Below are 71281 nucleotides of genomic sequence, written 5' to 3' on the forward strand. Positions count from 1 at the left end.
GAATTTTGTAAAAACATTAATATCTCTCTCATTTTTCATCAACGGAAAAAATACTCCGAACTCGTATGCCGGAGGGGGGCTCTGAGCGAGGTGGCTAAAAATGACGGCCGTAGGTGGTGGCATTCTTTCGGAAATCGCAACACTGTTGGCCAAAAGCGGTCAAGATCAGAGATTTAGTAATATAGATTGTGTGTTCTTTTTTCAATTGCATCGCTGCTGGCAAATTCATTTCACTGCAGCTTAGTTGGTGCATGTGACGAATAAAATGGTATCTTGTATCTCCATTCAAGAACCTAAGAAACTGTGGAGAATTGTGAAAAAAAGCCAGTTAAGTCTGATCACAGATAGTCCAAGGGTCTCCAGTGAGGTAGATAGTAGTTCAGCACCGCTCTCTGGTTGTGGTAGGATGATTCAGTTGCCTGATAACAGCTGGGAAGAAACTGTCCCTGAATCTGGAGGTGTGCATTTTCACACTTCTGTACCTCTTGCCCGATGGGAGAGGAGAGAAGAGGGAGAGGCCAGGGTGCGACTGGTCCTTGATGATGCTGCTGGCCTTGCCGAGGCAGCGTGAGGTGTAGATGGAGTCGATGGAAGGGAGATTGGTTTGTGCGATGGTCTGGGTTGCGTCCACAATTCCCATCAATTCCTCGCACTCTTGGATGGAGCTGTTCCCAAGCCAAAGCTGCGATGCATCCCGATAAAATGCTTTCCACGGCGCATCTGTAGAAGTTGGTGAGAGTTGTTGGGGACATGCCGAACCTACTGAGCCTTCTAAGGAAGTTCCACAAGCTAAGCTACTCTGGAAGTCCACCATTAACTCCTTAGTCTTGTCGGTGTTGAACTGCAGGTGATTCAGCCCACACCACTCAACAAAGTCGTTGGCTCCTCTGTGTTCAGCTCCCCTCCCCTCACCGATGCAGCCCACAATTGCAGAGTCATCTGAAAACTCCTGCAGGTGGCAGGAGACGGAGTCATATCTGAAGTCCGAGGTGCGGATGAGTTTGGATGGGATATAATGGTGTTAAAAGCAGAGCTGTAGTCTATGAAGAGGAGTCTGACGTAGGTGTCTCTGTTATCCTGGTGTTCCAGGGATGAGTGCAGGCAGGCGAGGGCAATCGCATCGTCCGTGGACCTGTTGTTGTGGTTGGTGAACTGCAGTGGGCGGCTGGGTAGGCTCCATGGGCGGAAATCCTGGGGGGGGGACAGGGGGACATGTTTCCACCCCCCCTGCTTAGAGATTTGGGGGACAATCCCCACCACCATGTTTTGTAATCCGGACTTTATCAGACGCTTTCTAAGGGCTGAATCAGCCCATTCGCGGGGCCTTTCAGCGCCCGCCGCAGCTTAAAATCAAACTGCTGCATCGAGGCGATCGAGGCTCCCGATGTTGAAGCCCCCGCCGGCCGATGAAAGGCCCCGAGAACGGGTCGATTCAAGCACCATGAAGCTGCTGTTGCTGGAGTTCGGAGTCGGCCACCAACCAGGCCAGCTTCCGATGTTACCGTCCACAGGGCCCACGGCATGTGCGCTTGTGTGTGTGCGCGTGCGTATGCGTGTCCACCAAAAAATTGTGGTCCCCCCCATGTTTTGATAGCGATTTCCGTGCCTGGTAGGCTGGAGTTAATGTGTGTCAGACTCAGCCTCTAGAGGCATGATTGGGGATGTTGCCACAGGACAGATCAGATCACAGCCTCAGTGTGATCAACTCTCGCCTGTGTCACAGGTTCATGGCATCAAGCCCCACAGTGACAGGGGAAATAATTAACAGTAACCCGAGGGGAAACTTTTCTACACAGGTGGGTATACGAAATGAGCTGCCGCAGGAGGTATAGTTGCTGAGTTGAGGTATAGTTATTGTACCTATTCAACAATCATTGGCATCATTAATATAAAGCCCATCGCAGACTCACTAGTGCACCAACTGTGTGTCTCAAGTGTTTCAATAGACAATAGGTGCAGGAGTAGGCCATTTGGCACCGAGCCAGCACCGCCATTCAATGTGATCATGGCTGATCATCCCCAATCAGTACCCCGTTCCTGCCTTCTCCCCATATCCCCTGACTCCGCTATCTTTAAGAGCTCTATCTAACTCTCTCTTTTTGTCTACCTAACCCCATTCTCCTGCCTTCTCCCCATAACTCCTGACACCCGTACTAATCAAGAATCTTTCTCTCTCTGCCTTAAAAATATCCATTGACTTGGCCTCCACAGCCGTCTGTGGCAAAGAATTCCACAGAATCACCACCTTCTGACTTGAATTGAATTCCTTTATTGTCATTCAGACCTTACGGTCTGAACGAAATTTCGTGCCTGCAGTCATACATACAATCATACAATAATAAACAACACTAAACACAAATTAACATCCACCACAGTGTATCCTCCAAGCACCTCCTCACTGTGTTGGAGGCAAAAATCTTATGGCTGCAGTCTCTTCCCTCCTCTTCTCCCTCTGCGCTGAGGCAATTCCCCACCGGGCGATGGCACAAACAGTCCCGCGGCTCACCGAACCCCGCAACGGGCCGGCTCAAACACCGCGGCCCGGGGTGGTTGAAGCTGCCGCCCTCCAGTCCAGCGGACGCAGCCGCTGGCCCGCGGCTGAACCCCGGACTCAGGTCACCGCCGCCAGAACGCCGTCCCAGCCACCGGAGCACCGTTCCAGCCCCGAGCCGGATCGCCCTCACGTGAGTGCCGTTCCTCCCTCGAGCTGGGCAGCTCCGACGGGAGCGCCATTCCACCCTCGGGCTGGGTTGCTCCGACGGGAGCGCCGTTCCACCCTCGGGCTGGGCCGCTCCGACGGGAGCGCCGTACCTCCCTCGGGATGGGCCGCTCCGACGGGAGCGCCACAGCCCCTCACGGGAGAGTCTCAGTCCCTCGCCAGGCCGCCCTCACGGGAGCGTCACAGCCCCTCACGGGAGCGCCGTTCCAGCCCCGAGCTGGGCCGCCCTCACGGGAGCGAGCCCAGGGTAAGTCCTGACTGGCTCTGCCTCCGGAGTCTCGAGGTCGCCAACTCCGCCATTAGGCCTCATCGCAGACGGAGGCAGAGAAGGGGGATTATTCCCCCGAAGGGAGAGACAGCAAGCCCCGTTTCAACCCCCCCCCCCCACCCCCCCCATAAACACAACCTAAAAACCAAAAACTTAACTAGACAAAACGAAAAAAAACAACACAAAAAAGTAAAAACAAACGGACTGCAGGCGAGCCGCTGCCGTTCACCAGCGCCGCCACTTCCGGAAATTCCTCCTCATCTCCTTCCTAAAGGAACGTCCATTAATTCTGAGGCTGTGCCCTCTGGTTCTAGACTCTCCCACTAGTGGAGACGTCCTCTCCACATCCACTCTATCCAGGCCTTTAACACCCACAGGTCGGTCCCTCCCTCACGGCGGGCGGGTGGACAACCCGACACGCGGGGTGGCCGAGTGGGCGGGAAAGCGGAAGCCAATGCCAGAGCTCAGGGTCGTCACTAGGGGCCGTCGCCAGGGAGTGTTGCTAGGGATGTTGCCAGGGGGGCTGTTGCTAGGGGGCGTCGCTAGGGGGTGTTGTTAGGGGGATTGTTGCTAGGGGCCATCGCTAGGGGGTGTTGGGTGTTGTTAGGGGGCTATTGCTAGGGGGTGTTGCTAGGGGAGCTGTTGCTAGGGGCCGTCGCTAGGGGGTTGTTGGGTGTTGCTAGGGGGCTGTTGCTAGGGGGGCTGTTGCTAGGGGGGCTGTTGCTAGGGGGGCTGTTGCTAGGGGGGCTGTTGCTAGGGGGGCTGTTGCTAGGGGGGCTGTTGCTAGGGGGGCTGTTGCCAGAAAGGCTGTTGCCAGGGAGGCTGTTGCCGGGGAGGCTGTTGCCGGGGGGGCTGTTGCCGGGGGGGCTGTTGCCGGGGGGGCTGTTGCCAGGGGGGCTGTTGCTGGGGGGCTGTTGCTGGGGGGGCTGTTGCTGGGGGGGCTGTTGCTGGGGGGGCTGTTGCTGGGGGGGCTGTTGCTGGGGGGGCTGTTGCTAGGGGGGCTGTTGCTGGGGGGGCTGTTGCTGGGGGGGCTGTTGCTATGGAGGCTGTTGCTAGGGGGGGCCATTGCTAGCGGGGGTCGTCGCAAGGGAGCGTGTTGCCGTTAGCGTGGCTTTGGGGACGTTGCTAGGAGGGCCGTCGCTAGGGGCCGTTGTCAGGGACGTTGCTATGGGAGGGCGTTGCCGGGGACGTCGACATTGTCGGGGATACGTCACGCGCGTAGCAACGAAGGGGCGGGGCTGCGGCGGACGGCTGACGTCACCCTGTCCTGGAGGGGGCGTGGCCACAGATTGGGCCAATCGGATTCTGACTCGTCCCGTCCCTTCGGCCGCTGACGTCACCCGGCCCCCGCCACGTGGCGTCGCTGTAGCCCCGCCCTCTGCTGACGTGAGCGGTGTCCGCCGGCCGCCGACGCGCTGTGACAGCGGCACCGGGACGCCAGGGGGAGCGGCGGCGGCTCTGTGGCACCGGGACACCGGGACCGGGACGCGGTGATGGCGGCGGGCGGGGAGCGGCCCGCGGGCCGAATGAGCGCCGAGGTGACCGACTCCAACCCGTACAGGTGAGGGGAGCGGCCCGGTGGACAGACAGGGAGAGAGAGAGGTGCAGCTGGGACAATGCTGGCCGGTGCGGGCAAGTTGGGCCGAAGGGCCTGTTTCCACGCTGTATATAAAATAGACAATAGGTGCAGGAGTCGTCCATTCGGCCCTGCGAGCCAGCACCGCCATTCAATGTGATCATGGCTGATCGTCCCCAATCAGTACCCCGTTCCTGCCTTCTCCCCATATCCCCTGACTCCGCTTTCTTTAAGAGCCCTATCTAGCTCTCTCTTGAAAGCCTCCAGAGAACCGGCCTCCACCGCCCTCTGAGGCAGAGAATTCTACAGATTAACCACTCTCTGCGAGAAAAAGTGTTTCCTCGTCTCCGTTCTAAATGGCTTACCCCTTATTCTTAAACTGTGGCCCCTGGTTCTGGACTCCCCCAACATCGAGAACATGCTTCCTGCCTCTAGCGTGTCCAAACCCTTAACAATCTTATATGTTTCAATGAGATATCCTCTCATCCTTCTAAACTCCGGAGTGTACAAGCCCAGCTGCTCCATTCTCTCAGCATATGACAGTCCCGCCATCCCGGGAATTAACCTTGTAAACCTACGATGCACTCCCTCAATAGCAAGAATGTCCTTCCTCAAATTAGGGGACCAAAACTGCACACAATACTCCAGGTGTGGTCTCACTAGGGCCCTGTACAACTGCAGAAGGACCTCTTTGCTCCTATATTCAACTCCTCTTGTTATAAAGGCCAACATGCCATTCACTTTCTTCACTGCCTGCTGTACCTGCATGCTTACTTTCATTGACTAATGAACAAGGACACCCAGATCCCGTTGTACTTCCCCTTTTCCCAACTTGACACCATTTAGATAATAATCTGCCTTGCTGTTTTTGCCACCAAGGTGGATAACCTAACATTCATCCACATTAAACTGCATCTGCCATGCATCTGCCCACTCCAACTGTCCAAGCCACCCTGCATTCTCATAGCATCCTCCTCACAGTTCACACAGCCACCCAGCTTTGTGTCATCTGCTAATGTTACTTTTAATCCCTTCATCTAAATCATTAATGTATATTTTAATTAGCTGCAGTCCCAGCACTGAACCTTGCAGTACCCCACTAGTCACTGCCTGCCATTCTGAAAGGGACCCGTTAATCCCTACTTTTTGTTTCCTGTCTGCCAACCACTTCTCTATCCATGTCAGCACTCTACCCCCAATACCATGTGCCCTAATTTTGCCCACTAAACTATGTGGGACCTTATCAAATGCTTTTTGAAAGTCCAGGTACACTACATCCACTCGATCTCCCTTGTCCATTTTCCTAGTTAAATCCTCAAAAAATTCCAGAAGATTAGTCAAGCAGAATTTCCCCTTTGTAAATCCATGCTGACTCGGACCGATCCTGTTACTGCTATCCAAATGTGCCGCTATTTCATCTTTTATAATTGACTCCAGCATCTTCCCCACCACCGATGTCAGGCTAACTGGTCTATAATTTCCTGTTTTCTCTCTCCCGCCTTTCTTAAAAAGTGGGATAACATTAGCTACCCTCCAATTCACAGGAACTGATCCTGAGTCTATAGAACATTGGGAAATTATCACCAATGTGTCCACGATTTCTAGAGCCACTTCCTTAAGTACCCTGGGATACAGACCATCAGACCCTGGGAATTTACCAGCCTTCAATCACATCAGTCTACCCAATACCATTTCCTGCCTAATGTGAATTTTGTTCAGTTCCTCTGTCACCCCAGATCCTTTGGTCACTAGTACATCATGGAGATTGTTTGTGTCTTCCTTCGTGAAGACGGATCCAAAGTACCTGTTCAACTCATCTGCCATTTCCCTGTTCCCCATAATAAATTCACCTTTTCCAGTCTTCAAGGGTCCAACTTTGGTCTTAACTATTTTTTTCTTCTTCACATACCTAAAAAAGCATTTACTACCCTCTATATTCTTGGCTAGCTTACCTTCGTACCTCATCTTTTCCGCCGTATTGCCTTTTTAGTTATCTTCTGTTCCTCTTTAAAGGTTGCCCAATCCTCTGGCTTCCCGCTCATCTTTGCTATGTTATACTTCTTCTCCTTTATTTTTATACTGTCCCTGATGTCCCTTGTCAGCCACGGTTGCCCCTTACTCCCCTTGGAATCTTTCTTCCTCTTTGGAATGAACTGATCCTGCACCCTCTGTATTATTCTTAGAAATACCTGCCACTGTCATCCCTGCTAGGGTCTCTTTCCAGTCAACTTTGGCCAGCTCCTCACTCATGGCTCCAGAGTCCCCTTTATTCAACTGTAACACCGACACCTCTGATTTACCCTTCTCCCTCTCAAATTGTAAATTGAAACTTATATTATGGTCACTACCTCCTAATGGCTCCTTTACCTTGAGTTCCCTTATCAAATCTGGTTCATTACACAACACTAAATCCAGAATTGCCTTCTCTCTGGTAGGCTCCAGTACAAGCTGCTCTAAGAACCCATCACGGAGGACACGCCACAAACTCCCTCTCTGGCAATAATGTCCTTCCTCAGATTAGGAGACCAAAATTGCACACCATGCTCCAGGTGTGGTCTCACCAGGGCCCTGTACAACTGCAGTAGGACTTCCTTGCTTCTAAACTCAAAGCCTTTCGCAATGAAGGCCAACATGCCATTAGCTTTCTTCACTGCCTGCTGTACCTGCATGCTTACTTTCAGTGACTGATGTACAAGCACACCCGGGTCTCGTTGCACCTCCCCTTCTCCTAATCTGACACCATTCAGATAATAATCTGCCTTCCTGTTCTTGCCACCAAAGTGAATAACCTCACATTTATCCACATTATACTGCATCTGCCATGCATCTGCCCACTCGCCCAACTTATCCAAGTCTCCCTGCAGACTCATAGCATCCTGTCTTGCACGGTTAACCGAGCTGCCAGCACTGGGTTGTTCAACTGATGTCATGGCCAGCACGATAACCTGGTTCTCAACACCAGCAAAACCAAGGAACTGATTGTGAACTTTGGAAGGGGTAGGATGGGAAACCACAATCCTGTTTATATCAACGGGACGATGGTGGAAAGGGTCAAGAACCTCAAATTCCTGGGCGTGCATATTTCCGAAGATCTTTCCTGGTCCCAGCACACTGATGCAATTATAAAGAAAGCACATCAGCGCCTCTACTTCCCGAGAAGATTACAGAGAGTCGGTATATCAAGGAGGACTCTCTCTAACCTCTACAGGTGCACAGTAGAGAGCATGCTGACCGGTTGCATCGTGGCTTGGTTCGGCAACTTGAGCGTCCAGGAAAAGAATGCAGAAAGTTGTGACCACTGCCCAGTCCATCACCGGCTCTGACCTCCACACCATCGAAAGGATCTATTGCAGTCGCTGCCTCAAAAAGGTAGCCAACATCATCAAGGACCCACAACATCCTGGCCACACACTCATCTCTCTGCTGCCATCAGGTAGAAGGTACAGGAGCCTGAAATCTGGAACATCCAGGTTCAGGAACAGCTACTTCCCCACAGCCATCAGGCTATTAAACACGACATCAAACAAACTCTGAACTATAACAGCCTATTGCACTTTATCTGTTTATTTATGTGTGTATATATGGTCTATGCTATATAGACACACTGAACTGTATTTTTGTTTACAATATTCTGTTGTGCTGCAGCAAGCAAGAATTTCATTGTCCATCTGGGGCACATGACAATAAACTCTCTTGACTTGACTTGCCTTGACAACACTGAGGTTTACCGTTATTTATTGTTACCTGTTATGGTGAACAACTTTATATTGCTTTGTTTCCGAACAAATCAGATAATACCTCAAGTCAAGTTCAAAAATAGGTACAGCAAAGAGGTCACGCTGAGTTACTCCAGCATTTTGTGTCTATCTTCAGATCAAAGAGGAGTCTGAAGAAGGTGTCTGACCTCACATGTCACCTAATCTTTTTCTCCAGAGATGCAGCCTGAGCCGCTGAGTTACTCCAGCACTCTGTGAAACACCACCTATCCATGTTCTCCACAGATGCTGCCTGACCCGCTGAGTTACTCCAGCACTCTGTGAAACGCCACCTATCCATGTTCTCCACAGATGCTGCCTGACCCGCTGAGTTACTCCAGCACTCTGTGAAACACCACCTATCCATGTTCTCCACAGATGCTGCCTGACCCGCTGAGTTACTCCAGCACTCTGTGAAACACCACCTATCCATGTTCTCCATAGATGCTGCCTGAGCCACTGAGTTACTCCAGCACTCTGTGGCTATCTATACATTGTGCAGAGTATTGTTCTCAGCATTGTAGCACATCATGAGACTTTAACATTACTATTTTCCATAATGTAGTCATTTGGAATCAATAATTCCGATTGAAGGGGGACCTGATCGATGTGTATAACATTACGAGAAGCGTAGATAGGGTAGACAGTCCGAATCTTTTCCCTTGAGTGGAATTATCAAAATCTAGAGGACCTAGCATTAAGGTGAGAGGGGCAAAGTTTAAAGGAGATGTGCGGGGCAGGTTATTTTTACACAGAGGGTGGTGGGTGCCTGGAACGCGCTGCCAGGGGTGGTGGTGGAGGCAGATAGTGGTGTTTAAGAGGCTTTTGGATCGGCACATGGATATGCAGGGACATGGATCACGTGCAGGCGGAGGAGATTACTTTAACAGCATCATGTTTGGCACAGACATTGTGGGCCGAAGGGCCTGTCCATGTGCTGCACTGTTCTATGTTTGTAGCGGGTTCTTCACTGTCTTTTGACAATACTGTACAAAATTACAGTGGTTGATAATCTTTGAGCTCTGGCCCGTCATTTGAGCGGGGAGGTCCTACTGCAGTTGCACAGGGCCCTGGTGGGAACACACCTGGAGTATTGGGTGCATTTTTGGTCTCCTAATTGGAGGACATTCTTGCTATGGAGGGAGTGCAGCGTAGGTTCACCAGGTTAATTACCGGGATGGTGGGACTGGCATATGATGAAAGAATGGGTCGACTGGTCTTGTATTCACTGGAATTGAGAAGGATGAGAGGTTATCTTATAGGAACATATAAAATTATTAAGAGATTTGACAGGCTAGATGCAGGAAAAGAATTCCCGATGTTGGGGGAGTCCAGAACCAGGGGCCACAGTTTAAGAATAAGGGGTAAGCCATTTAGGACTGAGATGAGGAAAAAAATTTTCACCCAGAGAGTTGTGAATCTGTGAGATTCTGTGGGATTCTCTGGCACAGAAGGCAGTGGAGGCCAATTCACTGGATGTTTTCAAGAGAGAGTTAGATTTAGCTCATAGGGCTAACGGAATCAAGGGATATGGGGAAAAAGCAGGAATGGGGTACTGATTGTGGATGATCAGCCATGATCATATTGAATGGCGGTGCTGGCTCGAAGGGCTGAATGGCATGCTCCTGCACCTATTTTCTTTGTTTCTATGTCAGTTATACGAGGAAACCTCATAATAATACTATATTATACTTGGAACAGCGCCAGAAACCCGGGTTCGATCCTGACCACAGGTGCTTTCTATAGGGAGTTTGCACGTTCTCCCTGAGACCATGTAGGTTTTCTCCGGATGCTCCGGTTTCCTACCACACTCCAAAGACGTCGGTTAATTGGCTTTGGTGAAAAATATTGTAAATTGTTCATATTGTGTAGGATAGTGTTAGTGTACGGGGGGTGATCGCTGGTCGGCGCGGACTCGGTGGGTTGAAAGGCCTGTTTCCGCCCTGTATCTCGTCTAAGGTCTAAAACTTGTAAGTGTCCCTTTCAGAGTATTGTGAATGAATGTAGTTCGGTCTCGATCTCTATCTCACCCGGTTGCTTATTTTTTCTGTTTGGTTTAGCCGGCTGATGGCGCTGAAGCGGATGGGCATTGTGGAGGATTATGAGGTGAGCGGGGTTTGTGAGTTTCTCTGTGCTGTCTCTCTAAAGGACATGCCCCACTTTCCTGAGTTATTCACAAATTCTCCTGAGTTATTCACGTACTCTCCTGAGTTTTCAAACTCGCAGAATGTTCGTAACGAGTCCGTAGGAGTCCGTGGATATGTCGTAGCGGCTCGTAATGCCAGCCGTAGGTACTCGGGGCATCAGGTAAGTCGGGAGGTTTTTTCAGCATGTTGAAAAATGTCCACGAGTAAAAAATTAGCCCCGAGTACCTACAGCTGGCATAACGAGCCGCCACGATATATACCCACGGACTCCTACGGACTTGTTACCAACATTCTGCGAGTTTGAAAACTGAGGAGAATTGGTGAATAACTCATGAGGATTCGTGAATAACTCGTGAAAGTGGGACGGACCCTGTAGAGAGGATGGTGTGATGTCTGACTGTCCTTCTGATGTTCTATGTGTGATGTCTGACTGTTCTTCTCCTGATTTGAACACAGAGGATCCGGCAGTTTGCCGTGGCCGTGGTGGGCGTTGGCGGAGTGGGCAGCGTGGCGGCGGAAATGCTGACAAGGTGCGGCATCGGTAAGGTAATGCAAGCTGCCTCCTTTCCCTCCTCACCTTCCTCCTGCAAACCAAACCATTCCACATCAATGAGAGCTCAGCAGAGACCATTCACGAGGGAGTCGAGAGTGTTTTATTGTCTTTGTTTAGTATAGAGATACAGCGCGGAAGCAGGCCCTTCGGCCCACCAAGTCCGCGTCAACCAGCGATCCCGCACACTTAACACTATCCTACACATTTTCACATTTACCAAGCCAATCAACCTACAAACCTGTGTGTCTTCGGAGTGTGGGAGGGAACGGAGGATCTCGGAGAAAACCCACACGGGTCACGGGGAGAATGTACAAACTCCACACACACACACACACACACACACACTACTCTCTCTCTTTCTCCTTCTCTCTTTCTCCTCTTTCTCTTTATCTTTCTCTCTTTCTCTCACTCTCTTTTTCTCTCTGTCTCTCTTTCGCTCTCTTCCTCTTTCTCTCTCTCCCTTTCACTTTCACTCTCTCTCTCTCTCACACACTCTCTCACACACACTCTCTCACCCACGCTCTCTCACACTCACTCATCCTCTCACACTCACTCATCCTCTCACACTTTCTTACACACACACACACTCTGTCACACTCTCAAACTCTCACTCACACTCTCTTTCACACTCTCTCACTCTCTCACACTCACTCTCCCACACACTCTCACACACACTCTCTCACCTTCACACTCTCTCTCACTCTCTCACTCCGTCACCCCCCACCCTCCACTCCCTCTATATACGTCTATCACGTTTGCCTCAACCTCCGACATCTAGACCAAACCAAGTTAGCTTCTCTCCTCTCCGAACCCCCTGTCTAAAGTACCACAAATGCTCTGCCTCCACCCCCAGCCCAGGCAGCTCGGTTCAGGCACTCACCACCTCCAATAAAACCCATACAAATCCCGTTTGGGATTTAACCAGCTGCTTGAAGATTTAGACTCCATGGGCCAAATGGCCTAATTCTGCTCCTATTATTTAAGTTTGGAGATACAGCGAGGAAACAGGCCCTTCGGCCCACTGAGTCCGTGGTGACCAGCGATCCCCGCACATTAACACCACCCTACACACACTTGGGACAATTTACATTTATGCCGAAGCCAATTAACCTACAAACCTGTGTGTCTTTGGTGTGTGGGAGGAAACCGGAGCACCCGGAGAAAGCCCATGTCATGGGGGGAACGTACAAACTCCATACAGACAGCGCCCGATGTCAGGATGGAACCCGTGTCTCTGGCGCTGTGAGGCAGCAACTCTACCGCTGCGCCACCGTGCCACCCTTCTTACTTATAAACACTCACCATCCTCGATGTAAGATAAACTCACCCCGCTCATCCCCACGATGTAGGCACGATGCGCCCAATGGCCTAATTCTGTTCCTTATGATCTTTTAGAAACATTTAAAATGCTTAAGGTATTGGACAGGGTGGATGCAGGAAACATGTTCCCGATGTTGGGGGAGTCCAGAACCAGGGGCCACAGTTTAAAAATAAGTGGTAGGCCATTTAGAACGGAGATGAGGAAACACTTTTACACCCAGAGAGTTGTGAATCTGTGGAATTCTCTGCTGCAGAAGGCAGTGGAGGCCAATTCACTGGATGTTTTCAAGAGAGAGTTAGATAGAGCTCTTCGGGCTAACGGAATCAAGGGATATGGGAGAAAAAGCCGGAACGGGATACCGATTGTGGATGATCAGCCGTGATCACATTGAATGGCGGTGCTGGCTCGAAGGGCCGAATGGCCTACTCCGGCACCTAATGTCTATTGTTTCTATGACCTGACAAGGCTGTTTCCCCATTGTAACTTGCAGCTGCTGCTGTTTGATTACGACAGAGTGGAGCTGGCCAACATGAACCGCCTCTTCTTCCAGCCGCACCAGGCCGGGCTCAGCAAGGTGGAGGCAGCCAAGGGCACGCTGAGGTAAAACGCCCGGACGGTTAACGCAAGCGCTCCGCAGCTCAGCGCATCTCAGCAGAGCCACCCACCCACCCAGAGCAGAGCAGTGTCTCGTCGTACAGGGCACTCGTGCTAGAACCCGCTGTCGCCTGCTATCCCTTCAGCGGAAAGACTACATGAGTACAATCGAAGGTAGATAAAGGTAGATGCGTTTAGAAGGATGAGAGGGGATCTCATTTAAACATATAAGATTATTAAGGGCTTGGACACACTAGAGGCAGGAAACATGTTCCCAATGTTGGGGGAGTCCAGAACCAGGGGCCACAGTTTAAGAATAAGGAGTAAGCCATTTAGAACGGAGACGAGGAAACACTTTTTCTCGCAGAGAGTGGTGAGTCTGTGGAATTCTCTGCCTCAGAGGGCGGTGGAGGCCGGTTCTCTAGATGCTTTTAAGAGAGAGATAGATAGGGCTCTTAAAAATAGCGGAGTCGGGGATAAGGGGAGAACGCAGGAACGGGGTACTGATTGCGGATGATCAGCCATGATCACATTGAATGGCGGTGCTGGCTCGAAGTGCCAAAAGGCCTCCTCCTGCACCTATTGTCTATTCTATTGTAAAATGCTGGAGAAACTCAGGCCGAAACGTTGCCTATTTCCTTCGCTCCATAGATGCTGCCGCACCCGCTGAGTTTCTCCAGCATTTTTATCTACCTTCGATTTTCCAGCATCTGCAGTTCCTTCTTAAACATGAGTACAATCGAGCTGCCCACAGTGTGTACAGACGCAGTTTAGTTTAGAGATACAGCACGGAAACAGGCCCTTACGGCCCACCGAGCCCGCACCGACCAGTAATCCCCGCACACTAACACTATCCTACACACACCGGGGACATTTCACATTTATACCTAGCCAATTAACCTGCAATCCTGCACGTCTTTGGAGTGTGGGAACAAACCGGAGCACCCGGAGAAAACCCACGCAGGTCATGGGGAGAACGTGCAAGCTCCGTACAGACAGCACCCGTAGTCAGGATGGAAACCGGGTCTCCGGCGCTGTGAGGCAGCAACTCTACCGCTGCGCCACCATGCTATCCAGCCAGCAAAAAGACTATACATGATTACAATCGAGCCGTCCGCAGAGTACAGATACAGGATAAAGGGGATAACGTGAATGACCTTTAGTGCAACGTAAAGCCAGTAAAGTCCGATTAAAGATAGTCCGAGGGTCTCCAATGAGGGAAGTGGGAGGCCAGTAACGGCCTCTAGTTGGTGAGAGGACGGTTCAGTTGCCTGATAACAGCTGGGAAGAAACTGTCCCTGAATGTGGAGGTGTGTGTTGTCACACTTCTGTACCTCTTGCCTGTTGGGGGAGGGGTGATGAGGGAGAGGACGGGGGTGAGACTGGTCCTTGATTATGCTGCTGAGTTTCAGTCAGTCTGACGGGTCCTGAAACGTCACTGATCCATGTTCTCCAGGACTTGAGGGCCTGAGCTAAAGGGAGACTCCCTCGTCCTCCTGTGCTCCATGGACTAGAGTTCCAGCCTACTCAACCTCTCCCTGTGGCTCACACCCTCTAGTCCCAGGCAACATACTCGTAAATCTTCTCGGCACACTTTCTAGCTTAACGACATCTTTCCTATTACCTATGGTGCCCAAAGCTGTAAATTCCATCAACCATTCCTCAGCCCACCTGGCCAACCGATCGAAATCTTGCTGCAATATTTGAGATCTTATAGAGGTGTATAAAATCATGAATCGGAATAGATCAGATCAGATGCACAGAGTCTCTTGCCCAGAGTAGAGGAATCGAGCACCAGAGGACATAGGTTCAAGGTGAAGGGGAAAAGATTTAATAGGAATCCGAGGGGTAACTTTTTCACACAAGGGGTGGAGGGTGTATGGAACGAGCTGCCAGAGGAGGTAGTTGAGGCTGGGACTATCCCATCGTACAAGAAACAGTTGGACAGGTATATGGATAGGACAGGTTTGGAGGGATATGGACCAAGCGCAGGCAGGTGGGACTAGTGCAGCTAGGACATTGTTGGCTGGTGTGGGCGAGTTGGGCCGAAGGGCCTGTTTCCACACTGTATCACTCTATGACTAACCATCTTCATGATCCACAATATCACCAACTTTTACATTTAAGAAAGAACTGCAGATGCTGTAAAAATTGAAGGTAGACAAAAATGCTGGAGAAACTCAGCGGGTGAGGCAGCGAGCCGAAATGTCACCTATTCCTTCGCTCCATAGATGCTGCCTCACCCGCTGAGTTTCTCCAGCATTTTTGTCTACCCACTTTTATATAATCTGCAAACCTGATATAATGCCATGTGCATTCTCATCCACATCATCTCTATCAATTGTGCGTGCAACAAGGTGGCTAATGTATTTTTGCAACACTCGCAACGGGCATATTGTGTGCAGTTTTGGTCCCCTAATTTGAGGAAGGACATTCTTGCTATTGAGGGAGTGCAGCGTAGGTTCACAAGGTTAATTCCCGGGATGGCGGGACTGTCATATGCTGAGAGAATGGAGCAGCTGGGCTTGTACACTCTGTAGTTTAGAAGGATGAGAGGACATCTCATTGAAATACGTAAGATTGTTAAGGGCTTGGACACACTAGAGGCAGGAAACATGTTCCCGATGTTGGGGGAGTCCAGAACCAGGGGCCACAGTTTAAGAATAAGGGGTAAGCCATTCAGAACGGAGACGGCGAAACATTTTTTCTCACAGAGAGTGGTGAGTCTGTGGAATTCTCTGCCTCAGAGGGCGGTGGAGGCAGGTTCTCTGGATGCTTTCAAGAGAGAGCTAGATAGGGCTCTTAAAGATAGCGGAGTCGGGGGATATGGGGAGAAGGCAGGAAAGGGGTACTGATTGGGGATGATCAGCCATGATCACATTGAATGGCGGTGCTGGCCCGAAGGGCCGAATGGCCTACTCCTGCACCTGTTGTCTATTGGCTGACGAAAGATTTACTGTCATTGGATCTGCAGGAACATTAACCCTGATGTGGAGTTTGAAGTTCACAACTACAATATCACGACACTGGACAACTTCCAGCACTTCATGGACCGAATCAGGTCAGATACGTGGCTGATATCACCCATTGTGTTCCTCTCTCTGTAGATGCTGCTTGACCTGTCCACCTTCCTCAAGGGCCTGTCCCACTTGGGCGTCATTTACGCGACATCCTAAAAATTTGTTGGCGCGTTGTGACGCGCGCATGGCGCGTGGTGAGGCGCAGTGGCGTATGGGGTAACGCGCGGCGCCCCAGGATTTTGGAATGTTCAAATCCTCGCGCGCCACCTGCGTGACGTATCCCTTGCGCACGCTGAAGTACTGACGGCATACGTGTAGCGCGTGGTTACGCATGGTGACGCACGAACATTGCCTATGCTAATTTATTATTCGTCACAGTGCGTCAACGTCCGTAACCATGCGCCGCCGGCGCGCCATTTGTGCGTCATTTGAGCGCCGCACCATGTGACCACCCGGGTATAAAATGCGCATAGTTTTGAAAACTTTCACTGGGAAAATCCATGCCACGGAGATTGGACTAAGTACGAACGATATCGCAAATGGCTGCCAAGAAGCAGGGCCCTCAAGAGCACTTGGCGAGCGACTGTCGTACTGCTAGACGATTTTCACGCGACAGTAAGTACTGGCCTGTCGCGTAAATGACGCCCCAAGTGGGACAGGCCCTTAAATCTTCTGTCCTTATAGAATGTTGTTCCTTTAGACCGGGGTGGGCAATCTTGTTCTGCATAGGGGCCGGGACGCATGGTCTGTGAGCAGATGGCGGGCCACATCGATCACGTGTACGCACATGGATCCCGCCACCTTCGAGGACGCCGCTCATCCTCACTTGTCCCCGGCCTATTGACAACCCCGATCTCGACCAAAGATCATCGAGCGGATCTTTGATCCCGACAGTGAAGTCCAGACACAGAAGGTGCACGGCCGTGCCGGCGGCTTTGCGCAGGATGCGGTACGGCCAGAGCTCGGCACTCGTCCGCGCTCAGCGGCTCTGCCATTGCGGCCGCCAGCGCAGGCATCCTTGCATCGCCGCATCCTCGGGCCCGGGAGGCATCAACGATGACGGAAGTTTGCGGGCTGGATAATTTCGGGTTACGGGTCGCATTCGGCCCGGGGGCCGTAGCTTGCCGACCCCTGCTTTATACTTTAGAGATACAGCGCATAAACAGGCCCTTCGGCCCACCGAGTCCGCATGGACCAGCGATACCCCCCCCCCCGTACACTAGCACTAATAATAATAATAATAATAAATTTTATTTATGGGCGCCTTTCAAGAGTCTCAAGGACACCTTACAAAAATTTAGCAGGTAGAGGAAAATCATGTAAGGGGAATGAAATAAATAGTAGAGACATGACTAGTACAAAAAGTAAAGACAGAATACAATTCAAAACACAATATGAGGCAATTAATGCACAGATGAAAAGGGAGGGGGACGTGGGGCTAAGGATAGGCAGAGGTGAAGAGATGGGTCTTGAGGCGGGACTGGAAGATGGTGAGGGACACGGAATTGCGGATCAGTTGGGGGAGGGAGTTCCAGAGCCTGGGAGCTGCCCTGGAGAAGGCTCTGTCCCCAAAACTGCGGAGGTTGGACTTGTGGATGGAGAGGAGACCGGCTGATGTGGATCTGAGGGACCGTGAGGGTTGGTAGGGGGAGAGGAGGTCAGTGAGATATGGGGAGGCCAGATGGTGGAGGGTTTTGTAGGTGAGGATCAAGATTTTGTAGGTGATCCGGTGGGAGATGGGAAGCCAGTGAAGTTTTTTGAGGACTGGAGTGATGTGATGCCAGGATTTGGTGTGGGTGATGAGTCGGGCGGCTGCGTTCTGGACCAGTTGGAGTCGGTTGATGTAGGTGGAGCTGATGCCAAGGAGAAGTGAGTTGTAATAGTCCAGTCGGGAGGAGATGAAGGCATGGATGAGTCTTTCAGCAGCGGGAGGTGTGACACACACAATTTACACAAGCCAATTAACCTACAAACCTGCACGTCTTTGGAGTGCGGGAGGAAACTGGAACACCCGGAGAAAACCCACGCAGGTCACGGGGAGAACGTGCAAACTCCGTACAGACAGCACCCGTAGTCAGGATTGAATCCGGGTCTCTGGCGCTGTGAGGCAGCAGCTCTACTGCTGCACCACCGTGCTGGCGCGTGATGCCGCTGCAAAGAATTTGCCATCGTGCCTGTACATCGCCGCGCCGGCTCTGACAAGGGGCACTAACTCCGTGCTGTGTCTGTACGGTGGGAGTGGCGGCGCCTAACGGCAGCGGCTCGACTACAGTCGTCTGTCTTTTTTTATTTTTGTCTTGTTAAATGTATGTTTTGAGTTAGTTTTTATTAATTTTTTTAGCTGTGTATATGTGGGGGCTGTGGGGGAAACCGTTTAAATCTCTTCCCTGTGCGGGGACCCGACTATTCCCTGTCGGGTCTCGGATGTCGTTGGGCCTAACATCGTGGAGCCGGCGGCGACCTCCGGCCGGGACTAACCTGAGGGCTCCAGTTGCAGAGCCTGCGGAACTGACATCGCGGAGCCGGCCAACTTCGGAGCGGGAAGAGCTGTGGTGGCGTGCGGCTGTGACCCGACTTTGGAGTTCGGAGGACGGGAACATCAGGAGCTCCAAGTCCCTGGTGGGAGACCGCTTTTCCGAGCTCCGCAACGGCGACTTCTCCCGCTGGAATCGCGGGTTTAAGGACATGGAGCCGGGGCCTAACATCGCCCGGCGTGACTTAAACGGCCTCAGGACTTACCATCGCCCGCCGGGGGCTTTAACATCGGAGCCCCAGTACGCCTCGACACTGCAGTTGGACTGCTGGACCACGGGAGAAGGAACAAAGGGAAGAGATAAAGACTTTGCCTTCCATCACAGTGAGGAGATGTTGGAGACTCACTGTGATGGATGTTTATGTAAACTGTGTTAAGTGTGGGTCTTGGATTGTTTTGTAATGTAAAAAAACTGTAGAAATTATATTTCGTTCAAACCTAGGTTTGAATGACAATAAATGCATTCTATTCTATTCCAACTAGGGGCGGTGGGTTAATCGAGGGGAAGGCCGTGGACCTCGTGCTCAGCTGCGTGGACAACTTCGAAGCACGGATGGCCATTAACGCGGTGAGTGGCCGTTATATGGAACTGGTGTGGCACGGTGGCGTAGTGGGTAGAGCTGCTGCCTCACTGTAGAGTCGGCACGGTGGCCCAGCGGTTAGACCCGCCGTGGCCTCTTTGTTCTCGGCGGTCCCCACCAATATTCAATGCCGATCGATGGATCATTTGCCGCAAGGTTATAGAATCATAGCGTGATACATTTGAAACAGGCCCACACCCACCAACATGCCCCATCTACACTAGTCCCACCTTGCCCACACCGACCAACATGCCCCATCTACACTAGTCCCACCTTGCCCACACCAACCAACATGCCCCATCTACACTAGTCCCACCTTGCCCACACCCACCAACATGCCCCATCTACACTAGTCCCACCTTGCCCACACCGACCAACATGCCCCATCTACACTAGTCCCACCTTGCCCACACCGACCAACATGCCCCATCTACACTAGTCCCACCTTGCCCACACCGACCAACATGCCCCATCTACACTAGTCCCACCTTGCCCACACCAACCAACATGCCCCATCTACACTAGTCCCACCTTGCCCACACCCACCAACATGCCCCATCTACACTAGTCCCACCTTGCCCACACCCACCAACATGCCCCATCTACACTAGTCCCACCTTGCCCACACCCACCAACATGCCCCATCTACACTGGTCCCACCTTGCCCACACCCACCAACATGCCCCATCTACACTGGTCCCACCTTGCCCATGCCGGCCAACATGCCCCATCTACACTAGTCCCACCTTGCCCACACCGACCAACATGCCCCATCTACACTAGTCCCACCTTGCCCACACCGACCAACATGCCCCATCTACACTAGTCCCACCTTGCCCACACCGACCAACATGCCCCATCTACACTAGTCCCACCTTGCCCACACCGACCAACATGCCCCATCTACACTAGCCCCACCTGCCAGTATTTGGTCCATGTCCCTCTAAACCTGTCCTATCCACCTGTTCCTTAAACGTTGGGATAGTCGCAGCCTCAACTACCTCCTCTGGCAGCTCGTTCCATACACCCACCACCCTTTCTGTGAAAACATTACCCCTCAGATTCCTATTAAATCTTTTCCCCTTCACCTAGAACCTATGTCCTCAGGTCCTCGATTCCCTTACTCTGGGCAAGAGACTCTGTGCATCTATTCCTCTCATGATTTTGTATACCTCTATAAGATCTTTCCTCATCCTCCTACTCTCCATGGAATAGAGACCCAGCCTACTCAACCTCTCCCTATAGCTCACACCCTCTAGTCCTGGCAACATCTTCTCTGAGCCCTTTCAAGCTTGACAACATCTTTCCTATAACACGGTGCCCAGAACTGAACACAATACTCTAAATGCGGCCTCACCAACGATGTCTTATACAACTGCAACATGACCTCCCAATTTCTACGGTAGACAAGACTGCTGGAGAAACTCAGCGGGTGCAGCAGCATCTATGGAGCGAAGGAAATAGTCTGAAGAAGGGTTTCGGCCCGAAAAGTTGACTATTTCCTTCGCTCCATAGATGCTGCTGCACCCGCTGAGTTTCTCCAGCACTTTTGTCTACCTTCGATTTTCCAGCATCTGCAGTTCCTTCTTAAACTCCCAATTTCTATACTCAATACTCTAACTGATGAAGGCCAAAATGCCAAAAGCCTTTTTGACCACCTTATCTACCTGCAACTCGACCTTCAAGGATCCTCCTGTGCTCCTGGGAATAGAGTCCCAGCCTGCCCCCAACTTTTCTCCCCCTATCCTAGTCCCTCTAGTCCTGGCGACATGGTGGTGAAGGTTGTGTTCTCTGTTCTCCAGGCCTGCAATGAGCTTCCCCAGGTGTGGATGGAGTCCGGAGTGAGTGAGAACGCCGTCTCAGGACATATCCAGCTCATTATTCCCGGAGAAACCGCCTGCTTCGCGGTACGTGCCTGCATTTTTCATCACTTCATCATCACTCTTCCACAGGCTAAACTAGATTGATGGATCCGTAATAATCACATGTACTTCGAAACATAGAGAATAGGTGCAGGAGCTGGCCATTCAGCCCTTCAATATGATCATGGCTGATCATCCACAATCAGTACCCCGTTCCTGCCTTCTCTCCATATCCCCTGACTCCGCTATCTTTAAGAGCATTATCTAGCTCTCTCTTGAAAGTATCCAGAGAACCGCCCTCCACCGCCCTCTGAGGCAGAGAATTCCACAGACTCACAACTCTCTGTGTGAAAAAGTGTTTCCTCGTCTCCGTTCTAAATGGCTTCCCACTTAACGGCCTGTCCCACTGTAGGAGCTAATTCAAGAGTTCTCCCGAGTTTCCCCGATTCGAACTCGGAGAATTACGGTAATAGCCGCTTGTAGGTACTCGGGGCTCTCGTGGACATTTTTCATCATGTTGAAAAAAACTTCACGAGCTTACTGCGTTTCCCGAGTACCTGCCGTTAGCGTTATGAGCCACTAAGAGACGTCCCGAGCTCCGACGTACCCGCTACGTACATTCTACGTGCTTACCACTAGTAACTCGGGAGAGCTCTTGGGTAAACTCGTATAGTGGGACAGGCCCTTTACTCTTAAACTATGGGCCTTGCTCTGGACTCCCCCAACATCGGGAACATGTTTCCTGCCTCCAGCGTGTCCAAACTCTTAATAATCTTATATGTTTCAATAAGATCCCTCTAAACTCCAGAGTATACAAGCCCAGCCGCTCCCATTTTCTCAGCATATGACAGTCCCGCCATCCCGGGAATTAACCTGGGGAACTAATTGCAACATTTTCCAGGAGCGTATGTAAAACAAAGATTTTTACAAATGATCCCAGGAATGAGTGGGATAACATACGATGAGTGTTTGTCGGCACTGGGCCTGTACTCGCTGCAGTTTGGAAGGATGAGGGGGAACCTCATTGAAACTTCCAGAACAGTGAGAGGCCTGGATAGAGTGGATGTGGAGAGGATGTTTCTACTAGTGGGAGGGTCTAGGACTAGAGGTCATACTCAGAATTAAAAGATGTTCTTTTAGGAAGGGATGAGGAGACATTTTTTAGTCAAGAGGGCGGTGAATCTGTTTAACTCTTTGACAATGGACAATAGGTGCAGGAGTAGGCCATTCGGCCCTTCGAGACAGCACCACCATTCAATGTGATCATGGTTGATCATCCACAATCAGTACCCCGTTCCTGCCTTCTCCCCATATCCCCTAACTCCGCTATCTTTAAGAGCCCTATCTAGCTCTCTCTTGAAAGTATCCAGAGAACCGGCCTCCACCGCCCTCTGAGGCAGAGAATTCCACAGACTCACCACTCTCTGTGAGAAAAAGTGTTTCCTCGTCTCCGTTCTAAATGGCTTACCCCTTATTCTTAAACTGTATGGCCCCTGTTTCTGGACTCCCCCAATTTCGGGAACATGTTTCCTGCGTCTAGCGTATCCAAACCCTTAATAATCTTATATGTTTCAATAAGATATCCTCTCATCCTTCTAAACTCCAGAGTGTACAAGCCCAGCTGCTCCATTCTCTCAGCATATGACAGTCCCGCCATCCCGGGAATTAACCTTGGTTGCCTGATAACAGCTGGGCACACACTGTCCATGAATCTGGAGGTGTGCAGATACAGGATAAAGGGAATAACGCAAGGTCAAGATACAGTCTGATTAAAGATGGTACAGGAATGAACTGCAGATACTGGTTTAAACCGAAGATAGACACAAAAAACTGGAGTAACTCAACGGGACAGGCAGCATCTCTGGAGGGAAGGAATGGGTGACGTTTCGGGTCCGAAGAAGGTTGTCGATCTGAAACTTCTTCCATTCCTTCTCTCCAGAGACGCTGCCTGACCCGCTGAGTTACTCCAGCACTCTGTGTGTATGTTTAATGTAACAACTGTTGCAAGGTTTGTTCAATGGTCTTTGTTGCCGTTGCAGTGTGCACCCCCCCTGGTGGTGGCGGCCAACATTGACGAGAGGACCTTGAAGCGAGAGGGGGTGTGCGCTGCCAGCCTGCCCACGACCATGGCCATCGTGGCCGGCCTCCTGGTACAGAACGTCCTCAAGTAAGTGCAAACCAGAACACTGCCCTTTCCGTTCGTTCGTTCTGGGCCTCGTCCGCTGTCAGATAGTGAGGCCCAGCGCAAATTGCAGGAGCAGCACCTCATATTTTGCTTGTGGGCAGCTTACACCCCCAGCGGTATGAACACTAACTTTCAAGATGCTTTCACCCAGAGTTATGAATTTGTGGAATTACCTGCCACAGAGGGCAGTGGAGGCCAAATCACTGGATGGATTTAAGAGAGAGTTAGATAGAGCTCTAGGGGCTAGTGGAATCAAGGGATATGGGGACAAGGCAGGCACGGGTTATTGATTGTGGACAATCAGCCATGATCACAATGAATGGCGGTGCTGACTCGAAGAGACGAATGGCCTCCTCCTGCACCTATTTTCTATGCTTCTATGTACGAGAGAGCTGGATAGGGCTCTTAAAAATAGCGGAGGCGGGGGATATGGGGAGAAGGCAGGAACGGGGTTCTGATTGGGGATGATCAGCCATGATCACATTGAATGGCGGTGCTGGCTCAAAGGTCAGAATGGCCTACTCCTGCACCTATTGTCTATTGACTCTCATTTCAAACATTCCCATCTTTAAACCAGCGCCGCTTCAAACCAAGTCTGGTGTTGTTAAGAGTCACGGGTTCACACCGCTCTGAAACAGGCCCTTCGGCCCAACTTGCCCACGCCGACCAACACGTCCCGTCTACACTAGTCCAAACTGCCTGCGTTTGGCCCATATCCCTTCAAACCCGCCCTATCCATGAGTATGAAGAAGGGTCTCGATCCCGAAACATCAGTCTGAAGAAGGGTCTCGACCCGAAACGTCACCCATTCCTTCTCACCAGTGATGCTGCCTGTCCCGCTGAGTTACTCCAGCAGTTTGTGTCTACGATCCATGTACCTGTCTAATTGTCTCTTAAACATCGTTATAATACTAGCTCCAAATACCTCAATGGTCCAGTGGCACTTTATTGTCACCAGTTCCTCGTATGTGGAAAAACATACTTTGCTAAAGTATGATTATGATTACAGTGAAATTCATTTTTTTGCAGACAGTCCAGTAAAGGTCTTAAGGCCCTGTCCCACTTTCCCGAGTTACTCACGAACTCTTCCGAGTTTTCCCCTTGATTCGAACTCGGGGAATGTCGGTAGCGAGCTCGTAGGAGTCCGTAGATGTTTGGTAGTGGCTCGTAATGCCAGCCGTGGGAACTCGGGGCATCAGGTAAGTCGGGACGTTGAAAAATGTCCACGAGTTAAAAAAAATAGCCCGAGTACCTACGAACGGCTATTATCGTAATTCTCGGAGTTCGGATCAAGGGGAAAACTCGGGAGAGTACATGAGTTACTCGGGAATGTGGGACAGGGGGCTTTACTCTTAACTCCAAGAGTGTAGGACCAGTTGATTACACTGAGGCAGTGCACCAATGTCGGCACGCACTCTGTCCCATCTTATCCCCTTCAAGTTCAGAGTTGTCATACATGTAGTGTCATAGAAAATAGGTGCCATTCGGCCCTTCATGCAGCACCGCCATTTAATATGAACATGGCTGATCATCTAAAATCAGTACTCCGTCCCTGCTTTCTACCCTCAGAGCGACATCTAACTTTTTCCCCATTTCCCTTGATTCCGTTAGCCCTAAAAGCTCAATCTAACTCTCTTGAAAACATCCAGTGAATCGGCCTCCACTGCCTTCTCTGGCAGAGAATTCCACAGATTCACAGCTCTGGGTGAAAAGGTTTTTCCTCATCTCAGTCCTAAATGGCCTACTCCTTATTCTTAAACTGTGTGAGCCCTGATTCTGGACTCCCCAAACATTGGGAACATGTTTCCTGCCTCTAGCGTGTCCAAACCCTTAATAATCTTATATGTTTCAATAAGATTCCCTCTCATCCTTCTAAATTCCAGAATGTAAAAGCCCAGCTGCTCCATTCTCTCAGCCTATGACAGTCCCGCCATCCCGGGAATTAACCTTGTAATAAAGGGATGTGTAGTTACATCAGAGGTGTTAGAAACATAGAAACATAGACAATAGGTGCAGGAGTAGGCCATTCGGCCCTTCGAGCCAGCACCGCTATTCAATATGATCATGGCTGATCATCCCCAATCAGTACCCCGTTCCTGCTTTTTCCCCTTGACTCTCCCGGGAATTAACCTGGTGACCCTACGCTGCACTCCCTCAATAGCAAGAATGCTGGGATCTTGCGTAAAACACAAAGTGCTGGAGGAACTCAGAGGTCACAGACGCACAGCCGTACAGCAGGGAATCAGGCCCTTCGACCCAGCTTGCCCATGCCGACCAAGGACCCATCCGTTAGTCTCAAGAACTGCCCACGTTTTCATGCTTGTTTATTCCAAGTAATTGGCGATAATCTATGTGGTGCAGTAGTGCAGGTGTTCAAACACACAGATGCTGCCTGACCCGCTGAGTTACTCCAGCACTCTGTGAAACGTCACCTATCCATGTTCTTCACAGAGTGCTGGAGTAACTCAGCGGGTCAGGCAGCATCTGTGGAGAACATGGATAGGTGACGTTTCACAGAGTGCTGGAGTAACTCAGTGGGTCAGGCAGCATCTGTGGAGAACATGGATAGGCGACGTTTCAGGTTGAGACCCTTCTTCACCCCAACTCAGAGTTTTGGAGGAACTCGTGTGAAACCTCTGGCTGGGAGGAGTGTTTAGGCATAAGATACTTAGAGATGCAATGATGCAGAGGAGCAGCTTTTGTAGAACGGTCGGAGGGGAGGAGATGGTCTGGGGGTGTAAGCTGCCCAAGCGAAATATGAGGCGCTGTTCCTCCAATTGGCGCTGGCCCTCACTCTGACAATGGAGGAGGCCCAGGACAGAAAGGTCAGATTGGGAATGGGAGGGAGAGTTAAATTGCTGAGCCACCGAGAGATCAGGTAGGTTAAGGCGGACTGAGCGGAGGTGTTCAGCGAAATGACCGCCGAGCCTGCGCTTTGTCTCACCGTTGTACAGAAGTTGATACCTGGAACAGCGGATGCAGTAGATGAGGTTGGAGGAGGTGCAGGTGAACCTCTGCCTCACCTGGAAAGGACTGGGTGGAGGCGAAGGGGGGGAAGTAAAGGAACAGGTGTTGCATCTCCTGCAGTTGCAGGGGAGGGTACCTGGGGAGGGGGTGGTTTGGATGGGAGATGGTCTGACAGCTTGTCCCACGGTGGCGCAGCGGTAGAGTCGCTGCCTTAAGGGCCTGTCCCACTGTACGAGCTAATTCAAGAGTTCTACCGAGTTTCCCCTGATTCGACTCGGAGAATTACGGTAATAGCCGCTCGTAGGTACTCGGGGCTCTCGTGGACATTTTTCAACATGTTTCAAATCTTCACAAGTTTTACCGCATACCGCTTTTACCGAGTACCTGCCGTTAGCGTTACGAGCCGCTAAGAGACGTCCCCGAGCTCCGACGTACCCGCTACGTACATTCTACGTGCTTACCGCGAGTTTGATTTTTTTTTAACTCGGGTGAGCTCTTGAATTACCTCGTACAGTGGGACAGACCCATTACAGCGCTTGCAGCACCGCAGACCCAGTTCGATCCCGACTGCGGGTGCTGTCTGTACGGAGTTTGTACGTTCTCCCCGTGATGGGAGAGTCCAGAACCAGGGGCCACAGTTTAAGAATAAGGAGTAAGCCATTTAGAACGGAGACGAGGAAACACTTTTTCTCGCAGAGAGTGGTGAGCCTGTGGAATTCTCTGCCTCAGAGGGCGGTGGAGGCAGGTTCTCTGGAAGCTTTCAAGACAGAGCTAGATAGGGCTCTTAAAGATAGCGGAGTCAGGGAATATGGGGAGAAGGCAGGAGCGGGGTACTGATTGTGGATGATCAGCCATGATCACAGTGAATGGCGGTGTTGGCTCGAAGAGCCGAATGGCCTACTCCTGCACCTATTGTCTATTGTGACCTGCGTGGGTTTGCTCCGAGATCTTTGGTTTTCTTCCCATGCTACAGGTTTGTAGGTTAATTGGCTTTGTGTATGTGTAAAGGGTGCAGGATTGTGTTAAGGGGCTGTCGCACTAAACGCGAGTTTAGGAGAGGTTGAAAAAAATGTCATGTTGAAGACCTCCTTCTACTATGTTGAAGACTATCTACGACTACCTTCGACTACCCTCGATTACCTACGACTATCATGCCGACCCACTTCAACTAAACCTACGAGTAAAAAAATATCGATTTTTTCCATGGTGATCTTTTTTTACTCGTGGAATTTTTCAACATGTTGAAGAAAAACGCCGCAACCTAGCTGAGGCCTCGAGTACGCGGGGACTACTCTCGAGCATAAAGGAGAGTTACAAAGACCTCCTACGACCTTGTGTCGACCATGCTGCGAGTACGAGTCGAGGGCAAACTCGCCAGAACTCGCGGATTAGGTCGCCCGAGTGGGACAGCCCTTTTAGTGTGCGGGGATAGCTGGTCAGCACGGACTGGATGGGACGAAGGGCCTGTTTCCCTGTGTGTGTGTGTGTGTGTGTGTGTGTGTCAGTGAGTAACTCGGCCCTTTGTTTGTTTCCTTTCTGCTCTGCAAGGTATCTGTTGGGCTTTGGCTCGGTGAGTTACTACCTGGGGTACAACGCCATGCAGGACTTCTTCCCCACCATGAGGCTGAAGCCAAACCTGCAATGTGACGACAGGAGCTGCTGTCTCCAACAGGAGCAGTACAAGGTGGGACGGGCCGAGCGGCCAGACATACCACCCCATTACTATCCAATGTTCATAAGTGATAGGAGCAGAATAAGGCCATCTGGTCTACTCCACCATTCGATCATGGCTGATCTATCTTCCCCCTCTCAACCCCTGGCGGTTCTGCTGCCCTGTCCAACTGCAGTAGGACCTCCTTGCTCCTAAACCCAAATCCTCTCGCAATCAAAGCCAAAGGCTTTCTTCACTGCCTGCTGTACCTGCATGCCTACTTTCAGTGACTGATGTACAAGCACACCCAGGTCTCGTTGCACCTTCTCTTCTCCTAACCTGACACCATTCAGATAATAATCTGCCATCCTGTTCTTGCCACCAAAGTGGATAACCTCACATCTATCCACATTATACTGCATCTGCCATGCATCTGCCCACTCACCCAACCTGTCCAAGTCACCCTGCAGCCTCATAGCATCCTCATCGCAGCTCACACTGTCACCCAGCTTTGTGTCATCCACAAACTTAGAGAAGTCACATTTAATTCCTTTGTCTAAATCGTTAATATATATTGTAAACAACTGGGGTCCCAGCACTGGGCCTTACGGCAACCCACTAGCCACTGCCTGCCATTCTGAAAAGGACCCGTTAATTCCTACTCTTTGCTTCCTGTCTGCCAACCAGTAGACTGCAGACCATCAGGACTTGGAGATTTACCTGCCTTCAGTCCCAACAGTTTACCTAACACCATGGACCCTCAGGACCAGAGGGTACAGCCTCAGAATTAGAATTAGGGGCAGCACAGTGGTACAGTGCCAGAGACCCGGGTTTGATCCTGACTACGGGTACTGTCTGCACGGAGTTTGTACCTTCTTCCCCTGACCTGCGTGGGGTTTCTCTGGCTGCTCCTGTTTAATAGGTGATAGGAGCAGAAATTGGCCATTCGGCCCATCAAGTCTCCTTCGCCATTCAATCGTGTCTGATCTATCTCCCCCTCCTAACCCCATTCTCCTGCCTTCTCCCCATAACCCCCGACACCCGTACTAATCAAGAATCCATCAATCCCCGCCTTAAAAATACCCATTGACATGGCCTCCACACCCGTCTGTGGCAATGAATTTCACAGATTCACCGCCCTCTGACTAAAGAAATTCCTCCTCTTATTCCTATAGGAACATCCTTTTATTCTGAGGCTGTGACCTCTAGTCCTACACTCTCCCACTAGTGGAAACATCCTCTCCACATCCACTCTATCCAGGCCTTTCACTATTCGGTAAGTTTCAATGAGGTCCCCCTCCCCTCATCCTTCTAAACTCCAGCGAGTACAGGCCCAGTGCCGTCAAACGCTCATCGTACGTTATTCTCACAAGGGTGCCACTGATTCCTGGGATCACATTGGTTTGCATTCCCTGTGATATCTTCTGGTACCATAGATACATAGAAAATAGGTGCAGGAGTAGGTCATTCGGCGCTTCGAGCCTGCACCGCCATTCAATATGATCATGGCTGATCATCCAACTCAGTATCCCGTACCTGCCTTCTCTCCATACCCCCTGATCCCTTTAGCCACAAGGGCCACATCTATCTCCCTCTTAAATATAGCCAATGAACTGGCCTCAACTACCTTCTGTGGCAGAGAGTTCCAGAGATTCACCACTCTCTGTGTGAAAAATGTTTTTCTCATCTCGGTCTTAAAGGATTTCCCCTCTATCCTTAAGCTGTGACCCCTTGTCCTGGACTTCCCCAACATTGGGAACAATCTTCCTGCATCTAGCCTGTCCAACCCCTTAAGAATTTTGTAAGTTTCTATAAGATCCCCCTCAATCTCCTAAATTCTAGCGAGTACAAGCCGAGTCTATCCAGTCTTTCTTCATATAAAAGTCCTGACATCGCAGGAATCAGTCTGGTGAACCTTCTCTGCACTCCCTCTATGGCAAGAATGTCCTTCCTCAGATTGGGAGACCAAAACTGTACGCAATACTCCAGGTGTGGTCACACCAAGACCCTGTACAACTGCAGTAGAACCTCCCTGCTCCTATACTCAAATCCTTTTGCTATGAATGCTAACATACCATTCACTTTCTTCACTGCCTGCTGCACCTGCATGCCTGAGGACCTTGGGAAACCCACGATGAACGTTAGGTTTCTCCGAAAAGGAGTTGTGGCTTCGTACAGTGGGACGCATTTGGATGGGAGGCGAGGAGGAATTTCTTTAGAGGGTGGTGAATCTGTGGCTGTGGAGGCCTCGTCAGTGGGTATTTTTAAGGCGCGTTCCTCTGGATGCTCTGGTTTTCCTCCCACATCCGTGGAAATAAGACGTGCAGGTTTGAAGGTTAATTGGCTTCTGTAAATCACCCCTGGTTTGTAGGTAATGGCTGGGAAATTGGGATAACATGGAGCTAGTGAGAACGGATGGTCGAAGGTCGGCAGGGACTCGGTGGGCCGAAGGGCCTGTCTCCACACTGTGTCTCTGAACTAAACTAAAGGTGGAAGGTTTACAAGGACGTGGCCGGAGAGGTTTAGTTTAGTTTGGAGATACAGCGCAGAAACTGGCCCTTCGGCCCACCGGGTCCACGCCGACCAGCGATCCCCCGCACACTAACACGATCCTACACACACACACTAGGGACAATTTTTACATTTATACCAAGCCAAATAGCCTACAAACCCGTACGTCTTTGGAGTGTGGGAGGAAAGCGGAGATCTCGGAGAAAACCCACACAGGTCACGGGGAGAACGTGCAGACTCTGTACAGACGGCACCCATAGTCGGGATCGAACCCGGGTCTCCAGCGCTGCGTTCACTGTAAAGGCAGCAACTCTACCGCTGCGTCACTGTGACCACTTGGACAGGCGAGGACTTTATTCCTTGGAGTGCAGGAGGATGAGGGGTGATTGTGTAGAGGCGTACAGGGTGAGGTCGTCAGAGCTGTAAAAGAACACTTGCTCCCCAGTTCACAACGTCATGTTCGGAGCCGAGCGCCAGAGGGGAACGGGCACGCTAACTGATTTCTTGCAATTTCTCTTCCCCATCTCTTACAGAAAAGAGAAGCGGAACGACCAAAGACAGAAACAGTGGAGGAAAAGGAGGAGGAAGAGATGAAACATGAAGACAATGACTGGGGTGAGTGCAGATTGTGCTGTGGCTGATGCCAGGCCCAGTGGAGTTTAACCTCACCTGTCAGGTACAGGTGTACACGGGTACACTGACAGACCACAGTTTAAGAATAAGGAGTAAGCCATTTAGAACGGAGACGAGGAAACACTTTTTCTCAGTGGTGAGTGTGGAATTCTCTGCCTCAGAGTGGAGGCAGGTTCTCTGGATGCTTTCAAGAGAGAGCTAGATAGGGCTCTTATAAATAGTGGAGTCAAGGGATATGGGGAGAAGGCAGGAACGGGGTACTGATTGGGGATGATCAGCCATGATCACATTGAATGGCGGTGCTGGCTCGAAGGGGCCGAATGACCTACTCCTGTTGCCAATTTCCTTCGCTCCATAGACGCTCCATAGTTTCTCCAGCACTTTTGTCTACCTTCGAAGAGATATCGAAGTGCTTGTGTATGCAAAAATTGAATTTCATTGTACGCTGAGGTGTGCAGGCGTGGGCTAATGGGCCAGGAATGAAGGGTTTAGTTTATTGTACCGAGGTATTATTTAGTTTATTATACCGAGGTACAGTGAAAAGCTTTTTGGTGCGTGCTAACCAGTCAGCGGAAAGACAATACGTAATTACAATCGAGCCATTTACAGCCATTTACAGTGTACAGATACATGATAAGTGAATAATGTGAACAACATTTAGTGCAAGATAAAGCTAGTAAAGTCCGATCAAAGATAGTCCGAAGCTCATCGATGCCAGGGATGATGCATGAAAGTTGCTATACAAATGCACAACCTGTTTTTCTTTCCAGGTATTGAGCTGGTCTCGGAGATCTCTGAAGAGGAATTGAAGGCAGCTTCGGGAAGTGTCCCGGATTTACCGCAGGGAATTACCGTGGCTTACACCGTGCCCAATCAAGTACGTTCAGTTATCAATACTAGACAACACTGGGCCTGTACTCGTTGGAGTTTAGAAGAGTGAGGGGGGGGGAACCACATTGACACATACAGATTAGTGAAAGACCCGGATAGAGTGGATGTGGAGAGGATGTTTCCAGTAGTGGGAGAGCCTATGACAGGGGTCGGGCAACCTTGTTCTGCATAGGTGCCGGCACGCATGTCTGTGAGCGGATGGCGGGCCACAACTATCACGTGAACACATGGATCCCGCCCCTTTCGAGGACGCCACCCGGAGCACTGGCCCCTAGTTACGGGCGCTCACCAACATGGCTCACCTACGGACCATTGCCTTGGTTCTGTCCTGAAGACGGTGGCTCAAATACTCACGCTCACCCGCCCCCGGCCTATTGACAACCCCGATCCTGACAGTGATGCCCAGACACAGAAGGTGCGCGGCCGTGCCGGCGGCTTTGCGCAGTATGCGGTACAGCCAGAAATCGCCAGCTCCGCCATTGCGGCCGCCAGCACAGGCCTCCTTGCGTCACCGCGCCTGGGCGCCGCGGCCTCGGGCCCGGGAGGTACCGGAGATGACGGAAGTCTGGGGGCCGGATAAGTACGCGGGAAAAAAAATCCGCCTGCGGGTCGTAGGTTGCCGACCCCTGGTCTAGGACTAGAGGTCACAGCCTCAGAATTAAAGGACATTCTTTTAGGAAGGAGGACTTTATTTAGTCAGAGGGTGGTGATCCTGTGGAATTCATTGCCACAGACGGCTGTCGGAGGCCAAGTCAGGGGATATCTTTAACATTCTTGATTAGTGCGGGTGTCAGGGGAGATGGGGGAGCAGGCAGGAGAATGGGGTTAGGAGGGAGAGATAGATCAGCCGTGATTGAATGGCGGAGTAGACGATGGGCCGAATGGTCTAATTCTATTATCAATTATGACCGTATGAACTCTTCTTGATCTCTCAGTGGGTGACTGCAGGAATTACTTTCAAATCAATTAACAAAATGGGTTTATGAGAATAATCCCAGGAATGATTGTTCAGTTCAGTTCAGCGCGGAAACAGGCCCTTCAGCCCACCAAGTCCACACCGACCAGCGATCCCCGCACATTAACTCTATCCTACACACACACCAGGGACAATTTTACATTTATATACCAAGCCAATTAACCTACACACCAGCATGTCTTTGGAGTGTGGGTGGGGAAACAGAAGATTCCGGAGAAAACCCACGCAGATCACGGGTTCAGACTCAGTACAGGCAGCACCCGTCGTCAGGATCGAACCCGCTGCAACTCTGGATGGAAGGATGATGGGTGACGTTTCGTGTCGAGGCCCTTCTTCAGACTGAGAGTCAGAGGGAGAAGGTGACACACAGATATGGAAGGGGGAGGTGTGAAAAGGAGAGATCAAAGAAGACAAAGTTGAAGGAAAATATAGAACGGATCAATGTTAGCGAGGGGAAGGTGACAGTGAGGCGTACAATGTAATTAATCAGACTGGTGGGAGAACTGTGATGGGGGAGGGGATGGTGAGAGAGGGAAAGCAAGGGCTATCTGAAGTTAGAGAAGTCAATGTTCTTACCGCTGGGGTGTAAGCTGCCCAAGTGAAATATGAGGTGCTGTTCCTCCAATTTGCGCCGGGCGTCACTCTGACAATGGACGAGGCCCAGGACAGAAAGGTCAGTGTAGGAATGGTTAGTGGACTTGGTGGGCCGAAGGACCTGTTTCCATGCGGTATATTTAAACTAAACTAAACTCCGGGGGAGAAGGAGGAGCAGGCGGTGGAGTCTGGAGATTGTTTCGGTAAATGGCATTTTGGCCTTCGTAACAAGAGGAGTCGAGTATAGGAGCAAAGAGGTCCTCCTGCAGTTGTACAGGGCCCTAGTGAGACCACACCTGGAGTATTGTGTGCAGTTTTGGTCTCCATACTTGAGGAAGGACATTCTTGCTATTGAGGGAGTGCACCAGGTTAATTCCCGGGATGGTGGGACTGTCATATGCTGAGAGAATGGAGCAGCTGGGCTTGTACACTCTGGAGTTTAGAAGGATGAGAGGACACCTTATTGAAACATATAAGATTATTAAGGGTTTGGACACGCTAGAGGTAGGAAACATGTTCTCGATGTTGGGGGAGTCCAGAACCAGGGGCCACAGTTTGAAAATAAGCAGTAAGCCATTTAGAACAGAGACGAGGAAAAACCTTTTCACACAGAGTTGTGAATCAGTGGAATTCTCTACCTCAGAGGGCAGTGGAGGCCGGTTCTCTGGATGCTTTCAAGAGAGAGTTGGATAGAGGTGTTGGGGATAGTGGAGTTAAGGAATATGGAGAGAAGGCAGGAATGAGGTACTGATAGGGGATGATCAATGGCCTCCTTCTGCACCTATTGTCTATTGTCTGTGGGGCGTGCCTGCCACTAACTGCCCATCCTGCCTGTGTCCTCAGCAGACCCCGCCGGACAATGCCGAAGTTGTAGGAGACACGGGGCAGAGTCTGGAGGAGCTCATGGCCGCCATGAAGAGTCTATGACCATCGACCGCCCACCACAGCCGCCACCCTGGGTTAGATGTGGTGACCCCCCCAGACCCTGGGGTGGTGCCTCTGGGCTCTGGCATGGACAGCCAGCCACGCGGGGCAGTGGCATCTAAACCCTGCTCACTCTCTCTCTCTCTCTCCCCCCCGCTCTGTGTCCATCACCTTTACGGTCAGAGATGCCTGAACATCTCTTCTTTGCATTCCCCGAGCGGCCGCTACGATTGTAAACGCTACCGCTCTGCCCAATTAAACTGTGCTAACTTAAATCCAGCCACTTCTCTTCTCATCCCATCATTGTGTCCCTGAGAAACTTGGTATTAATGTTTAGTTTTTTTAGTTTAGAGATACAGCACGGAAACATGCCTCTTCGGACCACCGGGTCCAACACTGTCCAGCACACACTGGGGACAGTCTTACATATTTACCAAGCCAATTAACCTACAAACCTGCACGTCTTTGGAGTGTGGGAGGAAACCGAAGATCTCAGAGAAAACCCACGCAGGTCACGGGGAGAACGTACAAACTCTGTATAATCACAAATTATCTCAAAAGTACAGAGGCAAATAAATAAATGATGGGTCTTTGTTCCAAACATGGAGGGCACTGTAAATTAGATTAAATTAAAAAAGGAATAGTTTAGTGGTACATTATTGACATTTATCAGGTACAGTGAATGTATTTTGCATACAATACAGTAAAATCATTGCACACATAATATGGAATGAGCTGCTGGAGGAGGTAGTCACTGAGTGATACACTGAGCCTCACTGGAGAGTCGGCACGGTGGCGCAGCGGGTAGAACTGCTGCCTCACTGGAGAGTCGGCACGGTGGCACAGCGGGTAGAACTGCTGCCTCACTGGAGCGTAGGCACGGTGGCACAGCGGGTAGAACTGCTGTCTCACAATACATTAGAAGTCTTGGAGTGATACAGAGTGGAAACAGGCCCTTCGGCCCAACTTGCCCGCACCGGCCAACATGCCCCAGCTACACTAGTCCCACCCGCTTGCGTTTGGCCCATATCCCTCCAAACCTGTCCGATCCATGTACGTCTAAATAATGTTTCTCAAACATTGTGATAGTCCCTGCCTCATCTACCTCCTCTAGCAGCTCTTTCCATCCACCCACCACCCTCTGTGTGGGTAAACGTTGCCCCTCAGGTTCCTATTTAATCCAGAGAGTTCTGGTATCGTGCAGTAATTATGTTCTTGAGAAACCTTGCATCATATTATTGAAATTAACCTTTACAAAAGGAATAGTTCAGTGGGTCGTCATTGACTTTCATCTAGGTACAGTGAAATTATTTTGCATACAATGCGGAAGAATCATTCTGTACATAATATGGAACGAGCTGCCAGAGGAGGTCGTTGAGGCAGGGACTATCTCAACGTTTAAGCAGCAATTAGAAAGGTACATGGATAGGACAGGTTTGGAGGGATATGTTCCAAGCGCAGGCAGGTGGGACTAGTAGCTGGGACAATGTGGTCAGTGTGGGCATGTCGGGCCGAAGGGCCTGTTTCTAACCTGTATCACTCTATGACTATAAACACAATCATAAGTACAAGCATTTAATGATTGTAGGGTGGGGATAAAGAAGATGGCATACACAGAGTAAATGCAGAGTCTCTTGCCCAGAGTAGGGGAATCGAGAACCAGAGGACATAGGTTTAAGGTGAGAAGGGGAAAGATTTAATAGGAACCAAAGGGCAACTGTTTAACACAAAGGGTGGTGGGTGTATGGAACGAGCTGGCTGAGGCTGGGACTATTACACAATGTTGTCCTAGTCTCCACTGCTCCGTGCCGCCGCATCTGCGTCCCATCCACACGCCCAGCCTCATGGAGTGCTGCCGGTCTAATGGGGCCCCAGGCTGCTGCAGGGCCTGATCTACTGGGGCCTCAGGATGCTGCAGGGCCTCCATCAGGGCATGACCTAATGGAACCGCAGGCTGCTGCAGGGCCTCTTGGAGCAGATCGCTGTCTAATGGAGCCCCAGGCTGAAGCAGGGCCTCCAGCAGTCCTCTCCCCTCCACTCACACCTTGACCTGTGGACCACCAGCGGCCCCCAGTTAGGGTCGCCAACTGTCCCGTATTAGCCGGGACATTCCGTATATTGGGCTAAATTGGTTTGTCCCGTATGGGACCGCCCTTGTCCCATATTTGACCGCTACTACTCGGGTCGAGGGGACTGTCGGGTCGGAGCGCCGCGTTTGGCCCCCGCCTCGCCCGTCCCGACGTAGTGCAGCCCATGGAGTGCAGCAGCAGCAGCAGCAGCAGCGCCTCGCCCGTGACCCCGTCGGCTGGCAGCCCGGCCAGCTGTCCGACCTTCGGACCTTCGCTTACCGCCGACACCACCACCACCACCACCCCTCCTTCTCACGGCCGATCATCGGTTCATGAGTTGGACGGGGTGCCGGACTTTGCGTGTGACTTCGCGCGGCTCCCGGGCCAAAACTTCTCACCTGGGCCCGCCGGCTGGGCTTGGTGTGCAGTCCAGCACCCGGGGCCAACTCGTTCACCCAGCCACGGCCGAGTCGGTCGATGAATTGCCGTCGGGAATTTGTCCCGTATTTTGACCTTTTGTCCCTCATTTGAGAAAGTCGGCGACCCTACTCACAGCCGGCCGCTGAACCCCCAGACATCACTGTGGGCGCGGGACATGAGACCAGCACCCACCCTCTCCTCTATCCACCACCATCTTGGAACTCCACCACTGCGGGTTCTCTCCGGGTTTCCTCCCACGAACATTTCATGAGGAGAGGCGGGAGATTGGAAAGTTGGCGGGAGAGTGGAGAGAAAGCAGTGTTTCAAGTTTGATTGCCTGAGGAACAGCCACAGCAGCCAATATACAGCATGGAAGGATTAGCAGAGACGTCTATTAGACTTCAGAGATACTGCGCAGAAACAGGCCCTTCGGCCCACCGAGTCCGCACCGACCAGCGATCACCCAGCACACTAACACTATCCTGCACACACTGGGGACAATTTACAATTTTACCAAAGCCAATTAACCTACAAACTTGGGTTGTAGTAGAACGTGGAATTCTTTGCCACAGACGGCTGTGGAGGCCAAGTCAGTGGATATTTTTACGGCAGAGATGGATAAATTCTTGATTAGTACGGGTGTCAGGGGTTACGGGGAGAAGGCAGGAGAATGGGGTTAGGAGGGAGAGATAGATCAGCCATGATTAAATTGCGGAGTAGACTTGACGGGCAGAATGGCCTAATCCTACTCCTTTCACTTATGAACTCATGACAAACCTGCACGTCTTTGGAGTGTGGGAGGAAATCGGAGCACCCGGAGAAAACCGACGCAGGTCACGGGGCGAACGTGCAAACTCCATACAGACAGCACACCGGGTCAGGATGGAACCCGGGTCCCTGGCGCTGTGAGGCAGCAACTCTACCGCTGCTCCACCGTGCCACTACATTGGAAAAACTGAACCTTGAGTTGAGACCAATGAGGAAAGAGGGTGGTACAGATAACACCAGAGAGGTCACAAAGATATATTTAATGTTCTGACATACAGATTATACTGCCCAAAGTAACAGGACTTTCTCTTCCAGTTGATACATAACATTGATTACCAACAATAAAGAACTCTTTCCTAAGGCAGTCATAGAACACCGCACAGGAACAGGCCCTTCCGCCCATCAATGTCCATGCTGACCATCATTCAAGATCAACTCTCCTCTGCCTGCACGTGATCCGTGCCCCTCCATCCCCTGCATATCCATGTGCCGATCCAAAAGCCTCTTAAACACCACTATCGTATCTGCCTCCACCACCACCCCTGGCAGCGCGTTCCAGGCACCCACCACCCTCTGTGTAAAAAAAACCTGCCCCGCACATCTCCTTTAAACTTTGCCCCTCTCACCTTAAAGCTGCGCCCTCTAGTGGTGGACATTTCCTTCCTGAGAAAAAGTTTGTGAATAAACCCATGAGCCATCCTATCCCAATCCTCCCAGTCACGGGAACATCCCAGGAACAGGTCTTCAGACATTGCATTTGTTGGATTCACGGGAGGTTGGTTTTGGAGGTGGGGGAATGCTCCGCAAACTGCGGAGCATCCTGGACAATACTAGCTCACCCTCCCCCTCCATGACACACTGGTCAACCTGAGGAGCACCTTCAGCAACAGACTGGTCCCACCAAGATGTAGCACAGAACGCCACAGGAGATCCTTCTTCCCTGTGGCTATCAAACTGTACAACTCCTCCCCCTCCTTCTGTCGTGGGGTAGACTGAGACTGACTCCCCCCTCCCCTCCCCTCATCCCCCTCCCCCAATCTTTGCACATCCCCAATCCTTTCCACTCGTCACTTTAACTTCATGTCTCACGTATCTTCTTGTGTTTTATAACTGTTGGCCGATCAATTTCCCTCCTGGGATAAATAAAGTTCTATCGTATCGTATCGTTGGTTGTAGGTGCCAATTGTAGCTCTACACATGAGGAACACATTTATACTCAATGTAATAAGTCAGTACAGGTTTGGGCATCAGAAGCGATGTGTAAACACACCTTTCTCATTGGAAGTGGCGGTGCCTTGTGGCAGCGGCTACCGGCAGTCCGTCTGTCTTTTTTTTCTCTTTGTCTCGTTTTTGGCTTAGCTGTGTATATGCAGGGGGGAGGGGGAAGCTTTTTAATCTCTTCCCTGAACGGGGGACGCGACTTTTCCCTTGTCGTGTCTCTGGTGTCGTTGGGGCCTAACATCGCGGAGCTGGCGTCCTCCAACCGGAATCGACCTGAGGGCTCCAGTTGTAGAGCCTGCGGACCCACCTGGCCACAGCTGGCCGACTTCGGAGCTGTGGTGGCGCTGCGACTGCGGCTGCGACCCGACTTCGGAGCTTCGGCCGCGGGCCCTGTGGACGGTGGAGTCGGGAGCTCGCGGGTCCCTGGTAGGAGACCGATTTTCGGGGAGCTCCCGCAACGGCAAACATCGCCCGCCCGAATCAAGGGATTTGGATCGGCCTGGCCTTAAATCGACCGGCGCGGCTTAAACAGCCGCGGGACTTACCATCGCCTGCCGGGGGCTTTAACATCGGGAGCCCCAGTCGCCTCGACGTTGTAGTTTGGCTGCCTGACTAAGGAGAACAAAGGACAGGGAAGAGACAAGACTTTTGCCTTCCATCACAGTGAGGGGGTGTTTGGAGATTCACTGTGATGGATGTTTGTGTGAAACTGTTAATTGTGTGTTTTGGTTTATGTTTTTGCTGTTATGACTGCAGGAATGAAATTTCGTTCAAATCTTGCATGTTTGAATGACAATAAATGGCAATTGAATTGAATTGAAGTAGAAGTCTGATGCAGGAAGGAACTGCTCATTTAACTGCAAGTGTAAGCTATTCCAAGTCTCATTCCAAACCAGCACATCCAACTGAGACCCTTTCTGTCCCGATCCCTGCCAGGTACATTAGTGTTTGATCGCTGTTCATTCCCCCTACCCCCACCCCAAAATAATTTCTTGACAGTTTAGTTTATTGTGTATATATAGTGGAAAAACTAAATGCTGAACAGTACAAAAATTACCAGAAATCTTCACTGGAACCTTTCAATTAAATCCGTTTTGTTTAAGAAAGGAACTGCAGATGCTGGAAAAATCGACGGTGGACAAAAATGCTGGAGAAACTCAGCGAATGAGGCAGCATCTATTGAGCGAAGGAATAGGTGACGTTTCGGGTCCATAGATGCTGCCTCATCCTGCTGAGTTTCTTCAGCATTTTTTGTCTACCTTCGATTTTTCCAGCATCTGCAGTTCTTTCTTAAACATGAACCTGTCTTAAATGTTTCTTAAACATTGCGAGAGTCCCTGCCTCGAGTGCCTCCTCTGGCAGCTCGTTCCGTACACCCACCACTCTCTGTGTCGAAAAAGTTACCCCTCAGGTTCCTATTAAATCTTTGCCCCCCTCACCTTAGAGGCTTTGTTGGAGGTTTCAACTGTGAAAAGGCACCTGTGTCAGTGCAGGTCTTGCATGGCCCGAGTGTTGTTGCTGGCTCTCCACACACAAAATGCCATCGAGACCCTTCTTCGGACTGATGTGCGGGTGGGGGAAGAAGTGATCCGTTCTGGTTCGGACGCTCTTCAAAGCAGCTTTGAAAATACCAAGTGGGGAAATAATGTGTGTCGGGCAGCATCCGCGGAGGGGGATGGGTTGACGGTGTTTTGTGGCGGGACCTTTCCCCCTGAACATCGCTCCAGAAACATATAAGATTATTCAGGGTTTGGACACGCTAGGGGCAGGAAACATGTTCCCGATGTTGGGGGAGTCCAGAACCAGGGGCCACAGTTTAAGAATAAGGGGTAAACCATTTAGAACGGAGACGAGGAAACACTTTTTCTCACAGATCGTGGTGAGTCTGTGGAATTCTCTGCCTCAGAGGGCGGTGGAGGCAGGTTCTCTGGATGCTTTCAAGAGAGAGCTAGATAGGGCTCTTAAAGATAGCGGAGTCAGGGGATATGGGGAGAAGGCAGGAACGGGGTACTGATTGGGGATGAGCAGCCATGATCACATTGAATGGCGGTGCTGGCTCGAAGGGCCGAATGGCCTACTCCTGCACCTATTGTCTATTGTCTATAGCAGGTCGGCAGCCTCCAAGCAGAGGGATGATGCCATGGGCGTGTGGGTCGCAGTCACCTGAAGGCCAGCTCCAGACAGGGATTGACGGCCGCCGTGTTCTTCAAACTCAGCGCATCCCCGCTGGACGAGTGGCGCGAGAGAGCTTTGCCGCTAGTCCCCGACACCTCCGCCTCCTTGATGTCCATCGCCCTTTTGTACAATTCTGCTGCCTTCTCAAAATTGGCCTCTTCGTAGCTGTAGTCAATCAACAAGACGTCAATACTTTAGACCAGGGGTCGGGCAACCTTGTTGTGCATAGGGGCCGGGACGTACATCTGTGAGCGGATGGGGGGGGGCCCACATCTATCACGCGTACACACGGATCCCGCCCCCATCCCGCCCCGGATGGCAGGCATCAAATCACGTGTTCACAGAAGGGGGACAAAAATGCTGGAGAAACCCAGCGGGTGAGGCAGCCTCACGCAACCCTCGCATGTCTCCACCCGCTGAGTTTCTCCAGCATTTTTTGTCCACCTTCGATTTTTCCAGCATCTGCAGTTCTTTCGTAAACGTGTTCACAGAAGGTGCGCGGCCGTGATGGCGGCTTTGCGCAGGATGCCGTACAGACAGAGCTCGGCGCTCGGCGGGCCGGATGATTTCGGGTTGACGGGCCGCATTCGGCCCCGGGGGCCGTGGGTTGCCGACCCCTGGTTTAGAGATACACAGAGTGCTGGAGTAGCTCAGCGGGTCAGGCAGCATCTGTGGAGAACATGGATAGGTGACGTTTCGGGTCAGGACCATTCTTCAGACTTAAAGGAGAGGATGTGGGGGTGAAGAAGTGGAGGGGAGAGAAGACCACGTCCAATCAGTGCCACAACAGGTGAGCTCAGGCAGTGGTGCTTCATTGACTGGTCCAAGCAGAATATCAGGTGCTGTTACTCCAGTTTGCGTGTGGCCTCATTCTGACAGTGGAGGAGGCCCAGGACAGAAAGGTCAGCGTGGGAACAGGCCCTTCGGCCCACAATGTCCATGCTGTACACGATGCCAAGACCAACTCCCCTCTGCCTGCACGTGATCCATGTCCCTGCATATCCATGTGCCGATCCAAAAGCCTCTTAAACACCACTACCGTATCTGCCTCCACCACCACCCCTGGCAGCGCGTTCCAGGCACCCACCACCCCCTGTGTAAAAAAACCTGCCCCGCACATCTCCTTTAAACGTTGCCCCTCTCACCTTAAAGCTGCGCCCTCTAGTGGTGGACATTTACGAAGAGGGTGGTGGGTGCCTGGAACGCACTGCCAAGGGTGGTGGTGGAGGCAGATACGAGGAATTGAACGGGTAGATGCGCAGAGTCTCTTGCCCAGAGTAGGGGAATCAAGAACCAGAGAGCATAGGTTTAGGGTGAGGGGGGAAAGATTTAATAGGAACCCGAGGGGTAACTCTTTCACACAGAGGGTGGTGGGTTATGGAACGAGCTGCCAGAGGAGGTAGTTGAGGGAGGTACTACGCAACATTTAAGAGACATTTAGACAGGGACATGGACAGGACAGGTTTAGAAGGATATGTTCCCAGGTGTAGCTGGGACATGTTGGTCGACAAGCCTGAAGAAGGGTCTCGACCTGAAACGTCACCCATTCCTTCTCTCCGCAGGTGCTGCCTGCCCTGCTGAGTTACTCCAGCATTTTGTGTCTATCTTTGGTGTATAACCAGCATCTGCAGTTCCTTCCGACACACAAATGTCTTTCGAATTCTGTCTGAATTTGAAGTCTGAAGAGGGTCTGGACCTGAAACGTCGCCCATCCTTCTCTCCAGAGATGGTGCCTGACCCGCTGAGTTACTCCAGCATTTTGATGTCTATTTTTGATTGGCATTGAGTTGGGCCGAGGGACTGTGTGACTCTATGAGCAGATCACTGGGGTAGTGTAGATCACTGGGGGAGTGTAGATCACTGAGTGTGGATCTACACTCCCGATTAATTCCCGGGATGGCGGGACTGTCATATGCTGAGAGAATGGAGCGGCTGGGCTTGTACACTCTGGAGTTTAGAAGGATGAGAGGCAGGTCTTATTGAAACATTTTAGATTATTAAGGGTTTGTACACGCTAGAGGCAGGAAACATGTTCCCGATGTTGGGGTAGTCCAGAACCAAGGGCCAGTTTATGAATAAGGAGTAAGCCATTTAGAACGGAGACGAGGAAACACTTTTTCACACAGAGAGTTGTGAGTCTGTGGAATTCTCTGCCTCAGAGGGCGGTGGAGGCCAGTTTTATGGACACTTTCAAGAGAGAGCTAGATAGGGCTCTTAAAAATAGCGGAGTCAGGGGATATGGGGAGAAGGCAGGAACGGGGTACTGATTGGGGATGATCAGCCATGATCACATTGAATGGCGGTGCTGGCTCGAAGGGCTGAATGGCCTACTCCTGCACCTATTGTCTGTTGTCTATCACTGTGGGAGTGTGGATCACACTGGCGCTCGTTACCTGAGCAGGGCGAGGTTCTTCAGTGTCTCTCCCACCCGCGGGTGACAGCGGCCCAGGCTGTCCTCGTAGATCTTCAGCGCACGCTCATAGAGCGGCAGCGCTTTCGTGTGCTTCTTCTGCGGAAGAGAGAAGGTGGAGCTGTGAGAATTATTGCCAGAAGGTTAAAGACAGCAATATCTTTACTGTAGAGCCACACAGCGTTGAAACAGGCCCTTCGGCCCAACTTGCCCACACCGACCAACATGCCCCATCTACTCTACCAGCCCCACCTGCCCGCGTTTGGTCCATATCCCTGTAAAGCCGTCCTATCCATGTACCTGTCCAAATGTCTCGTGAACGCTGCGATTGTCCCTGCCTCGTCCACTTTATTATTGGAAAAGTAATTTCCATTTCCTCAATACATGCAAACCAGAAATAAAAACACTTTGCCAACTCCTTTCAGTACGCGCCACACTCAAACACTCAGTCTGATGAAGGGTCCCGACCCAAACCGTCACCTATCCATGTTCTCCACAGATGCTGCCTGACCCGCTGAGTTACTCCAGCACTCTGTGAAACGTCACCTATCCATGTTCTCCGGAGATGCAGCCTGACCCGCTGAGTTACTCCAGCACTCTGTGAAACGTCACCTATCCATGTTCTCCGGAGATGCAGCACGGACACAGGCCCTTTGGCCCACCGAGTCCGTGTCAACCAGTGATCACCTCGCACACTAACGCTGTCCTACACACACACGAGGGACAATTTTCCAGAAGCCAATTGACCTACAAACCTGCACGTCTTTGGAGTGTGGGAGGAAACCGGAGCACCCGGGGAAAACCCACGGGGAGAAGGTACAAACTCCGTACGGACGGCACCCGTGGTCAGGATGGAATCCGCGTCTCTGGCGCTGTGAGGCAGCGACTCGGACCGCTGCGTCTCCGTGCCGCATTCCTATCGCGTCTCTCCCCATCCTCCGGCGTTCCGGAGAAACTAATCCTCGTGTGTCCAACCTCCCCCCCCCCTCCCCCCTGTAGCGGATACCTATCCGGGAACGGTGAGCGTTTGTTTATCGAGGCGTGCGATTGGGACGTACCAGCTGGCAGTACAGCACGGCCAGGTTGACCAAGGCCGTGGCTACACTCGGGTGCTTTGGCCCAAAGGACTTCTGTCGTATCTCCACCGCCAACTGACACAGAGCAGCCGCCTGCTCCAGCTTCCCCTAACAGCGCAAAATAAAACAAGGATTAGTTACGGCAGGAGGAACACAGGCCCGGCCACCGTGGCAACAGGGAGGAGGGTTACACCAGTGAACTATAAAGTTGCCGATATATTAATCTGATCAGGGGCGGAAATCGCTATCAAAACATGGGGGGGACACACTTTGTAGGTGGCGCACACACATGCATGCGCGCGAGGCTCTGGACGTGGGTCCTGTGGACGGTAACATCGGGAGCTGACCTGGTTGGTGACAGACTCTGAACTCCAGCCACAGCAGCTTCGCCCACCCCGAATCGTGGGGCTACAATCGGCCCGTTCGCGGGGCCTTTCATCGCCCGGCGCTGCTTCAAACCGGCCGCGGGATCTTCCAACGCCCGGCAGGGGCCTCAACACGGGAGGCTCGATCGCCTCAACGCAGCAATTTGACCGCGCCGGTTTTAAGTCGATTTTAAGCCGTGCCGGGCGATGAAAGGCCCCGCAAACGGGTCGATTCAAGCTCCACTCTATGATCTTTGCTCCACCAGGACGTCTCCCTCCTCCAATCACCGCGCTCTATCATCGGTCCCACCCCTCTACATCCGCCTCTGACCGACAACTCACTCCTCCAATCATCGCGCTGAATCATCATGTCTCCCCCCCCCCCTCACTGCCTGCTGACCGACGTCTCTCTCGCCCAATCGGCGCCCTCGATCATCAGTCCCACCCCCACTGTCTCGCAGAAAGCGAATGTTTTTAATCGTTTTTTTCCCACAAAATTTAAAAATACAGATTACAAAACATGGGGGGGATTTCCCCCCACCTCTCAAAACATGGAGGGTACTTGCCCCCCCCCCCCCCCCGTCGCTCCCCTGGATTTCCGCCCATGAATCCGTTGACCCCTTGTTTGTAAACTGCCTTTCATCGTGTTAATATTTATCTGTTTTTGTTTTCTGAATAAAAGTATTTGCAAAAATTTTTTTAAAGTGTCGTGTACTGAGCTGAATACCGGAGTGTGTGGCGCCGTTTTGGAGGCAGGGACGGGACAGTGCGTTCGCTGATGGCGGCGGCTCCACTCACTCGCTTCTTGTAGAGCAGGGCCAGGTGTTTGACGGTGTAGGCCACGGAGGGGTGGTCGGGTGCCAGGGCTCGGCAGCGGATCTCCAGCGCCCGCTCGTACAGCTCCTCCGCCTTCTCCTGCTCCCCCCTCTCGTTGTGCAGGGCCGCCAGGTTGTTGAGGGACTGCGCGCAGTCCGGGTGCTCACGCCCGACGGTGCGCTCCCTCATCTCCAGCGAACGTCTCAGGAACATCTCAGCGGTCCTGCGGCCACAGCGGGCAACAACATCCAGATCAATACAATAGACAATAGACAATAGGTGCAGGAGTTGGTCATTCGGCCCTTCAAGCCAGCACCGCCATTCAATGTGATCATGGCTGATCATCCACAATCAGTACCCCGTTCCTGTCTTCTCCGCATTTATTTATTGAAATCATATTCTATGTCGCTCTCCAGGGAGATGCTAAATGCATTTCGTTGTCTCTGTACTGTACACTGACAATGACAATTAAAGTTGAATCTGAATCTGAATCTGAATATCCCGACTCCGCTAATTTCAAGAGCCCTATTTTCCCGCCATCCCGGGAATTAACCTTGTAAACCTACGCTGCACTCTCTCAATAGCAAGCATGTCCTTCCTCAAATTAGGGGACTAAAACTGCACACAATACTCCAGGTGTGGTCTCACTAGGGCTCTGTACAACTGCAGAAGGAATACCTGTTGTCTATTGTCTATGCGGGTAATGAATTAATGAATACGTTTATTGGCCAAGTATTTACATACAAGGAATTTGCCTTGGTGCTCCGCCCGCAAGTGACAACGTGACATACAGTTACAGTTAGGAATGACACATGAAACATTAAACATTAATAATAAAACATTATTGATTAAACATGTGAATTAAATAAAATACCAGAACAAAAGGAGGAGACAGATTTTTGGTTATTGAGTACAGTAAGCAATGAGTAGAGCCTTCATGACAAGAGGAGTTGAGTATAGGAGCAAAGAGGTCCTTCTGCAGTTGTACAGGGCCCTAGTGAGACCACACCTGGAGTATTGTGTGCAGTTTTGGTCCCCTAATTTGAGGAAGGACATTCTTGCTATTGAGGGAGTGCAGCGTAGGTTTACAAGGTTAATACCCGGGATGGTGGGACTGTCATATGCTGAGAGAATGGAGCGGCTGGGCTTGTACACTCTGGAATTTAGAAGGATGAGAGGGAATCTTATTGAAACATATAAGATTATTAAGGGTTTCGATACGCTAGAGGCAGGAAACATGTTCTTGATGTTGGGGGAGTCCAGAACCAGGGGCCACAGTTTAAGAATAAGGGATAAGCCATTTAGAATGGAGATGAGGAAAAACCTTTTCACCCAGAGAGTTGTGAGTCTGTGGAATTCTCTGCCTCAGAGGGTGGTGGAGGCCGGTTCTCTGGATACTTTCAAGAGAGAGTTAGATAGAGCTCTTAAAGATAGCGAAGTCAGGAGATATGGGGAGAAGGCAGGAATGGGGTACTGATTGTGGATATCAGCCATGATCATATTGAATGGCGGTGCTGGCTCGAAGGGCTGAAAGGCCTTCTCTTGTGCCTTTTTGACTGTGGAGTCGATGGTGGCCCCCCCACTTAAGGTCCTTGGAGATGATGGTTCCCAGGAACTTAAAAGACTCCACAGATGTGACTGTGGTGTTGTTGATGGTGAGTGGGGTGAGGGGAGGGGGAGCTCTCCTAAGGTCTACAATCAATTCCACTGTCTTAGGTGCAGTCGTTGGTGTAGAAAGAGTAGAGGAGTGGAGAGAGTACGTAGCCTTACATCTAACTTCCTGTTTTCATGAATCCATGAAAAGGCTGCTTGGTTGCAGATAGATTCCAGGTGGAAAGGTGCACCGACCGACACCGCCCTCTGAGGCAGAGAATTCCACAGACTCACAATTCTCTGTGAGAAAAAGTGTTTCCTCATCTCCGTTCTAAATGGCTTACCCCTTATTCTTAAACTGTAGCCCCTGGTTCTGGACTCCCCCAACATCGGGAACATGTTTCCTGCCTCTAGCGTGCCCAAACCCTTAATAATCTTACATGTTTCAATGAGATCCCCTCTCATCCTTCTAAACTCCAGTGTACAAGCCCAGCTGCTCCATTCTCTCAGCACATGACAATTGTAAATTGTCCCCCGTGTGTGTAGAATAGCGCTAGTGTAGGGGGCGGGGGGATCGCTGGTGGGCGAGGACTCGGTGGGTCTGTTTCCGCACTACATCTCTAAACTAAACCAGGGTGTACTCACTCCAGGTTGTTCTGCAGGTAGTACAGCACTCCCAGCTCGTTGAGAGTGTGGGCGGTGTCTGCAGACTCGGCGCGCAGGCTCAGCTCCTCCAACTGCAGCACCCTGCGACGCAGGATGGCAAAGCCGTGCTGTAGACAGAAAGCAGCAACGTCAGTGACGTACCAACACAGTGACCTTCTCCACAGATGCTGCCTGACCCGCTGACTTACTCCAGCACTCTGTGTGTATGTTTGATGTGAAGACTGTTGCAAGGCTTGTTCAATGGTCTTTGCTGTCGTTGCAGTGTGCACCCCCCATGGTGGTGGCGGCCAACATTGACGAGAGATTACTGTGATGGTCACTGCCTCATCCACTTTATTATTGGAAAAGTAATTTCCTCACTACATGCAAACCCGACCCAAAATATCACCTATCCATGTTCTCCACAGATGCTGCCTGACCCGCTGAGTTACTCCAGCACTCTGTGAAACGTCACCTATCCATGTTCTCCACAGATGCTGCCTGACCCTCTGAGTTACTCCAGCACTCTGTGAAACGTCACCTATCCATGTTCTCCAGATGCTGCCTGACCCTCTGAGTTACTCCAGCACTCTGTGAAACGTCACCTATCCATGTTCTCCAGATGCTGCCTGACCCTCTGAGTTACTCCAGCATTGAGAGTCTCCTGTCTTTGGTAGGAGAGGGGAGCAGGGTCGTACCGTCCGCACCCTGTCGGTGGGCTGCGGGAGGTGACCCCAGGGCACAAGGGTGGTCAGACTGGGAGAGGGATGTTGGTTGTTGGAGGCCCTGCAGAAGCCTGGGGCTCGCCTGGATCGGGCCCCGCTCCAGAACAACCAGCACCTGGACAGGGCACTGCAAATGTCACCTGATATTTGGTCTCAAACAACGATTTTCACTGTGATTTGTACACGTGATATTAAATATTGACACTTTGATTGCACATTTAGTGCAGGGTAAAGTCCAGCAAGGTTGTATTTGAGAAGTTAATTGTATAATTGTATTAATTGTATTAACTTCAGACAGCCTTCGCTCTCCCTCTCTCTCCATCCCCTTCCCCTTCCCAGTTCTCCCACCCGTCTAAAGGCCCTGTCCCACTTACGTGTCCTTGGCACGCAAATTACACGACCTCGTCATCGCGTTCAGGCGCACGGGCATCGTGTGGCCGCGTGGGGCCGGTCCCACTGAGAAGTGCGGAGGGGTATGGAATTGTGCGCGAGATCGCGCGGCGCTCCAAAATTTTGTAGCGAACAAAATCTTCGCGCGCCACCGGCCTGTCACGTAACTGACGGCCAAAGTGGGACGGGCCCAAGACCCTGGCGCGATGCAACGTCTCACCTCCAACAGCAGCAGAAGCTGGCAAACGATCGCCGAGCTCGGCCTGGGGCTCACGGCCGTTGCGGATCCGGATCCGCCCCCACTTCTACTCCCAGAGCAGGGCCAAACCCGGTGCAGAGGGGGGGAGGATGGGAGGGAGGAGGGGGTCTCCCTGTCGGTCTGCTCCTGGGTCCGGCCAGGATGGCCATTCGCGGATCCAGGCAGCGGGCAGTCGATGGCCGCACACCGGTTGCCTGCCTGCCCCTTTTCCGGGGTTACGTCCGAGCTCGCGTGTCCCTAGAAAAGGAACACGCGGTGTCCATGGGGACTGTGGAGGTCTTCTGTGCACGCTGGTCACCACAGGAGGTTGAATATATTATCGATAAGAATGTTAATATATTAATTTGATAAATTTGTTTAAGTGTTAAGAGGGAACACGTGGTGTCCATGGGGACTTTGGAGGCTTTCCATGAATACTGGTCGCCGATGAAGGTCGAGTGTTTTGTTGATAAACGGAACACTCGACCTTCAACGGCCATTCGTGGGTCCAGTTGACGTTGACGTTATTAATTTGACGATCATTTGTTTGTAAACTGTCAGCATAGGCAGTCTTTGATTGTGTTAATACTCTATGTTTATTTTTATTTTTTGAATAAAAGTAGTTTCATAATTTAAAAAAAAAAGAGCAGGGCCAAGAAAATTGACGATAGACACAAAATGCTGGAGTAGCTCAGCGGGACCGGCAGCATCTGTGGAGGGAAGGAATGGATGACGTTTTGGGTCAAGACCCTTCTTTCAGACTGAAGAAGAGTCTCGACCCGAAACATCACCCATTGCTTCTCTCCAGAGATGCTGCCGGTCCCGCTGAGTTACTCCAGCATTGTGTGTCCACCTTGTATTGGAGATGGTGTGTGTGGCTAACATACTTGGGGCGGAGTGAGAGTGAATCCTCACGGTGCAGTTATACCAGACACGTCTTCACCACTCACCATGTTCCCTTTTTGCTTGGACATCTTCTGCCTGATCTTCATCGATCGCTTCCTCAATGATTCCACTTGCTCGTACCTCAAAACACAAAACACAAGCTCAGCAGAGAACCGACATTAACATCTCAGTCAGAGGGTGGTTAAGCGTGGAAACAGGCCAACTTGCCCACACCCGCCAACATGCCCCGTCTACACTAGTCCCACCTGCCCGCGCTTGGTCCATATCCCTCCAAACCTGTCCTATCCATGTACCTGTCTAATTGTTTCTTAAACATTGGGATAGTCCTAGCCTCAACTACCCCCTCTGGCAGCTCGTTCCATACACCCACCAGCCTTTGTGTGAAAAATGTTCCTATTAAATATTTTCCCCTTCAACTTGAACCTAGGTCCACTGGTCCTCAATTCACCCACTCTGGGCGTCTCCCCAATCTATTCATGATTTTATGCACCTCAATAAGATCGCCCCTCATCCTCCTGCGCTCCAAGGAATAGAGACCCAGCCTGCTCAACCTCTCCTTATAGCTCACACCCTCCAGTCCTGGCAACATCCTCATAAATCTTCTCAGCACCCTCTCCAGCTTGACAACATCTTTTATAACACGGTGCCCACAACTGAACACAATGTCGGAAACTAAATGTCAGCACCGTGTTTCTAATCTTGGTTCAGTTCAGTTTATTGTCACGTGTACCGAGGTACAGTGAAAAGCTTTTATTGCGTGCTAACCAGTTAGCGGAAAGACGGTACATGATTACAATCGAGCCGTTCACAGTGTACAGATACAGGATAAGGGAATAACGTTTAGTGCAAGGTAAAGCCAGAAAAGTTCAATCAAGGACAGTCCGAGGGTCACCAAAGAGGTAGATAGTAGTTCTGGACTGCTCTCTGGTTGTGGTACGATGGTTCAGTTGCCTGATAACAGCTGGGAAAAAACTGTCCCCGAACCTGGAGGTGTGCGTTCGTTTTCACACTTCTGTACCTCTTGCCCGATGGGAGAGAGGAGAAGAGGGAGTGGCCGGGGGTGCGACTGGTCCTTGATGATGCTGCTGGCCTTGCCGAGGCAGCGTGAGGTGTAGATGGAGTCAATGGAAGGGAGGTTGGTTTGTGTGATGGTCTGGGCTGCGTCCACAATTCACTGCAATTTCTTGCGGTCTTGGATGGAGCTGTTCCCAAACTGAGCTGTGATGCATCCCGATAAAATGCTTTCTACTGTAATGCTACTGAATGCTGCATCTCTAAAGTCTAACGACCCGCTGAGTTACTCCAGCACTTTGTGTCGTTTCTAGCTTTAACCTTGGTTGGCATGGATGGGTTGGGCCAAAGGGCCTGTTTCCACGCTGCATCAATAAAGTCTAAAGATCTGCAAGGTTACTTCAGCATTTTGTGGATGAGTTACCGTGCTGGGTGACTCTGTGACTTACTTATTCTGTTCTAAATGGCCTACCCCTTATTCTTAAACTGTGGCCCCTGGTTCTGTACTCCCCCCCAACATCGGGAACATGTTTCCTGCCTCTAGCGTGTCCAAACCCTTAACAATCTTATATGTTTCAATGAGATCCCCTTCTCATCCTTCTAAACTCCAGAGTGTACAAGGTCAGCTGCTACCATTCTCTCAACATGTGACAGTCCCTGCCATCCCGGGAATTAACCTTGTAAACCTACGCTGCACTCCACAATAGCAAGAATGTCCTTCCTCAAATTAGGGGACCAAAACTGCACACAATACTCCAGGTGTGGTCTCACATCGGGAACACGTTTCCTGCCTCTGGTGTGTCCAAACCCTTAATAATGTTTCAATAAGATATCCTCTCATCCTTCTAAACTACAGAGTATACAAGCCCAGCCGCTTGATCGAGCTGCTTGATTAGCATGGACGGGGTGACGGTGGGACTTACTTGTTCTGTTTCTGGTACAGCATGGCCAAGGCGTTGAGTAGCTGGGTTAGCATGGTCAGGTTGGGCTGAAGGGCCCGTGGGACTTACTTGTTCTGTTTCTGGTACAGCATGGCCAGGGCATCGAGCTGCTGGGCCACCCGTGGGTGTACGGGGCCGTGGGCGTTCTCGCTGATCTCCAGCGCCTGCTTGTACAGCTGCTCGGCGTTGCCGAACTTCTTCCACTGCACGTACACGCTGGCGAGCTGGTGCAGGGACTGCGCCACGTTGGGGTGGTCCGGGTCCAACGTACTCTCCCGGATCTCCAGAGAACGCTGCAGTGGGGCCACCGCCTGTGGGCACAGTCACAAACCCTACGCTTCAGTTTATCGTCACGTGTATCGAGGTACAATGAAAAGCTTCTGTTGCGTGCTAACCAGTCAGCGGAAAGACAATACACGATTACAATCAAGCCGTCCACAGTGTACAGATACATGATAAAGGGAATAACGTTTAGTGCAAGGTAAAGTCCGATCAAGTGTAGTCCGAGAGTCACCAATGAGGTAGATAGCAGTTCAGGACTGCTCTCTGGATGTGGTAGGATGGTTCAGTTGCCTGATAACAGCTGGGAAGAAACTGTCCCTGAATCTGGAGGTGTGCGTTTTCACACTTCTGTACCTCTTGCCCGATGGGAGAGGGGAGAAGAGGGAGTGGCCGGGGTGCAAGTCGTTCTTGATGATGCTGCTGGCCTTGCCGAGGCATCGTAAGGTGTAGATGGAGTCAATGGAAGGGAGGTATACACAAAATGCTGGAGTAACTCAGCAGGACAGGCAGCATCTCTGGAGGGAAGGAATGGGTGACGTTTCGGTTCGAGACCCTTCTTCAGACTCAACGGAAGGGAGGTTGGTTTGTGTGACGGTCTGGGCAACATCCACAATTCTCTGCAATTTCTTGCGGTCTTGGATGGAGCCGTTCCCCAAACTGAGCTGTGATGCATCCCAATAAAATGCTTTCTATGGCGCATCTGTAGAAGTTGGTGAGTGTTGGACTTTAGGCCATGTCCCACGAGCATGCGACCTGCATGCGGCAAGCGCGACCAAACCGGATGCGGGGGCTGCGCGGAGGTCGAGTGATCCCCGAGCAAGGCCTGTCCCACGAGCATGCGACCTGCATGCGGCAAGCGCGACCAAACCAGATGCAGGGGCTGCGCGGAGGTCGAGTGATCCCCGTACAGGGCCTGTCCCACCAGCATGCGCCTGCATGCGGCGAGCGCGACCAAACCGGAAGCGGGGGCCGCGCAGAGGTCGAGTGAGTGACGTGAAGTTCGAGCGACGCCCGTGGGAAGTTCGCGCGTGACGTATAGCGTCAAGACGCTGCGTACTACGTCGAGACGCTGCGCACGCCTGTCGAGGCGGTGCGTACGGCGTTGAGGCGGCTGCGGGCCGGCAAGCCGTTGGCGCGCAGAATTTTTGAACACGGTCAGTTTTTCGGAGCCCCGCGCGATGTCGGGACCAGCTCCGCACAACTCCATACGGCTCCAGCGATCGAAGTGGGACCGGCCCAGCGAGGCCGTACGGCTCAAGCGACCACGTTAGGTCGCGCTTGCCGCATGGAGTCGCATGCTCGTGGGACAGGCCCTTTAGTCTTAGTGCGGCACAGTGGCGCAGCGGTAGAGTTGCTGCCTCACAGCGCCAGAGACCCGGGCTCGATCCTGACTGTGGGTGCTGTCTGTACAGAGTTTGTCCGTTCTCCCTGTGATCACGGTGGTATTCTCCGGGTGCTCCGGTTTCCCCCACCCCACACTCCAAAGACGTGTAGGTTTGCAGGTTAATTACCGTCATTAATTCATCCTCAGTGTGTAGGATAATGCTTGTGTATGGGGTGATCGCTGGTTGGCGGGGACTTGGTGGGCCGAAGGGCCTGTTTCAATTTACAGTGGCCTACCAACTGCACGTCTGTGGGATGTGGGGAGGAAACCAGAGCACCTGGAGGAAACCCACGCGGTCACAGGGAGAAGAACGTGCAAACTCCACAGAGACAGCACCAAGGTCAGGATTGAACCCGGCTCTCTGGCGTTGTGTGGCAGCAGCAGCAGTATTGCCACGGGTACCAATGGTACGGAGAAGAGCGTTTTTGTTGCGTGCTATCCTGTCCATGGTCCATAGCTTGTAGCTTTACTGATGAGACCATGTTCCCCATGTTGGGATGGGTCCAGAAATGTTTGCAATATTAGGGGAGTCCAGAACCAGGAGTCAATAGACAATAGACAATAGGTGCAGGAGTAGGCCATTCGGCCCTTCGAGCCAGCACCACCATTCAATGTGATCATGGCTGATCATCCCCAATCAGTATCAGTTCCTGCCTTCTCCCCATATCCCCTGACTCCGCTATTTTTAATAGCTCTCTCTTAAAAGCATCCAGAGAACCTGCCTCCACCGCTCTGAGGCAGAGAGGGTCACACAGTTTAAGAATAAGGGGTAGGCCATTTAGGACTGAGATGAGGCAAAACTTTTTCGCCCAGAGAGTTGTGAATCTGTGGAATTCTCTGCCAACAGAAGGCAGTGGAGGCCGATTCACTGGATGTTTTCAAGAGAGATTTAGATTTAGTTCTTCGGGCTAACGGAATCAAGGGATTATGGGGAGAAGGCAGGAACGGGGTACTGATTGTGAATGATCAGCCATGATCATATTGGATGGCGATGCTGGCTGGAAGGGCTGAATGGCCTACTCCTGCACCTGTTTCTATGAGACGGTGAGCTTTTCCCCGCGCTGACACCGTGGAGCACACCCACCTGGCTCAGCAGGCCCAAGTCTTTCAAAAATCGGCCGAGCGTCTCGTAGAGATCTGCCAAGCGCACGATCATGTCCTCCCCTTCGCAGCTCCTCTCGTACTGCTTCAATGACTCAAAGTAAGCAGCAGCCATGGAATTCTTATCCATCCCCACGTATTGCCAATAGGATAGCAGCTCTGCAAAATGGCCTCTGTAAAAGAACGCACACACACACGCAGTGTTTAGTTTAGTGAACTATCAGAATAATTGCTGTTTCTTTTTCCTTTTTCTTTCCTCCCACAATATTTAATATGTAAAAGAATATGTAATTCTGTTCCATTCTGTTTGTAGTTAGTTTGTTTTTTGTACAAAGTCCGCGAGCATTGCCACTTTTTCATTTCACTGCACATCTCGTATGTGTATGTGACGAATAAACTTGACTTGACTTGAGTGCAGAGATCCAGCGCGGATACAGGCCCTTCGGCCCACCGCGCTGACCAGCGATCACCTGCACATTAATACAGGCCTACACACACACACTAGGGACAATTTACACTTATACCAAGTATACAAACCCAAGCCAATTAACCTACAAACCTGCATGTCTTTGGAATGTGGGAGGAAACCCGAAGATCTCAGAGAAAACCCCCGCAGGTCACGGGGAGAAGGTACAAACCCCGCACAGACAGCACCCGTAGTCGGGATCGAACCCGGGTCTCTGGCGCTGCAGACATCAACTCTGAGTTGTAAGGCAGCAACTCGACCGTTGCCCCATCGTGCCACCCCGTCTTTAGACTTGAGAGATAGTCAAGAGTCCAGAGTGGTATATTGTCATGTGTCCCGGATAGAACAATGACATTCTTACTTGCAGCAGCACAACACAATATGGGAACATAGTACACTGTAAACAATATAATAAATAAGGGGAAAAAGTCTAATGTGCTCAGACGCGCGCATATGATACAGGCCCTTCAGCCCAACCCATCCATGCCAACTAAGGTCTAAGCTAGAAAGGATGCCACCAGCAGTCAGTCTGTCCTTTCTTCTGTTTTGTTATTTTAAGTACGTGTTAAAAAGTATGTTTTATTCTTCCTTGGTTTGTTTTATGTGGGGGGGTGGAGTTGATGGAGGCTATTTTTCAATCTCTTGCCTCGACGGAGATGCGATTTGTTTCCGTATCCGCACTGTCCGACGGAATTGCGGCCTGACATCGTGGAGTTGGCTGACCGTACTACGCCTTTTTCGTCGAGTGACCTATCTTGCTCGCTATAGGATCTCTGGACTCGATAGTGCTGAGATGGCACCCGTGTGCTCCCCCTCCCCACCCTCGGGTACTTGTAACTTGGTTGGTTGTTGAGCAGTCCAGCGGCCTACCTCTTGTACAGGTTCTGAGACACAAAAAGGTTGAGCAGACAGTCGTGCAGCTTGGTCTTGTCCCCCTGCTGCAGGAAGAGCCAGGGCAGCTCATCCACTCCCCGCCACGTCACTCTGCCCTGACTGCAGAAACACACATCGTTAATCACTCACCAACGGGAGTAAACCCACCTGATAAACCAAACAAATGGCACGCAAACAAAACAAGGCCAATGTAGAACAGGCGGGAGCTATCGTAACGTTTAAGACATATTTGCAAAGATGCATGGACGGGACAGGTCTATGAAATTCTCTGCCTCAGTCTGTGGAATTCTCTGCCTCAGTGGGTGGTGGAGGCAGGTTCTCTGGATGCTTTCAAGAGAGACCTAGATAGGCCTCAGGGGATATGGGGAGAAGGCAGGAACGGGGTACTGATTGGGGATGATCAGCCATGATCACATTGAATGGCGGTGCTGGCTCGAAGGGCCAAATGGCCTACTCCTGCACCTATTGTCTATTAACAGGTTTGGAGGGATACGGGCCAAAGGCAGCCATGTGGGACTAGTGCAGAAGGGGCATGTTGGTCGGTGTTGGCAGGTTGGGCCGAAGGGCCTGTTTCCACACTGTTTCACTCTATGACTAGTGGAACGAGCTGCCAGAGGAGGTCGTAGCAGGTACTGGAGCAACATTTAAAAGTCAACTAAACCATCCAATCACCAACTAGAGCGGGTCAGGCAGCATCTGTGGAGAACATGGATAGGTGACATTTCACAGAGTGCTGGAGTAACTCAGCGGGTCAGGCAGCATCTGTGGAGAACATGGATAGGTGACGTTTCACAGAGTGCTGGAGTAACTCAGCGGGTCAGGCAGCATCGCTGGAGAACATGGATAGGTGATGTTTCGGGTCGGGACGGTTCTTCAGACTTGGGGGGGGGGGGGGGAGGGGGGAGAAAGCTGGAAAAGGGAGGGACAGAACAAAGCGTGGCAGGCAATAGGCAGTCACAGGTGAGAGGTTTTTTTTTGACAGGCAGGTGTTTGGGACAAAGTGCAGAGATTAGGAGAATGAGTCTCATTTAAATGGATAAGAACCAAATTTCAATGAATGACCTGAGTTAGCAGAATAAGTTTAACAAAGAAAACAGGACCATAGATACCTCATTTGATGCGAAAAATACTGCACTAGTTTTTCTCTGTAAACTGTAACAGAATCCTGTCCTTTTTTCTCCATATATTCCAATCGCACTGCGTCCAAAGCCTGCAACTCAACAAGAAGATTGTAAATGCTCAACAACGATGATCGTGGCATTTACTATACGATAGAGGAGATAAGACAGTGGCAGATACAACAGTGGCAGATACAACAATGGCAGATACAACTGTGGCAGATACAACAGTGGCAGATACAACAGTGGCAGATACAACAGTGGCAGATACAACAGTGGCAGATACAACAGTGGCAGATACAACAGTGGCAGATACAACAGTGGCAGATACAACAGTGGCAGATACAACAGAGGCAGATACAACAGAGGCAGATACAACAGTGGCAGATACAACAGTGGCAGATACAACAGTGGCAGATACAACAGTGGCAGATACAACAGTGGCAGATACAACAGTGGCAGATACAACAGTGGCAGATACAACAGTGGCAGATACAACAGAGGCAGATACAACAGTGGCAGATACAACAGTGGCAGATACAACAGTGGCAGATACAACAGAGGCAGATACAACAGAGGCAGATACAACAGAGGCAGATACTTCTGCAGTTCTACAGAGCCCTGGTGAGACCGCACCTGGAGTATTGTGTACAATTTTGGTCTAATTTAAGGAAGGACATTCTTGCTATTGAGGGAGTGCAGCGTAGGCTCACCAGGTTAATTCCCGGGATGGCGGGACTGTCATATGGCCTTGTATTCACTGGAATTTAGAAAGGTGAGAGGGGATCTTATAGAAACAGATACATTTCTTAGAGGATTGGACAGGCAAGAGGCGGGAAAAATGTTCCCCATGTTGGGGGAGTCCAGAAGCAGGGCTCGAAGTATAAGCATAAGGGGAAGGCGAGATGAAGAAAAAATGTTTTCACCCAGAGAGTTGTGAATCTGTGGAATTCCCTGCCACAGAAGGTAGTGGAGGCCAATTCATTGGATGTTTTCAAGAGAGAGTTAGATTTAGCTCTTGGGGCTTACAGACTCAAGGGATATGGGGAGAAAGCAGGAACAGGGTACAGATTCTGGATAATTAAGGAGAGCCAGTGGATGTAGTGTACCTGGACTTTCAGAAAGCCTTTGATAAGGTCCCACATAGGAGATTAGTGGGCAAAATTGGGGGTGGGGTATTGGGGGTAGGGTATTGACATGGATAGAGAATTGGTCGGCAGACAGGAAACAAAGAGTAGGAATTAACGAGTCCCTTTCAGAATCGCAGGCAGTGACTAGTGAGGTGCCGCAAGGCTCGGTGCTGGGACCGCAGCTATTTACAATATTAAAAGTAACATTAGCAAATTTGCAGATGACACAAAGCTGGGTGGCAGTGTGAACTGTGAAGAGAATGCTAAGTTTGCAGGGTGACTTGGATAGGTTGGGGGAGTGGGCAAATGCATGGCATATGCAGTTCAATATGGGTAAATGTGAGGTTATCCACTTTGTTGGCAAGAACAGGAAGGCAGATTATTATCTGAATGGTGTCAGGTTAGGAAAAGGAGAGGTTAGGTACAACAAGACCTGGGTGTCCTTGTACATCAGTCACGAACGTAAGCATGCAGGTACAGCAGGCAGTGAAGAAAGCGAATGGCATGTTGGCCTTCATAACGAGAGTAGTTGAGTATAGGAGAAAAGAGGTCCTTCTGCAATTGTTTAGGGCCCTAGTACGACCACACCTGGTGTAATGTGTGCAGTTTTGGTCTCCTAATTTGAGGAAGGACATTCTTGCTATTGAGGGAGTGCATCGTAGGTTCTCGAAGGTATTTCCCGGTATGGCGGGACTGTCATATGATGAAAGAATGGAGCGACTGGGATTGTATTCACTGGAATTTAGGATGAGAGGATATCATATAGAAACATAGAAAATTATTAAGGGATTGGACACACTCGATGGAGGAAACATGTTCCCGATGTTGGGGGAGTCCAGAACCAGGGGCCACAGTTTAAGAATAAGGGGTAGGCCATTTAGAACTGAGATGAGGAAAAGCTTTTGCACACATAGTTGTGAATCTGTGGAATTCTCTGCCACAGAAGGCAGTGGTGGCCAATTCACTGGATGCATTCAAAAGAGAGCGTTAAACATAGAAACATAGAAAATAGGTGCAGGAGTAGGCCATTCGGCCATTCGGCCCTTCGAGCCTGCACCGCCATTCAATATGATCTTGGCTGATCATCCAACTCAGTATCCTGTACCTGCCTTCTCTCCATATCCCCTGATCCCTTTAGCCATAAGGGCCACATTTAACTCCCCCTTAGTTAGATAGGGCTCTGAAAAAGTTAGTGGAGTCAGGGGATATGGGGAGAAGGCAGGAACGGGGTACTGATTGGGGATGATCAGCCATGATCACATGGGCCGAACGGCCTACTCCTGCACCTACTGTCTATGTTTCTGTGCATGCAAAGTGCCGGAGAGACAGCGGGTCAGGCAGCATCTCTGGAAGACATGGGCATAAATTAAACGCAACTGTAAAGCAGGTGTTCTCACCTGCAGGTGCTGGAAGTTGAGGAGGCCACAGCTCTGTGCCAGCACGCACGTGCTCTGCAAGCTGCGGAGAAGCGAGGACAAGGTGGGCCAGAGAAGCTCAGGGTAAATCTGCAGCAGCTCACCTTCACTCACACCGTTGTGGCTCACGTAGATCAGGCACAGCATCTGCAAACGGGAAACACAGGTGGAAATACTTACTGCTACCTACTCACCATTGAAAAGCACATACCTTAAGCCTAGGGAAGGTACAACCTCGGTTTAGAAGGATGAGAGGATATCTCATTGAAACATATAAGATTATTCAGGGTTTGGACACGCTAGACGCAGGAAACATGTTCCCGATGTTGGGGGAGTCCAGAACCAGGGGTCACAGTTTAAGAATAAGGAGTAAGCCATTTAGAACGGAGACGAGGAAACACTTTTTCTCACAGAGAATGGTGAGTCTGTGGAATTCTCTGCCTCAGAGGGCGGTGCAGGCAGGTTCTCTGGATACTTTCAAGAGAGCTAGATAGGGCTCTTAAAGATAGCGGAGTCAGGGGATTTGGGGGGAAGGCAGGAACGGGGTACTGATTGTGGATGATCAGCCATGATCACATTGAATGGTGGTGCTGGCTAGAAGAGCTGAATGGCCTACTCCTGCACCTATTGTCTATTTTTACACTCTTTATCCTGTATCTGTAAACTGAGGATGGCTCGATTGTACTGGGCTCCCCCCCCCCCCCTCCACCCCCACCCCCCCCCCCACCCCCACCCCCCCTCCACCCCCACCCCCCCCCCCCCCCCCCCTCCCCCCCCTCCCCCCCACCCCCACCCCCCCCCCTCCCCCCACCCCCCCCCCCCCCACCCACCCCCCCCACCCCCTCCCACCCCCCACCCCCACCCCCCCCCTCCCCCCCCCCCCCCCCACTTGCTTGTATATGACCGATATCCCACAAAACTCTTCATGCCCAGATGCACAGAGTCTCTTGCCTAGAGTAGGAGAATTGAGGACCAGAGGACATGGGTTCAAGGCGAAGGGGAAAAGATTTAATAGGAATCTGAGGGCTAACTTTTTCACACAGATGGGTGTATGGAACAAACTGCCAGAGACTATGCCAATGTTTAAGAAACAGGTAGACAGGTCATAGAGTCACAGTGATACAGCGTGGAAACAGGCCCTTCGGCCCAACTCACCCATAGCGGCCAACAATGTCCCAGCTACCCCAGTCCCACCTGCCTGCATTTGGTCCATAACCCTCCAAACCTGTCCTATCCGTGTACCTATCCAACTGTTTCTTAAACGATGGGATAGTCCCAGCCTCAACTACCTCCTGTGGCAGCTTGTTCCATACACCCACCACCCTCTGTATGGAGAAGTTACCCCTCGGATTCCAAATAAATCTCTTAAAACAAGGCGAGCAGCGCTTTGGTCACCGTCAGAGTATTGAGTATAGAGGTTGGGGGGGTCATGTTGCAGTTATACAAGACGTTGGTGAGGCCACATTTATAGTATTGTGTTCAGTTTTCGGCACCAAGTTGTAGTCAAGGATTTTGTCAAGCTGCAAAGGGTGCAAGGATATTGCCAGGACTCCAGGGCTTGAGCTATAGGGAAAGGTTGGGAAGGCTGGGACTCTATTCCTTGGAGAGCAGGATCAAGAGAGATGATCTTATAGAGGTGCACAAAATAGATTGGGTAAACGCACAGAATCTCTTGCCCAGAGTAGAGGAATCGAGGGATTCGAATTGAGGGAATCGAGGAACAGCACAGGGACAGGCCCTTAGGCCTGTTGTGGAGTCTGTGGAATTCTCTGCCTCAGAGGGCGGTGGTAGCCGGTTCTCTGGATACTTTCAAGAGAGAGCTAGATAGGGCTCTTAAAAACAGCGAAGTCAGGGGATATGGGGAGAAGGGGTACAGATTGGGGATGGTCAGCCATGATCACATTGAATGGCGGTGCTGGCTCGAAGAGCCGAATGGCCTACTCCTGCACCTACTGTCTATTGTCTATTGATGTTCAAGATGGCGGCGCTGCCTTAGCAGCTGCGGCTCGCCTGCAGTCCGTCTGTTTTTTTTCTTTTTTGTGTTGTTTTGTTCTGTTTTAGTTCATTTTTGGTTTATTGTGTATGTGTGTGGGTGGGGGGGAGAAAACATGGTTTTGGTCTCTTATTTCGGGGGGGATGCGACTTCTCTTGTCGTATCCCCCGTCTCCGTCTCCGCCTGCGCCGAGGCCTAATAGCGGAGCTGGCGGCCTCGGAGCTGGGGCAGCGGCGACCCGACCCCGGAGCGGGCAGCGGCTGCGGCAGTGGCGACCAGACCTCGGAGCGGGCAGCGGCAGCGGCAGCAGCCACCAGACCTCGGAGCGGGCAGAGGCAGCGGCAGCAGCGATCCGACCTCGGAGGATCGGCCGCGGGCCCGGTGGACGATATTGTCGGGAGCTCGCAGGTCCCAGGTTGGTGACCTGTTCTCCGGAGCTCCCGCGACAACAGCTGCGTCCTCTGGACTGGAGGGCCGCAGCTTCGGCCACCCCGGGCCGCGAGGTTGAACCGGCCCGTTCGCGGAGCTTGGATTCAGCCGCGGGACTGACATTACTTATCATCACCCGGCGGGGTCACAACATCCGAAGCCTTGATCGCCTCGGCGCAGAGGGAGAATAAGAAGGGAAGAGACAAAGGCTTAAGACTTTTGCCTTCCATCACAGTGAGGAGTATTCAACTCACTGTGGTGGATGTTAATTTGTGTTTTTTGTGTGTTTTTGTCATTTTTTACTATATGTAGGACTGCAAGGCTACGAAATTTCGTTCAGACCGCAAGGTCTGAATGACAATAAAGGCTACTTTGACTACTTTGACTATTGCCAAGGGTTCCCAACCTGGGGAGAAACATTTCACCTACCCAGGGGGTAAATTTGTTGATTCTGGATTTGTACATATTTTTTCTCATTGACTGACTGTGTTTGGTTCTGGTATACCGGTATCTGTTCATCATTAGTCGTTCATAAATAAGTGACCCGGGTTCCATCCTGACTACAGGCTGCTGTCTGTACGGAGTTTGTACCATCTCCCCGTGACCTGTGTGGTTTTTCTCCAGGTGCTCCGGTTTCCTCAACACACTCCAAACACGTACAGATTCGTAGATTAATTAGCTTCTGTGATTTGTCCCCAGTGTGTGGGATAGTGATAGGGTGCGGAGTGATCGATGGTTGGTGCAGACTCGGTGGGCCAAAGGGGCTGATTCTGCACTGTGTCTCTAAACTGTAAAGTAAAGGTGCTTATTTACAAAAGACACGAGAGTGCTGGAGTAACTCAGTGGATCAGGCACCATCTCTGCTGACGTTTCAGGTTGGGACCTTTCTTCTGACTGAATGGAGGGGTGCAGTGGGAAGAAAGCTGAAAGAGGGGGCGGGGAGGGAACTATGTTAGGACTTTGGTTAAGCTGCATTTGGGGTATTGATTAGAGATAGCCAGCAAACTTTGGTCCCTATGGGTCTGAAGAAGGGTTTCAGCCCGAAACTTTGCCTATTTCCTTCACTCCATAGATGCTGCCGCACCCGCTGAGTTTCTCCAGCAATTTTGTCTACCTTTGGTCCCTATGAATTGGGACAATGTCAAACACTGTTCATTCTTTGTTACCATATAACTAAGGAGATTAGGACTGGCACGGTGGCGCAGCGGGTAGAGCTGCTGCCTCACGGCGCCAGACCGGGGTTCCATCCGTACAGATATCTCCGAGTTCACAGCAACACTTGTCCTCACCTCCTGCATTAGTTGTTTGGCCCCGTCAGTGTGCAGTGCCTGCTGTACAGACTGCAGCACCAGCCTGTATAAGGAGACGGTGTCCTGACATTCAAAACACTGCTGGACAATAACGTCGACATCTCCAAGGCCTTTGACGCTAAACAGAGACAAGGATCATCACATTAGCATCCAGGCATTTTAATATACTAAGCTGGTGGTAACTTTTAATCAAATGAAACATGTACAACAGTGATAGGAGGAGAATTAGGCCATTCGGCTCATCGATTCAATCATGGCTGATCTATCTCTCCCTCCTAACCCCATTCTCCTGCCTTCTCCCCATAACCCCTGACATCCGTACTGATCAAGAATCTATCTATCTCTGCCTTAAATATAACCACTGACTTGACCTCCACAGCCGTCTGTGGCAATGAATTCCACAGATTCACCACCCTCTGACTAAAGAAATTCCTCCTCATCTTCCTAATGGAAATTGCTTTAATTCTGAGGCTGTGCCCTCTGGTCCTAGACGCTCCCACTAGTGGAAACATCCTCTCCACATCCACCCTATCCAGGCCTTTCACTATTCTGTAAGTTTCAATGAGGTCCCCCGCCTCATCCTTCTAAACACCAGCGAGTACAGGCCCAGTGCCGACAAACGCTCATCATATGGGAACCCACTCATTGCTGGGATAATTGTCGTGACCCTCCTGTACAGGGACCCTCTCCAGAGCCAGCACATCATGTGTATGTGTGTGTGAAACATAGAAACGTAGAAAATAGGTGCAGGAGGAGGCCATTCGGCCCTTCAAGCCAGCACCGCCATTCGTCGTGATCATGGCTGATCATCCCCAATCAATAACCCGTGCCTGCCTTCTCCCCATATATCTTTATTCCACTAGCCCCTAGAGCTCTATCCAACACTCTCTTAAACCCATCCAGTGATTTGGCCTCCACTGCCCTCTGTGGCAGGGAATTCCACAAATTCACAACTCTCTGGGTTAAAAAAAAATTCTCACCTCAGTCTTAAATGACCTCCCCTTTATTCTAAGACTGTGGCCCCTGGTTCTGGACTCGCCCAACATTGGGAACATTTTTACTGCATCGAGCTTGTCCAGTCCTTTTATAATTTTATATGTTTCTATTAGACCCTCCCCTCATCCTTCTAAACTCCAGTGAATACAAGCCCAGTCTTTTCAATCTTTCCTCATATGACAGTCCCACCATCCAGGGATCAATCTCGTGAACCTATGCTGCACTGCCTCAATCACAAGGATGTCCTTCCTCAAATTAGGAGACCAAAACTGTACACAATACTCCAGATGTGGTTTTACCAGGGCCCTGTACAAACTGCGTGGCACTCACCATGTGAGCATCTTGGCCAGGAGAGTAACGTAGAGGGCGTTGCACGTTGTTGCAGATCGGCAATGCTTCTCCAGCCGCTTCACCTGCATACAATAGACAATAGACAATAGACAATAGGTGCAGGAGTAGGCCATTCGGCCCTTCGAGCCAGCACCGCCATTCAATGTGATCATGGCTGATCATTCCCAATCAGTACCTCGTTCCTGCCTTCTCCCCATATCCCCTGACTACGCTATTTTTAAGAGCCCTATCTAGCTCTCTCTTGAAAGCATCCAGAGAACCTGCCTCCACCGCCCTCTGAGGCAGAGAATTCCACAGACTCACCACTCTCTGTGAGAAAAAGTGTTTCCTTGTCTCCGTTCTAAATGGCTTACTCCTTATTCTTAAACTGTAGCCCCTGGTTCTGGACTTCCCCAACATCGAGAACATGTTTCCTGCCTCTAGTGTGTCCAAGCCCTTAACAATCTTATATGTTTCTATATGTTTCAATGAGATCTCCTCTCATCCTTCTAAACTCCAGAGTGTACAAGCCCAGCCGCTCCATTCTCTCAGCACTTGACAGTCCCGCCATCCCGGGAATTAACCTTATACAGGCACACAAACAGCAAAGATCATTTCCATAACAATGTCACCTCCCCCCTCAAAGATCAAGTCAGGTCAAGAGAGTTTATTGTCAGATGTTCCAGATAGGACAATGAAACTCTTGCTTGCTGCTGCAGCACGACAGAATATTTTAGGCATAAATGCAGAACAGATCAGATCAGTGTGACCAAATACCATAGAATATATATATATGCACACATAGAGAGAGTTAGATAGAGCTCTAGGGGCTAGTGGAATCAAGGGATGTGGGGAGAAGGCAAGCACGGGTTATTGATTGGGGATGATCAGCCATGATCACAATGAATGGCGGTGCTGGCTCGAAGGGCCGAATAGCCTCCTCCTGCACTATTTTCTATGTTCCTAATAACAGTGGCCTCACACCAGGTCAGGTTATATAGAGTTTATTAAGAACCAGCAATACAACTTCTCACTTGAGAGTTCACTTTAAGACTAACGGAATGCAGCAGACGCTAACAGGCTCGTGGGCGTAACTACAAATGCATGACTCATACCATGAGCCACTAGTCTACAGTCATGGAGAGAACTTGCAAACTCCGTACAGACAGCACCCGGAGTCAGGATGGAACCCAGGTCTCTGGCGCCATGAGGCAGCAACTCTACCGCTGCGCCCCCGTGCCGACCTCATTGACCTCAGGTCAACCTGAGGAGCACCTTCAGCAACAGACTGGTTCCCACCAAGATGCAGCACGGAACGCCACAGGAGTTCCTTCTTCCCTGTGGCTATCAAACTGTACAACTCCTCTGTTGTGGGGTAGACCGAGTCTGACTCCCCCCTGCCCCCCCCCATCCATCTCAATCTTAGCACATCCCCAAGCCTTTCCACTCGTCACTTTAATTTCATGTTCCGTGTATTCTGTGTTTTTATGACTGTTGGTGGATCAATAACCCTCCTGGGATAATTATTCTATTGCATCAGATCGTATCAATGCTGTATTAGCCCTCTTAATCGTTCACTTACCCACATACATAGAAACATAGAAAAATAGGTGCAGGAGTAGGCCATTCGGCCCTTCGAGCCAGCACCGCCATTCAATGTGATCATGGCTGATCATTCACAATCAGTACCCCTTGATTCCGTTAGCTCAAAGAGCTAAATCTAACTCCCTCTTGAAAACATCCAGTGAATTGGCCTCCACTGCCTTCTGTGGCAGAGATTTCCACAGATTCACAACTCTCCGGGTGAAAAAGTTTTTCCTCATCTCAGTCCTAAATAGCCTACCCCTTAATTCTTAAACTGCGACCCCTGGTTCTGGAATTCCCCCCAACATCGGGAATACGTTTCCTGCATCTAGCCTGTCCAATCCCTTAAGAGTTTTATATAGAAACATAGAAAATAGGTGCAGGAGGAGGCCATTCAGCCCTTCGATCCAGCACTGCCATTCATAGTGATCATGGCTGATCGTCCCCAATCAAGAACCCGTGCCTGCCTTCTCCCCATATCCCTTGATTCCATTAGCCCCTGGAGCTCTATCTAACTCTCTCTTAAATCCATCTAGTGATTTGGCCTCCACTGCCCTCTAGGCAGGGAATTCCACAAATTCACAACTCTCTGGGTGAAAAAGTTTTTTCTCACCTCAGTCTTAAATGGCCTCCCCTTTATTCTAAGACTGTGGCCCCGGGTTCTGGACTCGCCCAACATTGGGAACAGTTTTCCTGCTTCTAGCTCGTCCAGTCCTTTTATAATTTTATATGTTTCTATGAGATACCCCCTCATCCTTCTAAACTCTGGCGAATACAAGCCTAGTCTTTTCAATCTTTCCTCATAGTCCCGCCATCCCAGGGATCAATCTCATGAACCTATGCTGCACTGCCTCAATCACAAGGATGTCCTTCCTCGTTTCTATTAGATCCCCCTCCTCTCATCCTTCTAAATTCCAGCGAATACAAGCCCAGTCGACCCGTTCTTTCATCGTACTGAGTGTCAGACTCGCCATCCCGGTAAGTAACCTGGTGAACCTACGCTGCGCTCCTTCAATGGCAAGCATGTCCTCGCTGTTTGCATTGGGTGAAACCGTCAAATGTACAGATGGTTTTGTCGGCGGCTGAGTACAAACCTGCTCTCGGGTGAGCTTGACGTCCGCGTGGTGGCACTCTGCGGTGATCAGAGCTATGACGTCCTTCGGGCTCAGCGGGTCAAGGTGAAGGGTCGGCCACAACCTGGTTGTAACATACATTTCATTTAATTTATTTATTTATTGTCATTCGATAAAAAACATGCTTCCACATGAATCGTGAACGAAATTTATACGCAGGTCCGAGCAGCGTAATAGTGCAGGAAGACATGTACCTTTCATTAAGAATAAGGAGTAAGCCATTTTAGAACGGAGACGAGGAAACACTTTTTCTCACAGAGAGTGGTGAGTCTGTGGAATTCTGTGGCAGTGGAGGCAGGTTCTCTGGATGCTTTCAAGAGAGAGCAAGATAGGGCTCTTAAAAATAGCGGAGTTAGGGGATATGGGGAGAAGGCAGGAGCGGGGTACTGATTGGGGATGATCAGCCATGATCACATTGAATGGTCGCGCTGGCTCGAAGGGCCGAATGGCCTACTCCTGCACCTATTGTCTATTGTCAATTGACATCAATAAAGTGCAGTAAAGACATCATTAAATTCTAACATATAAAAACCTTCCACAATAAAATCTAAATAATAATGAGCCTATGGATAAATAGTAAAAAGTAAAAAAGCAGCATGGTTAAAAGACAGCAGCATAATAATGTCCATAGCAGCATCAGTAGCAGCAGACAGTTCACTGAGGTGGTGAGGGTTCAGTCAGTGAGGTTAGCGAGTTTAAAAGTCTCACGGCCTCGGGAAAGAAGCTGGCTTTAAGCCTTGTAACTCAGCCGGTCAGAGATCTGGGTTCCATCCTGACTCCGGGGTGCTGTCTGCACGGAGTTTGCAAGTTCTCCCCGTGACCTGCATGGGTTTTCTCCGGGTGCTCCGGTTTCCTCCCGCACTCCAAGGACGCGCAGTGACACAAATCATAGCGGCACCAAATATCACCTTAACCACACTATTGAACGAATGATGAATGAATGAATAAACGCTTTATTGTCACAGGTGACAAGTCGCAGCGAAATCCTTTCCTTCCATACCCAAGGTGTTCAAATAGTCGGCATATAAAAGGCGCTGACAAGTGGACATCTTTGCCACAGAAGGCTGTGCAGGCCAAGTCAATGGATATTTTTAAGGCAGAGATAGATAGATTCTTGATTGGTACGGTTGTCAGTTTTGTTTGACGGCATTGGGCCTATATTTGCTGGAGTTTAGAAGAATGAGGGGCGACCTCATGGAAATGTACAGAATAGTGAAAGGCTTGGATAGAGTGGACGTGGAGAGGATGTTTCCACTAGTGGGAGAGTCCAGGACTAGCTGACCCGCTGAGTTACTCCAGCACTCTGTGACACTTCACCTATCCATGTTCTCCACAGATGCTGCCTGACCCGCTGAGTTACTCCGGCACTCTGTGAAATGTCACCTATCCATGTTCTCCACAGATGCTGCCTGACCCGCTGAGTTACTCCGGCACTCTGTGAAACGTCACCTATCCATGTTCTCCACAGATGCTGCCTGACCCGCTGAGTTACTCCGGCACTCTGTGAAACGTCACCTATCCATGTTCTCTATCCTCTTGTACTCGAGTATGATTGTACCCATGTAGAGCAAGTTTTTTTTTGCCCGAAACTGCTGCGAAGGCCAAGTTTTTAAAGCGGAGATTGACAGGTTCTTGATTAGTACGGGTGGCAGGGGTTACGGGGAGAGGGCAGGAGAATGGGGTTAGGAGGGAGAAACAGATCAACCATGATAGAATGGCGGAGTCGACGTAATGGACCGAATGGCCTAATTCTGCTCTTATGAGGCAAAACATTTCATAGCGAAATAATCCAAGCGGAAAGAGCCACTATTATTGACAGGCTAACGTTGCTACTATCACGTATGAACATCAACTTAGACTCGAAGATAGACACAAAATGCTGGAGTCACTCAGCGGGACAGGCAGCATCTCTGGAGAGAAGGAATGGGTGATGTTTCGGGACAAGACCCTTCTTCAGACTGGTTAGGGAAGAGGGAAACGAGAGATACAGACGGTGATGTGGAGATAAAGAACAATGAATGAAAGATATGCAAACAAGTAACGATGATAAAGGAAACAGGCCGTTGTCAGCTGATTGTTGGGTGAGAACGAGAAGCTGGTGCGACTTGGGTGGGGGAGGGATAATGAGAGAGAGGGAATGCCGCGGTTACTTGAAGTTAGAGAAATCAATGTTACAAGGTTTTTACTGAAAAGGAATTTCACTTTGTCTAGGTACATGCAACAACAAAATACAATTGAACAATAATTGCCAAAGACACATTTAAAATGTTGGTAGACAAAAGTGCTGGAGAAACTCAGCGGGTGAGGCAGCATCTATGGAGCGAAGGAAATAGGCGACGTTTCGGGCTGAAACCCTTCTTCAGTGGGACAGGGCCTTTAAGCTCAACATAAAAAGATTGTCAAAAAGCAGTTTTTGAATGCTCTGAAGAAGGGTCTCGACCCGAAAGGTCACCTATTCCTTCGCTCCATGGATGCTGCCCCACCCGCTGAGTTTCTGAAGCATTTTTGTCTACCGTCAAAAAGCATTTGGTTACCGACCTCCATGCTTGCGGGCAGGTCTCCACGTTGACAGAGACGATCACTCTGACGTTTACAGGGAGTGGGTCGATTAACCACTTCATGTGACGCTCAGCTTGCTGAAAGCAAATGGAAACACTCTGTGTACAACCGAGGCACTGCTTCATCGCGCGCGCACACACACACACACACACACACACACACACACACACACACACACACACACACACACACACACACACACACACACACACACACACACACACGTGTTCAAAATCACCAGAGGAATAGATCGGGTAGACTCACAGTCTCTGTACGGGATGGTCACAGTTACAGCGATAGACAATAGACAATAGGTGCAGGAGTAGGCATTTTCGGCCCTTCGAGCCAGCACCGCCATTCAATGTGATCATGGCAGATCCTCCCCAATCAGTACCCCGTTCCTGCCTTCTCCTCATATCCCCTGACTCCGCTATTTCTAAGAGCCCTATCTAGCTCTCTCTTGAAAGCATCCAGAGAACCTGCCTCCGCCGCCCTCTGAGGCAGAGAATTCCACAGACTCACCAGTTCTTGGTGCTAGTGGAATCAAGGGATATGGGGAGAAGGCAGGAACGGGTTATTGATTGGGAACGATCAGCCATGATCACAATGAATGGCGGTGCTGGCTCGAAGGGCCGAATGACCTCCTCCTGCACCTATTTTCTATATTTCTCTCTTTCAGACTGAGACGTGTCTGAAGAAGGGTCGCGACCCGAAACATCACCCATTCCTTCGCTCCATAGATGCTGCATCACCCGCTCTTTTCTCCAGCATTTTTGTCTAACCGATTATTCCAGCATCTGCAGTTCTTTCTTAGATACGTGGCTAATGAAGTAAGTATGAGTATGAAAACAGATGCTCTGGAAACAGATGCAGGGGTGAGGAAGCCAGGAGACGTTTATTGCATGCAGTCTTTAACATTTATCACTATATAAACAGGGCTTTCTTATGGTGTTAATTATGAGAGTAGACATTCCACAGAAGGTTTGATGGGCAATAAATGAGCCAATTTCACAACTCAGAAAATCATTGGATGGTTAATTGTGAAATGGCCCTGAACAGGAAGCTCTGAATGCTACGCGCAAGATCTCCTCCTCTGTGCCAGAGGGTTCTGATGAATGTGTGAAGCT

The 71281-nt window shown here is 50.8% G+C and overlaps 2 protein-coding genes across 3 annotated transcripts in view; one reads left to right on the forward strand and one right to left on the reverse strand.

The window, feature by feature from the left end:
• Positions 1 to 4378: 4378 nt before the first annotated feature.
• uba5 (ubiquitin like modifier activating enzyme 5) lies at positions 4379 to 34540 on the forward strand. 2 transcript variants are annotated; one of them, XM_033014561.1, is made up of 12 exons: positions 4379 to 4548; positions 10379 to 10424; positions 10922 to 11011; positions 12830 to 12939; positions 15908 to 15994; positions 18970 to 19054; positions 20870 to 20974; positions 22969 to 23096; positions 27630 to 27765; positions 30777 to 30858; positions 31647 to 31753; positions 34181 to 34540. In XM_033014561.1, the coding sequence occupies exons 1-12, from the start codon at positions 4481 to 4483 to the stop codon at positions 34262 to 34264; spliced, it is 1128 nt and encodes a 375-aa protein (XP_032870452.1). In that variant the 5' UTR covers positions 4379 to 4480; the 3' UTR covers positions 34265 to 34540. The 2 variants fall into 2 exon arrangements, with proteins under 2 accessions (XP_032870452.1, XP_032870461.1); XM_033014570.1 differs by having other exon boundaries at positions 4400 to 4548; positions 34184 to 34540.
• A 6205-nt stretch (positions 34541 to 40745) lies between these two features.
• nphp3 (nephrocystin 3) overlaps positions 40746 to 71281 on the reverse strand; it is a 59938-nt gene continuing 29402 nt past the window's right edge. The window contains exons 9-23 of the mRNA XM_033040035.1: positions 70134 to 70231; positions 67557 to 67659; positions 64879 to 64961; positions 63532 to 63670; positions 59803 to 59967; positions 57267 to 57367; positions 56134 to 56256; positions 54781 to 54970; positions 52100 to 52341; positions 50123 to 50198; positions 47820 to 47947; positions 45564 to 45804; positions 44383 to 44508; positions 43308 to 43423; positions 40746 to 41079 (exon numbers count right to left, since the gene is read on the reverse strand). Coding sequence (XP_032895926.1) covers positions 40899 to 41079; positions 43308 to 43423; positions 44383 to 44508; positions 45564 to 45804; positions 47820 to 47947; positions 50123 to 50198; positions 52100 to 52341; positions 54781 to 54970; positions 56134 to 56256; positions 57267 to 57367; positions 59803 to 59967; positions 63532 to 63670; positions 64879 to 64961; positions 67557 to 67659; positions 70134 to 70231 — 2112 coding nt within the window. The 3' untranslated portion in view covers positions 40746 to 40898. The remainder of the gene's footprint in view (positions 41080 to 43307; positions 43424 to 44382; positions 44509 to 45563; positions 45805 to 47819; positions 47948 to 50122; positions 50199 to 52099; positions 52342 to 54780; positions 54971 to 56133; positions 56257 to 57266; positions 57368 to 59802; positions 59968 to 63531; positions 63671 to 64878; positions 64962 to 67556; positions 67660 to 70133; positions 70232 to 71281) is intronic.

Source organism: Amblyraja radiata, chromosome 2 (assembly GCF_010909765.2).
Source record: "Amblyraja radiata isolate CabotCenter1 chromosome 2, sAmbRad1.1.pri, whole genome shotgun sequence".
Lineage (NCBI taxonomy): Eukaryota > Metazoa > Chordata > Chondrichthyes > Rajiformes > Rajidae > Amblyraja > Amblyraja radiata.

Coding starts and splice junctions, on each gene's coding strand:
- uba5 (XM_033014561.1), top strand. CDS start 4,481: ATGGCGGCGGGCGGGGAGCGGCCCGCGGGCCGAATGAGCGCCGAGGTG. Junction 15,995..18,969: donor CACTTCATGGACCGAATCAG/GTCAGATACGTG, acceptor TATTCCAACTAG/GGGCGGTGGGTTAATCGAGG. Junction 27,766..30,776: donor TCCAACAGGAGCAGTACAAG/GTGGGACGGGCC, acceptor CATCTCTTACAG/AAAAGAGAAGCGGAACGACC.